This window comes from Erythrolamprus reginae, chromosome 1 (genome assembly GCF_031021105.1).
Source record: "Erythrolamprus reginae isolate rEryReg1 chromosome 1, rEryReg1.hap1, whole genome shotgun sequence".
In the NCBI taxonomy this organism is placed as follows: domain Eukaryota; kingdom Metazoa; phylum Chordata; class Lepidosauria; order Squamata; family Dipsadidae; genus Erythrolamprus; species Erythrolamprus reginae.
In genome coordinates, this window is record NC_091950.1 from 386,926,574 (window position 1) to 386,995,642 (window position 69,069).

At 41.4% G+C, this 69,069-nt stretch overlaps 2 protein-coding genes across 9 annotated transcripts; one reads left to right on the forward strand and one right to left on the reverse strand.

Moving 5' to 3' along the window:
• The first annotated feature begins 18,095 nt into the window (after nucleotides 1-18,095).
• CTSB (cathepsin B) lies at nucleotides 18,096-40,427 on the forward strand. Of its 3 annotated transcripts, none has more exons than XM_070734828.1 (10): nucleotides 18,096-18,182; nucleotides 26,994-27,135; nucleotides 29,393-29,478; nucleotides 31,920-32,034; nucleotides 32,516-32,634; nucleotides 33,757-33,842; nucleotides 35,473-35,619; nucleotides 36,150-36,266; nucleotides 37,370-37,498; nucleotides 39,189-40,427. In XM_070734828.1, exons 2-10 carry the CDS (start codon nucleotides 27,010-27,012, stop codon nucleotides 39,284-39,286), a joined length of 1,023 nt encoding a protein of 340 aa, XP_070590929.1. In that variant the 5' UTR covers nucleotides 18,096-18,182; nucleotides 26,994-27,009; the 3' UTR covers nucleotides 39,287-40,427. The 3 variants fall into 3 exon arrangements, with proteins under 3 accessions (XP_070590929.1, XP_070590927.1, XP_070590928.1); XM_070734826.1 differs by having other exon boundaries at nucleotides 18,100-18,331; XM_070734827.1 differs by having other exon boundaries at nucleotides 18,104-18,331; nucleotides 26,998-27,135.
• Nucleotides 40,428-45,544: 5,117 nt separating this feature from the next.
• Nucleotides 45,545-60,528, reverse strand: FDFT1 (farnesyl-diphosphate farnesyltransferase 1). 6 transcript variants are annotated; one of them, XM_070734831.1, is made up of 9 exons: nucleotides 59,898-60,253; nucleotides 59,683-59,798; nucleotides 56,430-56,527; nucleotides 55,007-55,190; nucleotides 53,306-53,434; nucleotides 52,685-52,876; nucleotides 50,428-50,604; nucleotides 47,417-47,569; nucleotides 45,545-46,119 (listed from the first exon to the last, which is right to left on the reverse strand). In XM_070734831.1, exons 2-9 carry the CDS (start codon nucleotides 59,782-59,784, stop codon nucleotides 45,898-45,900), a joined length of 1,257 nt encoding a protein of 418 aa, XP_070590932.1. In that variant the 5' UTR covers nucleotides 59,785-59,798; nucleotides 59,898-60,253; the 3' UTR covers nucleotides 45,545-45,897. The 6 variants fall into 6 exon arrangements, with proteins under 6 accessions (XP_070590932.1, XP_070590934.1, XP_070590933.1 ...); XM_070734833.1 differs by having other exon boundaries at nucleotides 60,070-60,197; XM_070734832.1 differs by having other exon boundaries at nucleotides 59,922-60,120.
• Nucleotides 60,529-69,069: the final 8,541 nt, after the last annotated feature.

Below are 69,069 nucleotides of genomic sequence, written 5' to 3' on the forward strand. Positions count from 1 at the left end.
GCATCCCAGCAGTGCAAAAACGGGCGCTTCACTGGCAACGGAAGTCCGGAGGCGGGGCATCCCAGCAGTGGCGGTGGGTTTGTAACGTGAAAATAGTTTGTAAGAAGAGGCAAAAAAATCTTAAACCCCGGGTTTGTATCTCGAAAAGTTTGTATGACGAGGGGTTTGTAAGACGAGGTATCACTGTATATTTTTTGCTTTGCACACAGTTGTTTTGGATTATGTGTCAATTGTTTTACTTATTTTTCCGATTCACATATCCGCCCATGTACCCAAAAGTACTTCTCAGAACTGCTGTGTTAGCACTGAGTGCAGCAATGTCACAAGCGTTAACTATTTACAATGGAGCAAGATCTAAAGAACAAGTCAGCAACACTGAGTGACTCTTCAGTTCAATCTTTGTCAGCTGAGTCTTGTGTCTTGTGCTCCAGATTTCTTGCTCTCAGTTCCTCTCTACAGCCTTCCAAGATGTGCTTAGTCACCAAGAGAAAAAGAAGGTATTCATCTTCTCACATTTCAATAAAGATCACTCAGAAATGCAACATGTGCGATTGTAATACTGCCCATAAGTGCTGAATTTCATGTAAGCTCTCCAGGAGACATTTCCATACTGAGAGACTCTTTGTTTTGCCTTCATGCCTAGTTTGTGCTCTTAAGTGAAAACAATCAATATGCTTCTCACTTGGTTGCATTTCAAATGAGTTTTCCAATTTTCTTTCTGGTATGTCCTGAGAAGCTGGGAAGTTTTCACTCCAGTCCAACAAGAAGGTGGAGCAGGGAAATTCTGATTGGCTCCTTCCCAAAAGGCTCCCTATTTAAACCACTGCCAAAAGCAGGCAGGGGCTGATGTTTGCTCACTATAACCTGGGGTAGACAGTAGGCAGGACGGGGTGGAACACAGTTCCACCGGCGAAAATGGAAAATGTGTGCGCAGCTCCAGCTGATCGGCAGCTGTCACTTCCTGGATTACTGATCTCAACTCAGCTCTTCTTTTTTTCTCTGCTGCTGCTGCATCTGTGCTCCTTGCTTTTTTCTTCTTTCCTCCTTCCTGGCCTCGGACCAGCTTCCCTCTCTCCTGCCAGGAAGGAGAGCACAGGAAACGCGAAGCGAAATGTCACCCCAGCGAGCGACACTGGTAAGGTTGTAAGTTGAGGACTTAAAAATGATGATCGTTTAAGCCATTCCCACCGGATCACATCCCCGAGCAAATTGCCAGTTCTGTGACTTTGTTTGCCAAAGATGTGGGAAATTTGGACACATAGTGAGAGTTTGCAAGGCACCGTGTTTCCCGTCCAGAGGTTCCAGGCAAAACTACTACCCGACTGAGCTGAGGAGAGATGAGAGAGGCCCAAACAGATGAGCCAGCAGCTACATTCCACAACCAGGAGTAAATTACATCAGGGTGAACCAAGTCAGGGGTCAGAGCAGTGTATCAATCCACATTACTGTATTAGTGGAAGGTTCCCCCTGTGAGATGCAGATAGATAGGAGCTCATTGATAATGATCGTCCTGGAAAACTGCCAAGTGGGCCATGGCTAACCTCACCCTGGGCCAAGCAAGAACTCAATTGGTGAGGATCTCAGATTGCCAAGGAAATGAAATCCCAGTGTTGGGAATCAAAAGGATGACCGTAAAATACGATGAAGCAAGCCAGCTGCTGACAATTGCCCATGATCACATTCCAAGCCTCCTGGCTCGAGATTTGTTCAGAACACTGAACAAAGAGAGATGAGCAGATAATTTGTATGCCGCCCCGAGTCTGCGGAGAGGGGCGGCATACAAATCTAAATAATTAATTAATTAATTAATTAATTAATTAATAACTGGAGTCTCACTGCCAGTCGCCTGCCTTTTCAGTATCTGAACTCAACACTTTCCAAAGAGCTGCTTTGAAAAGAAATCTCAAAACGTTTCCTTCTCCGATTTCACGATTCAAGCAATTTTGTAATACTCCCAAATGTCTTGGACTCAAATTACTGAATACAGGCCAGATTTCCTAGCTTGGGTAATGATACATCTGCAAGAAAACAAGCTCAGAGAGAGATTTCGATTTTACCACTTCTCTAGTTGCACAAGTCACTTTACATGGGAAATCTCTCTTTTTTTTCACCCCATGGGGATTCCCTGAATTTTATTCCCAAAATAAACAAACCTGTGAATAAATTGGGCTGGAAGGAAGTGACTTACTTGGTTTTTTTTTCCAAACTAAAGAATGAGGAGGTAGAAAAAAGAAGAGTTGCAGTTAGGGCTATATCTAAATAAATAGGGAAACCAAAAGAAAATTAATAAAATACATGCTTTTCAGTTTCCTTTTAAATTTTGCTTTTAAATTATTTCACATGCTTTCATAATAGTTGTTGAAAATGGAAATAAACTTCAAAACAATAAAATAGAAAGGAAGGTAAATTAGACATATTTTGTTTATGTTTCCAGAAGCTGAGCCACAATCCAAATCAGAATTAAATGCATTAATTGGTATCCTGAAATGTGTCTTCTTCTTCAAGGTTGAATTTGCAGTTGCCAAATGAAGGGGGTAAGGAGGACATTTGTCATGTGCATCATGTTACCATGCAAATGTTGCAAATTACATAGTCTGCATGATGTGACTGGCATGTTCGTATAATTCCCACAATCTTAAGCAAGGCCATAATGTATTATATATGACAGCATCATAGATTTTATCAAAAAATCTGCTTCTGCAAGGATTTGACTTCAGTAGAGGTTTTTTAAATATTATTTTAATCTCACTATCTCACCCCTTTAACTAAGAAACTAGTTAAAATGGAAGGGATTTAATTTACTTGCTAAATTGTGGCATGTTAAATCTTTAGAATGAAGTTAAAATCCAGAATCTAGATGAAAATATGGACAGCCAGGGTACCAATAGTATGCCTACTTTTATGCCAATTTACGCAAACATGGATTCCATAGATCAGTGATGGTGAACCTTTTTTTCCTCGGGTGCCAAAAGAGTGTGTTCATGTGCTACCCCACATTCACGAGTGCCCACACCCATAATTCAATGCCTGGGGAGGGCAAAAACAGCTTTCCTCCCTACCAGGATGCCCTCTGAGGGCTGGAAATGGACTGTTTCCCAACTTCTGGTGGGCCCAGTAGGCTTGTGTTTTGCCCTCCCCAGGCTCCAAAGGCTTCCCTGGAGCCGGGGAGGGTAAAATCGCCCTCCCCCATTCTCCTGGAGGCTCTCTGGAAGCCAAAAACGCCTTCCCAGAGCCTTTGTGTGAGCCAAAAATCAGCTGGCCAGCACACACATGCATGTTGGAGCTGAGTTAGGGCAACGGCTCATGTGACAGCAGATATGGCTCCATGTGCCACCTGTGGCACCAGTGCCATAGGTTCACCATCACTGACATAGATTGTTCAGTACAATTCCTTTAATTACAGAGCAAGAACACCTGCAGAATAGGGCTTCTTCATTATATCACTTCAGATGATTTGGGCTTTATTTACTTCCCCCTTGTGGGTGCACCTGTCAACATGTTTGTGATATGATGGAAGGTGATTGGGATGCATTAAAACATATTTATCTTTGCTTTGCCCTTTACAATCCAAGCAAAGATCCGTAGATGGTTTCTTGCCCAGAAATTACAACTATCTTAAAAGTGCACAATTAAAAAAAAATACTATCTATTCCAAAGACTGCTATAAAATGCTTGGGAGATAGATAAATCGTGACCCATCTGCTGTGAAAATAAACACTAATAATAGACTATATAATTCATACCAGAGGTGACTTGCTCCAGGTTTGGACAAGTTCTATAGAACTGGTGGTGGGAATTTCCCCCTGCTCACTGAACCGGGAGTGATTGCCAGCTGGCCACGCCCCAAACCATCTGGGGGTTTTTTTGCTTCTGCATATGCACACCTCCAATGTGCACATGTATGCCCATTTAATTGTTTTTAGTATTGGATTATTATTATATGCTGTTTTATTATTGCTGTTAGCCGCCCCGAGTCTCCGGAGAGGGGCGCCATACAAATCCAATAAATAAATAAAATAAATAAATAAAATAAATGCACAAGATTTGGCTGCTGCACATGCGCAGCAAGATAAATTTTGTATGAAGACGCTTGCGTGAGCACAATATTGGGAATTTTCATCCATTTTTTCCTTCTGCGCATGCGCAGAAGCAAAAATATTGGCACAACTTGCTGAAATCTCACACGAGCCTCCTCACACAAGATTTCATTTGCTGCGCAAAATACCCCCCCACGCGCCCTTTTCCTCCCTGCTCGTGGAGGGGGGTTGGCGGTGCCGATGCCAAATGCTTTCCCTCCGCGGTGGGGGGTGCAGGGCAGGCACAGTCAGCCCCAGGAGACAAAGAGAGAATGAGAGAAAGGAAAGAGACAGAAAGGGAGGGAGAGAAAGAAAGAGTGAGAGATAGAAAGGATAGAGAGAAAGAGGGAATGAGAGAAAGGAAAGAGACAGAAAGGGAGGGAGAGAAAGAAAGAGTGAGAGATAGAAAGGATAGAGAGAAAGAGGGAATGAGAGAAAGGAAAGAGACAGAAAGGGAGGGAGAGAAAGAAAGAAAGAAAGAGTGAGAGATAGAAAGGATAGAGAGAAAGAGGGAATGAGAGAAAGGAAAGAGAGAGAAAGGGAGGGAGAGAAGGAAAGAGTGAGAGATAGAAAGGATAGAGAGAAAGAGGGAATGAGAGAAAGGAAAGAGACAGAAAGGGAGGGAGAGAAGGAAAGAGTGAGAGATAGAAAGGATAGAGAGAAAGAGGGAATGAGAGAAAGGAAAGAGACAGAAAGGGAGGGAGAGAAAGAAAGAGTGAGAGATAGAAAGGATAGAGAGAAAGAGGGAATGAGAGAAAGGAAAGATACAGAAAGGGAGGGAGAGAAGGAAAGAGTGAGAGATAGAAAGGATAGAGAGAAAGAGGGAATGAGAGAAAGGAAAGAGAGAGAAAGGGAGGGAGAGAAGGAAAGAGTGAGAGATAGAAAGGATAGAGAGAAAGAGGGAATGAGAGAAAGGAAAGAGAGAGAAAGGGAGAAAAAGAAGAAAAGAGTGAGAGATAGAAAGGATAGAGAGAAAGAGGAAATGAGAGAAAGGAAAGAGACAGTGGTGAATACAATACTGTTCAGGTTGTTAATAAATGTTAATTTTATGGTTAAAACAAAAAATTTGACAATTTTTTTCCAATATAAGACATACCCCGAAAGTAAGACGTAGGGGGGCTTTTGGGGGTAAAAAGAAAGTAAGACGCTGTCTTACTATCGGGGAAACACGGTATAAATGTCTGTAGAATGTTCAAGTCATTAGACTTATTTTTTAATGACTGGTTTATTTTTGTTCTAGACAACTTTAAAAAATGAAGAAGCTTTTTAAAATAAATGCTTGATCTGAAGAGGCCCAGTGCTTTTGTATCTTCTTTTAAATAGCAGCGAATAATGTCTACTTCCAGAAAGCCACATCAATTTTAACAACATCTGTAGAAGTATAGTCTGAAACAGTGTCCTGTTTTAGTATTAAGGTTAGACAATTGAGTTAAACCCTGACTTAGTCATTTCATTTTTCATTTTCATTTATTTAGATTTGTATGCCGCCCCTTTTCGCAGACTCGGGGCGGCTCACAACAAAGTGAAAAACAATTTACAACAAATCTAAATTACTGCTAAAAACATTTAAAAAACCCATTTTCTAAACACACATACATACACACATACCATTCATAAATTGTATATGCCCGGGGGAGATGTCTCAGTTCCCCCATGCCTGATGACACAGGTGGGTCTTAAGGAGCTTACGAAAGGCAAGGAGAGTAGGGGCAGTTCTAATCTCCGGGGGGAGTTGGTTCCAGAGGGCCAGGGCCGCCACAGAGAAGGCTCTTCCCCTGGGGCCCACCAACCGACATTGTTTAGTTGACGGGACCCAGAGAAGGCCCACTCTGTGGGACCTAATCGGTCGCTGGGATTCGTGCGGCAGCAGGCGGTCTCGGAGATATTCTGGTCCAGTGCCATGAAGGGCTTTAAAGGTCATAACCAACACTTTGAATTGTGACCGGAAGTTGATCGGCAACCAATGCAGACTGTGGAGTGTTGGACTGCTCTCGCAGCTGCATTCTGCACAATCTGAAGTTTCCAAACACTTTTCAAAGGTAGCCCCATATAGAGAGCATTACAGTAGTCGAACCTCGAGGTGATGAGGGCATGAGTGACTGTGAGCAGTGAGTCCTGGTCCAGATAGGGCTGCAACTCGTGCACCAGGCGAACCTGGGCAAACGCCCCCCTCGCCACAGCTGAAAGATGGTTCTCTAATGTGAGCTGTGGATCGAGGAGGACGCCCAAGTTGCGGACCCTCTCCGAGGGGGTCAATAATTCCCCCCCCAGGGTAATGGAAGGACAGATGGAATTGTCCTTGAGAGGCAAAACCCACAGCCACTCCGACTTATCCAGGTTGAGTTTGAGTCTGTTGATACCCATCCAGGCCCCAACAGCCTCCAGACACCGGCACATCACTTCCACTGCTTCACTGACTGGACATGGGGTGGAGATGTAGAGCTGGGTATCATCAGAGTACTGATGATACCTCACCCCATGCCCTTGGATGATCTCACCCAGCGGTTTCATGTAGATATTAAATAGCAGGGGGAGAGGACCGACCCCTGAGGCACCCCACAAGGGAGAGACCTCGGAGTCGACCTCTGACCCCCCACTAACACAAACAGTCATGTTTGTAGTAGATCTATTTAAATAATTGGGAAAAGTTAGTGTGACTACATTTAAGAAAACTTGCTGGCATTAATATACTGTCATAATGTACATTTCTCCAATTCTTTGCTATTTCTATCAGTCAGGCATACATGCACAGAAATACGCAACAAACAGTATATATCATCTGTACCTTTTACTGGGAGGCAGGGGCAGAATTTTCCCCCCGTGTTTTCCTCCCCCAAAACTAAGGTGTGTCTTATACTCCTGTGCATCTCATACTTTGAAAAATACAGTATCTTATCTACAGAATTTTAGGATTCTCTAATTTCCTTCTTCAGTGCTGTAGTAATGGTGAACTTTAGTTGTTCACCTGATATTTGTGTTTTGAATGATCTTATGATTTGGCAGCTGCATTTCAAATAGATTTCCTGAAATTATTAGGATTAAATTACTAACTTCAGTTTCTTTCATTCAGTGGGTCTGCTGTAATTAATTTGTTTAGATACAAAGGAAGTATTTCAAAATATTGACAAGCTCTCACTTTCTCAATTCATGCTTCCCCTTCCCTTTGGTTTATAAAATGGTCTGTGATATTGTGTAGTTTATACAGCAGGTGTTTCTCAGAGCAGATGTTTATAGGATTTATTCTCATTTCTCTACTGTTCATTGTGCTGTTTCCTAGAATTTCATTTACTCGTATCCCTTCACTCCATATGTTTTAAGATATGAAGAGAGGAGAATGATTTTTTTTTACAATGTGTCCAAAAAACAGCCATATAGTAACCTTCATCTGAAATTATTAAACTTAGCTGCTACAAAGTGTTTTCCAATTTAACAGTAGGTTTAATAATTAGAAGAAAAGTCCCACCACTGGTTACTGTTTCAACCCAGTACAGCGAATTGGTAGCATCAGCGGTGGGAGGCTCCGCCCACCCACCCTGATGTCATCAAAAATGCTCTATGCACACGCCAGCACACTCCTGTTCCCAAAGTGGTAGCAAAGGTAAGTAGAACCCACTATTGCCCCACACCTATTTTCCTGATCAGGCACCAATACTATGTTAGCTCATTTGCAAAAAGATTCTAGTGATGACTTTGGGGAAGATATGAAGCTTGTTCCAAGCATCTACTACTCTTTCAGGAAGATAATATTTTCTTACGTTGCTTCTGATCTTTCCCCCAACTAACTTCAGATTATGCCCCCTTGTTCTTGTGTTCACTTTCCTATTAAAAACACTTCCCTCCTGAACCTTATTTAAGCCTTTAACATATTTAAATGTTTCAATCATGTCCCCCCTTTCCCTTCTGTCCTCCAGACTATACAGATTGAGTTCATTAAGTCTTTCCTGATAAGTTTTATGCTTAAGACTTTCCACCATTTTTGTAGCCCGTCTTTGGACCCGTTCAATTTTATCAATATCTTTTTGTAGGTGAGGTACATATTTGAGTAGTATTCTTAAAATCTCTTATAGGTCTTTAAAAAAAAACACTGGCTTAATCTGAAGATCTGACAAGTGTAGGGACACTTATGAAATGGTTTATTCCTGAATATGACCCCCCCCACTGCCCCCAAACACACAAATGTCCTGGGTCAAACTACCCATTGAGTCAGACAAAGCACAGTGGAAAAGAGGTCACAGTGACAGTCACTCTAATAGGGCTACCACATCTGGATTGAAAATATATATATGATCACAAAATGGCAGCAAACACAGACATCTAATTCTTCACTGCCATCAAGTGATTTTATATCAGATTTGTAATCTAAGATACAGCACTTCTACAGGAGAGGGAAATGAAACCTAGGAATTTTTTTTAAGAAATGGAGCAAGCAAGTTCACCAGAAAATGGAAGTGGCAGAAGGGAAACTTTTTAAAAATCCAAAATGTCTGACATAATTCTTAACATCTGACTATTCTGGTTTTCAAGATTCAGTGGCTGGTTGCATAGGCTGCTTGCACAAATCAAACAAGAGCTAAGAATGTTATGTAAACAGTTGCTAGGTCTTACTTCAGAAGACAAATATACTTGTGCAGTGTTACAGTAGCTGTTTTGACTTGCAATATTCTGAAACACTGTTCAAAACACTACAGCTTGCCATGGTTTAAATAAAGTATAAATAAAATTTAACAATAGGTCTGATTTGTTCTGTTACCGACAACTAAATGGGGATTGAATAATGGAAGTTTTTATTAGGGTAGATCAGTGTTTCCCAACCTTGGCCACTTGAAGATATTTGGACTTCAACTCCCAGAATTCCCCAGCCAGTGAATGCTGGCTGGGGAATTCTGGGAGTTGAAGTCCAGATATCTTCAAGTGGCCAAGGTTGGGAAACACTGGGGTAGATGACCTTAGAGGTATAAGATAAGAATTTTTGGGGTGGGGGGAGTTGTGGGCCATTGTGTATATGCCACATGCAATGTCATCCCCAACTGTGTGCTGGTATGGGTAGTGTTTGTCAAGCTTGACAACATTAAGATGTTAGTTGAAGAATTCTGGGATTTAAAGTCCACATAGATAAGATTAAAGTTGCAAAGGTTGAAAAACATTGTTCAAGGGAGATGTTTGCAAATGAAATATGCTTGGATGTAGTTCTTCCCCCCCCAAAAAAAAACCATTGAAAAATTATACCTCCATTTTAAAAAAAGTTCTGAAAGCTATACAGTGGTACCTCTTCCTAAGAACGCCTTTACTTACGAACTTTTCTAGATAAGAACCAGGTGTTCAAGATTTTTTTGCCTCTTCTCAAGAACCATTTTCCACTTACAAACCCGAGCCTCTGAAACTATAACCGGAAAATGCTGGGAGAAGTCTATGTGGGGCCTCTCTAGGAATATCCTGGGAGGAAATAGGGCCTCCACCCTCCCTGGGGTTTCCCCAATCACATGCATTATTTGCTTTTACATTGATTCCTATGGGAAAAATTGCTTCTTCTTACAAACTCTTCTACTTAAGAACCTGGTCACGGAACGAATTAAGTTCATAAATAGAGGTACCACTGCATATATGTGTAAAAGAATCTGGGCCCATGCATCCTATGAACTGAGGCAATAAATTCTTGGTTAATGAGCATCATCCATTTTATGTCTGTTGTGATTCAGTCTGAGGCTCCTCAGGGAACGGCTGGAAATCTGCCGGCTCCATGCTCAGAGGGGGAGGACGAGGAACAGGAGGAGGAGGAGGACCAGGCAGATGGGGAAGAGGAATGCCAGGACGAAGAGGAGGGAGAACAGCCTGAGACCCCTGGGGGGGAGCTCTCCCCAGCGAGTAGCCTGGAATCCTTAGATGAGAATGCACAAGCCATCATCGATATGAGGCAGAGAAGGGCCTCCCAACGAAGGGGACAATTAGCCAGGTATTTCCATCCCTAATAGGCAACAGCTGGGTTTGGGTGTGGTTCTCCTCAGAAAGGTTGAAAAGGCAGGCCCGCCCTTCCTGTATTGTGGAGAGTTATCTTTTGGGAGTTCTGTGACCTTGCTTCAATCCTTGGCGTCTCTGATTCTGGTTTGTGGCCTCGAAGGCTGAAAACTTGGGGGAGGCGTGGGTTTTATTATCTACAGTGGTGTGTGTGCCAGCAAGAAGCCTGTTGTATTGTCTGGCCGTCGTGACTCTTCTGTGAAGCCTCATAGCATTCCAGTTTGTAAGAACAGTTTTTGTTCTCTGTGTTTGTTTTCAAAGATATAAAGTGACTTTGCTTTTTACCAGCGTGTCTGGCTGCTTTTTTCAGTTGGTGTTGAAGTCTGGGGGCACCCAGACAGAACAATGTCTAGATTACCTAAAAGGCAAATCAAACTGTAACATTTCACAAAATTCCAATCCGAACACTAAAGCAAGCCAGTGGGCCGGATCCACAGGGCCTACCTGGAAATAGCAAATAATTGGCTCACAGTGCCTCTGCTAGTGAAAATGGAGCCTAGGAAGGGCCACGTGCAGCCCTCCCAAGCTTAATTTTTGCTGGCAGAGGACTGGAGGAGGCTGTGATAATTGAAAACTGCATTGCCAGCAGAGTCGTTGGCCGCTCTACGCCGCCGTTGCATATGCTGTGCCCAACTGAGGAGCCCATCAGACAGAGGCGAGCCAGTAGGGTCGCTTCACTAGCTGCAATGGCCAAAAGAGAAAAGCATTCACGTGTTCCTTTATTTCCTTTTATTAATCGCCGACTGAAAGGCCTCGCGGAAATCGGGAGAGTGATTGAAGGGAAAAGGAGCAGTTCCGCAAACTCTTCATTGATGGCTTAAGCTTTGAAAAACCAGAGGAAAGTTTGAGAAACTGCTATGAGCAATGGGGAGAATTAATGGGGAGTAGTAATGAGAGATCATGCAAGCAAAAGTTCTTGATGATTTGGCTTTATAACATTTTCATCTATGGCTGAAGTTGATGCAAGCAATGGCTGCCAGGCCTCATTCAATTCATGGAAGAGTAGTTGAACCAAAAAGGGCTGTAGCCAGTGTTGGGCTATGAACCGGAACGCTAAATTGTGCTCACTGCCAGGGCTCGTAAATTCTTGCGGGGCTAGCACGATTTTGCTGTTGCACCTGTGGAGGCAGCAAAATCGCTCACCTCGCCGAAACACAGGCGCACCTGCGGCTCCGTGCCCGATTTTGCTGCCTCCGCAGGTGTACCAGTAAAATTGCACTGGCCCAGCAAGAACTTAGGAGTCGCGGCAGCGAGTGCAATTTAGCGTTCTGGCTCGTAGCCCATCGCTGGCTGTCGCCAGAGAGGAATCTGGGAAGCCTGGAGCTCATGTTATTGTAAAACGAAGCCTGGGTGGGACGCATGTAGCCCTCATAAGCTCTGTTCTCGATGGCAGAGTGCTAGCATAACAAACTCTTAGCAATAGGGGCATTTGATCACATGAGTGATGTTCAGCTGGCCACGCCCACCCACACCCCCATCCAAGGTCAAACACAATTCTGATTCTGCCCTCAGTGAAATTGAGTTTGACTCCCATCCCATGCCCTAAGGGATCAAATTAGGTCCACCTGTTCAGAGCAGCAAGAAGAGTCACCTTATTACAAACCAGGCTTATTCTTTCTGCCCAGTCAGTTAAAAACTGAATTCTCCTAATAAAGCAGTTCTTCTTTCTATTATTGAAAAGGGGAACCAGCATCAACAATGCAGTTGCTCAGTCTAAAATTAGGACATCAGATACCGAGCAAAACCAGCAACCAGCCCCAGCTTTTTCCACATTACTTACTGTTTCTCCATTCAGTTTAACACCTGCATAGATCTGAAGCTGACACTGTTTATGGATTGGAGAGAAGCCACCATCCAATGTGATTTGTCTGCCATAGACTCCCTGCCAAATTAAGTCACCTTGTCAAGAAACCATGTGATCCATAAGCAATTTGAAAGCAAAAGTATTTTTTTCTTAGGAGCACTAGATGCCAGGAGAATTAAGTAAAAAGACATGAGAGTTCAAAAGTTTTACTGTGTTTTAAACTTCAAATTCTGCTTTACAGACATAACCTAATTGATGTCTTGGGGATCTATTTTCCCTTGACCCTTTATTATAGAGCCCAACTATACCCAACACATTTCTGCAGAAGTAGCTGGCAGAAACAGATGCTTGAAAGAAGAACAGAAATGACAAGACATTTATAAGAATTCTGTAAATGTTGAAATGTTAATCTATTTCAACATCTGCAGCATTCTTGTAAATATCTTGTCATCTCCATGACAAGAAAATGCATGCTTGGATGATGTTTTCTCCGGCTGTTTCATTTCACATGAGTAAAGAGAGGAAAGTGGTCCTGTAGTTTTATTGCAGGCTTACTACAAATCTCCTTCATTTTATCCAATGAAATCACAGACCATTTTTTGATACTTAGGATCCAATGTACGGTTTTATATATTGGGCAATTGTTAGCCATACTTCAGGAGTTCATAAAAGTTAGCAACAAAATATGAACAGTATGGGAATTTTTCACTCTTCAAGGGGAAATGACTCCAAAGCAAACTAAGAAAATGAGCCTGGTTCATAAAAAAGACTAGATTTCCCAAGGAATGCCCCCCACCTCATTTTCTAGCCATGTTTTCTCAATTGGCCACACCTCTCCTTAAAGTCTCCATCACAAATGCCTCAAATCCTAAATACACCTGCTGTTAGAAAAGGTTGGGCAGCGTCCATTAAGGTCTCATCCACACATCTGGCTTGCTGCAGTGAGAAGACAACTCTACCAATCATTTGATAAGGGCAGGATTTTGACAATTGAGGAAACTGTCAAAGGTTCCAAGTGACCAAGTCTCCCCCATCTTTCACACACTGTTACTTTCACTATGGCAATTCTGTTCTTCTGGAGACTGAAAAATCACATAACAGAATTTTAAAAGAAGATGACATTCTTAGAAAACTAGACCTTAAAAAGCATGATAAAATTTCCAGACCCTGGAGGAATTGAAGGGACTACCGTATTTATTTCCCAGTCCTGGACTGGCCTGAGAATGGGGAAACACTTCACCCAGGGAGCTGCTATTTTACCCTTGGAGAATAAGATATTTAGAGTGATAGCTAACCAGCTGATCATGTGCTATGTGGGTCCTTCAATTCAGAGACTGTAAGCCACCCTTTCAGCAATGCTGAAGACACCAATGTATCTAGTTGCAAAGTCTAATTGCAAACAAAACCAAAAAAAGAACAAGTAATAATGACGATGGTTTGAACCACCAACCTAACCCCACACTCACTCAGACAAGGCTATCTATCTTTCCACAAGTAGATGACAAGGTTGGGAGGGAAACCACAAATTATTGCCTTGATGGTGCTCCACATTATATGGAGTGAGGACCTCAACAGCAGCAGAAAAATGTAGGTTATGGATTCTGTGCTGTTTATATCACTGTCTCATCTCAAGGATGGGAGGAAAGCCGAAAGTGTCATCCATCAAATGTGACAGAATAAAGTCTTGCTTTAGTCATGTGGTGGTTAGATGATGCCACAAGATAATACAAGTACAGATAAGGTCTTGATTTCTTTGGTCGCATAACCCACAATTATCTGGCTTCACATAATATGCTAAGCCAAAACCAAATAGATAAAAGATGAGACCCTGCTCAGAACATGTGCCCATTGAAATGTATACAATACATGGGGTAAAAGATGCAACACTGTATATGGAAAGAAAAAAGTCGCCGAAATATCTTATGCACATATGTACCCTCGCAAGATTTTGCTTCCTGCGCATGTACAGAAGCAAAAACATGTTGGGACACGCGCACACACATGCAGAAGAAGCGAAGCTGCACACACAGCTCCATTTTTGCTACCGGTGCCGCATTCTTTACCGCAGAGGTCCTCAAACATGGCCACTTTAAGACTTGTGGACTTCAACTCCCAGAATACTCCAGCCTGTATAGCTGGCTGGAGAATTCTGGGAGTTGAAGTCCACAAGTCTTAAAGTTGTCAAGTTTGAAGACCTCTGCTTTACCGTTCTGGTAGCCATCCAATACTGTGGGGTCCTTGGTCCTTGGTTGTTGTCTTGCAGATATTTCATTACCCAAACCAGATTGGGAAATGCAAGGTCTGCAGGAAAACAACCAAGAGCAGACATCACCAAGGACTCTCGCAGTAATATATTCCCAGGTAAACATGGATGGAACTACAGTTTAAGTTCCACAACAGCCTTATAAGATTGAGGTGTGAGGCAATGGTTTTCTATGGAGAGTCTCAGTCATCCAGATCATGGCTGTTCCAAAGGTGCTTTTTCAAGAAACAACTGGACTTTCTAGTTTTTCTCTGAAGATGTTTTACTTCTCATTCAAGAAGCTTCTTGGATGAGAAGTGAAACGTTTTCAGAGAAAAAAACAAAAAGTCCAGTCGCCACTCGAAAAAGCACCTTGGGACTTTTCTTTCTTTCTTTCTTTTTTTGAGAAAAATTTGTATTAGTTTTTAAATATATTTTAAAACAGACAAATAAATACCAACAAAAGACAGACAAAGGGGAAAAAACAATAGCAACAAAACAAAAAATGTGATATCAGCAAACATTTAGTATTTCTGCATTGCTCCATCAGATATGTCTAAACCGTATAATAATATACATATTAATTAATTACAGTAATATTCATATTATTTCATACAATTAGCCTATTTTGCCTAGTCAAGGAGAACCTGTAATTCTATTTAAGGCTAGAGCAAAATTGCCCTGCTTGAGATTCCAGGGGGCTCCTAAAGAAGCCACAATATTTAAAATAAGATACATGGAGGGTATTATTAAATGCAAGGGCAATAATTAAAACAACTATTAAATTAATTTTAAATTTACAAAGTTTTAAATCTAGCCACAACCACTTTTATATCCTGGCTACTCATAGGTTTTGGAGTGGGGTCTCTGGCTTGCTAGTTAACAGATAAGTGGAATGTTCTCAGATTATAACTTTAAAAAAAAATCAGATATTGTTCCTTTGTCCCAAAATCTTAGGAGTAAATCTGATGCCTACAAAAAGTTTGTACATATTTATTCAGCCTGCCGCCTGCATCTCGCTACAAGTTTAGGGAACTTCATGTTGTGCCATTCAGCACTTTGGCCTGTTTTTAGTTTACATAATGTGTGAACTACAAGGACACTATGACTTTGTTCAATCAATGACTTTTTTTAACTATAAAACTGTGTGTAAATATACTATCGTTTTGATGATATTTTAGTTGGGTCTGAGGAAAAACATGATTGAATAGTTTGTAATATTATCTCTCAGACTATTGCCTAATGCTTCTACTGTTAAGATCCAGATTCAATCAACTCTGCCTTTGTTTTGATTGGGAATTACTTCATTCTTTTTTTAAAAGTGCTATTGTGTTGCTTGGTTTCTTATCTTCTTGTTATCTTATACTTTTACAACATCTTATGAGATGGCATATCTTTTAAACATATATAAGCCAAAGGGCAGCATGACTCATGATCCCTGACTTTTAAGATTCCCCAGAGGCTGAACCAATCAGAAGTTTGCTAAAGAGTTGTAATGTTTAATTATGACTGAAATAAAAGTATATTAAACACAGTTTAATTGTTTAACTGGGAATAATCCTGTGAATTGTATTTTGTTGAATTTAAATAAAACTAAATAAAATTGTACTCATTTTTTTAACTTATTACAAATCTTGTAATAAGGCCACCAGCATGCCAAGTGCATCTTTTAAAATGAAATAAAGTTTAATTCTAAATAGAAATGTGGTTTGGATAATAATGCTATTAAGCCACAGTTTGACTTATTGAGATAAGCATGGCAAGTCATAGCAACTTGTTAAATTCTACCTTTACGATGTGGAGGATAATGAATTAAAGTTTAGGATTTTATATAAACCCCGCCAATTGTAATTTATTCAGATGAGGAACATCAAGGCTTCGCACAATATCAAAATCCAAGTTTAATATATTGGCATGATTTCATAAGGAATAGCTGGTAGGTTGCTTGTGAACTCCTGACATAAAACAAATTATGTTTTGTTTGCTTGCTTGCAAAGCTGTTTCCCACAAGAAGGCAAAGTTATTCCAAACCTGTATGTGCAGAAGCAAAAATATGACTGAAATCTAGCATGAGAGTTTGCATCCTTCTCATGCGCAGAAGCAAAACCACGCTGGAGCGTGCATGCACTCAGAAGCATAGCAGCAGGAATTGGAATCCACCCCTGAGCTACAATTTTCTCCGTTATGTATTATACTGCATGTTAAATTTAACTGATATTATGCCTAAACTGATCTGCTTAGAATTGCACTTTGACAAAAGAAGGTCAATTCAGGAATCAAATTATTAATAATTTTATATAATAATTTATTAGATTTGTATAGCACCCCTCTCCAGAGACTCGGAGCAGCTCACAACAATAGTAACAATGTAACAAATCCAATATATTTTAAAAACATCTAAACACCCATTATTAAAACCATGCAACACAATCATACCATGCATAAACAATATAAGCCCAGGGGTATCTCAGTTCCCCCATGCCTGACGACATAGGTGGGTCTTCAGTAGCTTACGAAAGGCAAGGAGTGTGGGGGCAGTTCTAATCTCCGGGGGGAGTTAATTCCAGAGGGCCAGGGCCGCCACAGAGAAGGCTCTTCCCCTGGGGCCCGCCAGACGACATTGTTTAGTCAACGGGACCTGGAGAAGGCCAACTCTGTGGGACCTAATAGGTCGCCGGGATTCGTGCAGCAGAAGACGGTTCCGAAGGTATTCTGGTCCGATGCCATGTAGGGCTTTATAGGTCATTGCCAATACTTTGAATTGTGACCTGGGGAAATATAATAGTACAAAGCTTAACAAAACAAAAATTCCATGTTGGGGTTGGGTTTTTTTTTTTTTGCACAAATGTAACATCGTAATATTTATAGGAGCAGTGTTGCAGGGATTAGAGCACTAGGATGGAATAGATGGGGCTGTGTCACATATGTGGGGATTTTGTTGCTTTCTTTTCATTAAGAGGTATTTGAAAAACATTTGTTCAGATGCATACAATGCCGAGTGTCTGTGGGCTGCGACTTTTGACAACCCAGCAACATTTGGCAGAAATTAGACAGCACCTCTGGTGGTCGTACATATTTGTCGTTGCCACAAACATCCGAGCAACAGGGACTGATCTCTACGCAACTTGACTTACAATCCTAGGTTTAGAAAGCTTAGAACTACAACGCCTTAAACACGATCTAAGCATAGCCCACACAATCATCTGCTACATCCTTCCTGTCCACAACTACTTCAGCTTCAACCACAACAACACACAACAGATACAAACTTAAAGTAAACTGCTCTAAACTCGACTGCAGGAAATACGACTTCAGTAACCGAGTAGTTGATGCATGGAACTCACTACCAGACTCTGTAGTATCATCACCTAACCCCCAAGACTTTATCCTTAGACCATTGTTTCCCAATCTTGGCAACTTGAAGAGGTCTGGACTTCAATTCCCAGAATTCCCCAGCCAGCATTCCCTAGCTGGGGAATTCTAGGAGTTGAAGTTGATATATTTAAGTTGCCAAGATTAGGAAACACTGCCATAGACTATCCACTGTTGACCTCATCCGATTCCTAAGAGAGGTCAGTAAGGGGTGTGCATAAGTGCACCAACATGCCTGTTTTAATGATTCTTTTTTACTAGGGCCGGCATACAAATCTAAATTATTATTATTATTATTATTATTATTATTATTATTATTATTATTATTATTATTATTATTATTATTATTATTATTATTATTATTATTATTATTATTATTATATCTTTGTATACCACCAATACGTACTTGACAAAACAAACAAACAAATCTGCATTGGTTTCAACCAGGCAAGGTGGAAAGCAGCACGGTTGTTCAGATTAAATTCACACACACACACACACAACTCCACTCCACCTCCGGTGAAAATCCCCAAAAACAGATTTGCCGGGTTAAAGAACGACATGAGGGGGGTGAAGTGGGAAACGGATCAGGTGATTGGGGGGAGTGGGAGGGAATCACGTGGGCCACGATCAGGCGCCGCGGTTGTGGCTGCGGCTGGCGGAGCGGGCACGTGGGGTGAGTCAGCGCGGGGAGGAGCAGCTGAGGGCAGGGCTGGGGAGACGCGGCTTTCGGGGGTGGGGTGGCGGCTGGGACCGTAGATAAGGCGGGCAGAACCGGCGGGCGAGCTGCTGAGGCCTTTAGTGACTCCGCCAGTGCTGCTTCGGGTAAGGAAGGTTTTTTTCCTATTTTCCGGGAAACCGTAATCTAAGATTAAACTTAGTTAAACTCGGGTTTACAGGAAAGGAGGAGAGAGGGGGCGCAGCCGATTCTGTGGCAACCCCCCATCTGGTGCCTAGATAAATTGAGGGTGGGGTGGGGTTATAGTGGAACCCCATTGTCATCCAGAGCCAGTGGTTGTCGGTGCTGATTTTTAAAAGGTGGCCAAAGGGAGGGGCCGGCTTTGCATTTCGTGTTCCCCTTGATCTTTTTTTTTTTTTTTAAATATTTGTTATTATTCTCACCGTCTACTCCGCTAAAGATGAAGGGTTGGTTTGCACGACACTCGCGGCTGAAAATGAATAGCTTGTCTGCGTAAATAGAGCTATTTTCTGGCTAATTTGCTCGGCAAAGGAAGTTCTTTGATTTCTCTTTAAGAGGAACATGCAGTAATTACGAAAAGATTTCCTGCTCCTGGGCTAGCTGTGACGAAGAAGAGAGCAGTGCCCGTTTGGTTGAACTGCAGAGGAGATCTGTTGTGGGTTTTGCAAAAGCTAGGAATCTTTGAAAGAGCCTGTTTTTGAGTGTGTGTGTGTGTGTGTGTGTGTGCGTGCGCGCGCGCGCATGTAGAGGGGAGAGTGTTGCATAGTCGCCCACCAATTTTATTTATTTATTTATTTATTAGATTTGTATGCCGCCCCTCTCCAAAGACTCAATTTTACCGCAGATTCCACTCCATAGGCCTTGGCTGTGGGTTTATGTAAATAGGTGTCAGCTTTGAAGTAGCTTCCTTTCTACTCTATTCAGATTATTTAGAAACAGAAGACTGACGGCAGAAAAAGACCTCATGATCCATCTAGTCTGCCCTTATACTATTTTCTGTATTTTATCTTAGGATGGATATATGTTTATCCCAGGCATGTTTAAATTCAGTTACTGTGGATTTATTTACCAACCACGTCTGCTGGAAGTTTGTTCCAAGGATCTACTCTTTCAGTAAAATAATATTTTCTCATGTTGCTTTTGATCTTTCCCCCAACTAACTTCAGATTGTGTCCCCTTGTTCTTGTGTTCACTTTCCTATTAAAAACACTTCCCTCCTGAATCTTATTTAACCCTTTAACATATTTAAATGTTTCGATCATGTCCCCCCTTTTCATTCTGTCCTCCATATTTTTCTACCATATTTATTTATTTATTTATTCAGATTTGTAAGCTGCCCCTCTCTCAAGACTCAATTTTACCCCAGATTCCACTCCATACGCCTTGGCTGTGGGTTTATGAAGTAGCTTCCTTTCTACCCTATTCAGATTATTTCTACCCCATTTATTTTTTTATTCCGATTTGTATGTCGCCCAACTCCCAAGGGACTATGGGTTGATCTGAATATCATTCCCGTAGTCCCAAATCAGCACAGTGATTGGTGTGTGTTGGTCCTGTAATGGATGAGGAACGAATTTGTTTGTTTGCTGGTTTGTTTGTTTATTATTTAGATTTTTAGGCTGCCTTTCTCTGGACACTCAGGGTGGCTTATAACAGAAAGAGCTACTCATCCGATTGCTATGTTGGACTTAAAAATTGAAATCAAAACCAGACTAGATCATCTGTAAGGAAATCCTCAGTGATATTTATATGCTGGTAAATTATCTTAAATTGAATTACAGTAATTGAAAGATGTAAGATGCCTCATTTATCCAAAAGGATCTTTTTGGGGTCAGAAGTACAAAAAGGAGAGGGGGAGATTGTATCAATTCTTCATGGTATTTTCAGAAAGAATCGACCTCCTTTCTGGTAAAGCTTTCGTGCATCCTCAAACTGGCAGAAAATTATATTGGGGCAAGAATTTGCTTCTTTACTATACTGCTTGTTCTGAGTTGGGGCCAAATGAGACCATCCTTATTTACTATGTGTGCAGAACAGATTTAAAAAATCTGGATGGACACCATGGCTTTGCTTCCCTCTCCTTCCCTCCCATCAAGTGCCATCAGCCAGTGGGAAACCATACATCAGCTGACCAATTCAGGTAGGGGAGGGAGATCTAGCCATAGAGCAGCCAAAGGGTGTGTACTGATCAGCTATTGTTCAGTTTATTTCTGAGTCAGATTTGGCACAAAGAGTGAGTCTGGTTTACAAGAGTTGGACTTTCCTACCCTATATACTGTAATTGGTAGTTGGATTGATTCTGCCTTTCATTCTAGCAATCCCTTGACTGCTGTTGACAAAGCAGGGAAATGTGTCTGTTTGTATTATGTGTAAACACTATGAGGGGAACAGTGGGTAATATTACTTCAACCCTGGAGCAACTTAAACCTTCAACTAGTGTGAGTTGAGGATTAGATGTTCAGGCATATTTGTGTCTTGGTTAGGTGCAACTACCAAAAGGAAAAGTCCTTAGCATGAATCTGCTTTTCTACTGGGACTTGAATTAGAAATGGAATTGGTGCTTTGCCATGTAAGCAAATTCTAATACAATTTCCCTGAAATGGAGGCTCAACAACAAGACAGGAGTGTTCCTTGTTGAAGTAGTTTATTTATTTATTTATTTTATTTATTAGATTTGTATGCCGCCCCTCTCCGTAGACTCGGGGCGGCTCACAACAATAACAAGAACAATGTAAGAACAAATCTAATAATTTAAAAAACACTAAAAACCCCATTATTAAAAGCAAACACACACACAAACATTCCATGTATAAATTGTATAGGCCCGGGGGAGATGTGTCAGTTCCCCCATGCCTGACGGCAGAGATGAGTTTCCTATTAATTTATGCAAACATGTTATTGCTTTAAAATGAATGATGACTTCTATATTTTTTAGCTTTGTGGAAGATAGAATAGGGCTATGGATACCCTACTGAATGGGGAAATAAAGAGAAATTGAGTTAGGTGGTTTTAGGTACAGTAAAATGTAGGGGAAGCTAATTGGAATGTCCTTTATTTGGGCTGTAAAGAGTTGAATTCTGGCTAAACTTATACATTTCTAAGGAATGTGCTTCAGAAATGTGCTGTAGGCCAGAGTTTATTAATGTAGGAAGTTTTAGATTGCTAATCAAGTTCAATATTTTTTTGGGGGAGGGGTTATAAAAACCCATCATGTTGTGATACTCTGAATGTTGGCTTCTTGTGGTCTGCAGAAGGAGTAGTAATCTTAGAATACAGAACTGAACATGCAATATGAGCCGCGGTGGTGCAGTGGTTAGAGTGCAGTACTGCAAGCTACTTCTGCTGCCTGCCTGCTGCCTGCAATTTGGCAGTTCAGATCTCTCCAGGGCAGACCCAAGGTTGATCCAGCATTCCATCTTTCTGAGGTGGGTAGAATGGGGACCCAGATTGGTAGGGGCAATATGCTGACTCTGTAAACCACTTAGAGAGGGCTGTAAAAGCACTGTGAAGTAGAATATACCCTGTTTCCCCGATAGTAAGACACCCCCGATTGTAAGACGTATCGGGGGTTTCAGGGGGGTCGGCTAATATAAGTAAAACATATGTCTTACTTTCGGGGAAACACGGGGGTATTGCCGCCTCCCTCTCATCTAGCTGCGCGCCGCCTCCTGCCCACGTCCGCACCGTCCCCCTCTCCATACGTCGCCGCGCCGTCCCCTGCACTTGTCACTGCCGCCTCTGCAAATTTACTCGGGCACGTCCCTACTCCAAAGAAACCTCCCCCCCCTGCCCATCACAGAAGGTAAAATGCATATACACTAAAAAAACACATTTTACACAGTTTTTTTAGCTGTCAGTGCCCCTTTAACAATATAAGACATACCCCGAAAGTAAGACATAGTGGGGCTTTTGGGGATAAAAAGAAAGTAAGACACTGTCTTACTTTCGGGGAAACACGGTAAGTCTAAGTGCTATTGCTATTGCTGTATGGGGAAACCTCAGGAATTGGTACAAAGAGTTTCAACGGTTAATTTACTCTTTTCTCTTCTTTTGCTAAATCCATGTCCCAGGGGCTATTAATTTGGCTACTTCTAATTTGTAGGAATTACAAATTATCCGAGTCTGCGGAGAGGGGCGGCATACAAATCTAAATAATAAATAAATAAATAATAAAATAAAATAAATTCTAGAGAACATTAGAGCTTGACTTTGATGTAGAGATTGTTCAGTAAGTAAACATACAACAGGGAGGAATATGTTATACAGTGTTCCCTCAATTTTCGCGGGGGATGTGTTCCGAGACCGCCTGCAAAAGTTGAATTTCCGCGAAGTAGAGATGCGGAAGTAAATACATTATTTTGGCTATGAACAGTATCACAAGCCTTCCCTTAACACATTAAACCCCTAAATTGCAATTTTCCATTCCCTTAGCAACCATTCAGATTATTACTCACCATGTTTATTTATTAAAGTTTATTAAAAAAAATATTTATTAAAGGCAGACGAAAGTTTGGTGATGACATATGACGTCATCGGGTGGGAAAAACCATGGTATAGGGGAAAAAACCTGCAAAGTATTTTTTTTAATTAATATTTTTGAAAAACCGTGGTATAGACTTTCCGCGAAGTTCGAACCCGCGAAAATTGAGGGAATACTGTATGTCATACCTGGTATATGGAATCATGTCTGATTACCATTGGCAAGAAACAAGTGGCATCCCCCCCCCACCATTTTGAGGTAGAATAAGTACAACAGTAGAACTTCTGTAATTGTGTAATAGTTTCCAGAATTGGGAGGCCCATTTCCTGCTGTTGGTTTTAACAAGTTAAATGGCTTATAATAGCATCTGGTTTTACATCTTGCTCCACTCAGCACACACTTCATTATGTTATGAACAGTTGGCTCTATCTTTAAAGAGTTCAAGCATCAGCAATCAGGTAGAAATGGGCATTTCACCTGCAAAAGAAAGAAGTGAAGGAAGGAAGCATTGTAGCAGCATTCTAACATTTTCCAGTTTGTGACCCCTGACTTGTTTACTTAACTGTTGGCAAGATTTTATTTTCGGAGGGTTTGGGATTGTTTGTTTTTTGTATCAGCTGACCGAAATTCAGGAATTTGGTAGAGTGTCATGACCAGTTTTGGGATCAAAGGGCTGGTGTAGTTATTTGAAATGCTACAAGAGAAATAAAAGGCAAATGTTAGGAACATTTTTCTCCCAGGAGTAAGCCTTTGTTTTGGAAAGAATACAGTTGTTTAAGGTAGCTTGAGGATCTGTTTTCTGCTGTACCACTTGAAACAGATTTCCTACTTCAGAGAGAACTAAAAGATGGACCACATGTTGTACAAGTGAAGACTGATATAGCAATACTTACAAAGCTCTGATGCTTATAATGCTCTCGACATCCAACAGTTCATTTAGTGACCATTCAAAGGTACAACAGCATTGAAAAAAAGTTGCTTATGGCCATTTTTCACACTTCTAACCATCACAGGATCCCCATGGTCACATGATCAAAATTCAGAACTTGGCGACTGGCTCATATTTATGATGGTTGCAGGGCCCTGGAGATCATGTGATCCCCTTTGTGACCCTTCTGACAAGCAAACACACGATCTAAGCATAGCCCATAAAATCATCTGCTACAACATCCTTCCTGTCAGTGACTACTTCAGCTTCAACCACAACAACCCACGAGCACACAACAGATACAAACTTAAAGTAAACCGCTTTAAACTAGACTGCAGTAAATACGACTTTAGTAACTGAGTAGTTAATGCATGGAACTCACTACCAGACTCTGTAGTATCATAACCTAACCCCAAAAACTTTACCCTTAGACTGTCCACCTCTCTCAATTCCTATGAAGTCAATAAGGGGCGTGCATAAATGCAGCAGCATGCCTTTTGTCCCCTGTCCTAATGTTGTTGTTTATTTTTTACTAGTATCATGTATATGAATATTATTATATATTTGTATACCACCAATACGTACTTGACAAAACAAACAAATAAAAATAAAATAAACAAAGTCACTGGGGAAGCATCATTCAGTTAACAACCGTGTTACTGATCTAATAACTGCAGTGATTCGCTTAACAACTGTGGCACATAAGGTTGTAAAACGGAGCAAAATTCACTTAACAAATGTCTCACTTAGCAAAAGGTTTTAGGCTCAACTGTGATCGTACGTTGAGGATGACCTGTGTCATGTAATGTTTAGACATGATAGGTCATGCAGTATGGAAAGACATAGCCTAAATAACCTTTATGATTACCAATGTCTGTACTTTCGTGAGATGTAAAACCATGAATCATCAGTTTTGCAAAGTACACTGACCAAGTTTGTGGAACATGTAGGCCTCAAAATGTCAACTTTGGTTTCACAGTTTGAATAAGATGCAACATTCAGTAAATTCTTGGTGAACTGCCATGGTGTGAATGTTCCACCTTCCTGGAATAAAAACCAATCTCAATGACTTCCTGGTGGAGGGGGTGAAAGGGGCATCAAATTGCTGCTATGTGTGGTACAGTTCTGTTTCAAATTCTGTACTTTTGCGCTGGAAAGGAACAGGTTTCTCTCCCTGTTGAGTGATCAAGAGTGAATGTAGCAATATTTTCTTTTATGTCTAATTATTCTTTATTTCCTGATTGTGCAAAGGTTTAGCTTATACAGTGGTAAGATGGTCAACATATTAAATTAATTAATTAATTTTTTAGATTAGATTAGATTAGATTTATTGGATTTATATGCCGCCCCTCTCTGTAGACTCGGGGCGGCTCACAACAATGGTAAACAAAACATAGTAACAAATCTAATATTTCGCAATCTAAATTACAGTTTTAAGTTAAAAAATCCAAAAGAGCCCCAATATATAAAAAACAAGCACACAATCGAATCATACACAGAAAGTACATGGGCAATAGAAACATAGAAGTCTGACGGCAGAAAAAGACCTCATGGTCCATCTAGTCTGTCTGCCCTTATACTATTTTCTGTATTTTATCTTAGGATGGATATATGTTTATCCCAGGCATGTTTAAATTCAGTTACTGTGGATTTATCTACCACGTCTGCTGGAAGTTTGTTCCAAGGATCTACTATTCTTTCAGTAAAATAATATTTTCTCATGTTGCTTTTGATCTTTCCCCCAACTAACTTCAGATTGTGTCCCCTTGTTCTTGTGTTCACTTTCCTATTAAAAACACTTCCCTCCTGAACCTTATTTAACCCTTTAATATATTTAAATGTTTCGATCATGTCCCCCCTTTTCCTTCTGTCCTCCAGACTATACAGATTGAGTTCATTAAGTCTTTCCTGATACGTTTTATGCTTAAGACCTTCCACCATTCTTGTAGCCCGTCTTTGGACCCGTTCAATTTTGTCAATATCTTTTTGTAGGTGAGGTCTCCAAGGGGGAGATGTTTCAATTCCCCCATGCCTGACGGCAGAGGTGGGTTTTAAGGAGTTTCCGAAAGGCAAGGAGGGTGGGGGCAATCCTAATCTCTGGGGGGAGCTGGTTCCAGAGGGTCGGAGCCACCACAGAGAAGGCTCTTCCCCTGGGTCCCGCCAGACAACATTGTTTAGTCGACGGGACCTGGAGAAGGCCAACTCTGTGGGACCTAACCGGTCGCTGGGATTTGTGCGGCAGAAGGCATTCCCGGAGATATTCTGGCCCGATGGCATGAAGGGCTTTATAGGTCATAGCCAACACTTTGAATTGTGACCGGAAACTGATCGGCAACCAATGCAGACTGCGGAGTGTTCGAGTAACATGGGCATACTTAGGGAAGCCCGTAATTGCTCTCGCAGCTGCATTCTGCACGATCTGAAGTTTCCGAACATTCTTCAAAGGTAGCCCTGTGTAGAGAGCATTACAGTAGTCGAGCCTCGAGGTGATGAGGGCATGAGTGACTGTGAGCAGTGACCCCTGATCCAGATAGGGCCGCAACTGGTGCACCAGGCGAACCTGGACAAACGCCCCCCTTGCCACAGCTGAAAGATGTTTCTCTAATGTGAGCTGTGGATCAAGGAGGACGCCCAAGTTGCGGACCCTCTCTGAGGGAGTCAATACTTCCCTCCCCCCCCCAGGGTAATGGAAGGACAGATGGAATTGTCCTTGGGAGGCAAAACCCACAGCCACTCCGTCTTATCCGGGTTGAGTTTGAGTCTGTTGACACCCATCCAGGCCCCAACAGCCTCCAGGCACCGGCACATCACTTCCACTGCTTCGCTGATTGGACATTTTTTAAAATTGCAATTCCATCTTGGCTACGTTTTTCCCATTAGGATGTATTCAGCAGTGTTTTTCTAAGTTTGCTGTGGCAGTCTAAATTTCTATACGGAATCTGAACCAAGGGAAGAGAGGACAGGCCCTCCACAACTCAGCTTTTAGGATGCATATTTAAAACTTTGGACCTTCTGGCAGTTGAAAATGGGCTGGGAGATCTTTTGTTATGAACTTTGGAATTGCACACTCTCACACCCTTTTGTGTATTTGAGGAATAGACTGTTAGTGAAACCCATATAGATTTGTTCATTCTGTACTGAAAACCTGGCAATGTTCTTGTTCAGTGCTTGCAGAGAGTTGGATATGAAGTGCATGTAGCATTTGCCAGGAATATATCAAGTCAGATAGATATGTTTTCTCAGAACCAACTGCCACTCATAGAAAGCAACTGCAGAAGCCCAGGAAAAAACCATTACTCATGTTCCAAATTTGGATCTCTTTATAGGACTAATTTTGTCAACATTGCAACTGTGTAAATTATTAACCTCTCTCTTTCAGGTAGCATCTTATCAAAATGTGGTGCTCTGTGGTAATTCTCGGCCTGTTTGTGGTCCTCACAAGTGCCCGTAATGTTCCATACTTCGCTCCTCTCTCTCCGGACTTAGTGAACTATATTAATAAGCTCAATACCACATGGAAGGTGAGTGAATTTTGGGGTAGGGTCCAACTATGCAGGGTGATGGGAATTGGTAGCCATTTTGTCTTTCAAGATAACAGCGTGGCAAATTTAATATTAATGGACTGATTTCACTTGCAAAGGCCATTTAACTAACAGTTTGTTGGCCTGGCATGAAATAGATAAGTTGTGGCATTTTCCTTTCTGGGCGATTTTATTAACTCCCCACCCCCTCACCATCCTACAGTCATAGAAGCAAGACCCTAGTTGAGCTGGTACAGTACTGATGCAGCTTGCTGTTTTGTGGTCAACATCTTGGGAAACTATATCTTGGCCTCAAAGCTTCTGTTTCTCTTATGGCCAGTAGCCTATTTTTTAGAGGATGCTGAGCAAGATTTTTAAACTGCAAGCTGACTGGAAAATGCTATATTTCTCCCCTACTCTAAAGTTCCAACTATCAAAGGACTAGATGATGGGTCTTTTCACAGTAGCTCTTGCTCTATGGAATATTGTCCCCTCAGAGATTAGGAGAGCCCTAACTCTGCTGACCTTTCATAAAGTTTTAAAGTGGATGTCTTACCTTTGTGGACTTCAGGTCCCAAAATTCCAGGGGCAACCATGTACAAATGTCTTAAAGCTGTCAAAATTGAACACTTGCTTTAAAAACTTGGCTATGTACCTGATCTTAAGGCTCTGAATATATTAAGGACCCCCCCCCCTTTTTTTTTTGCTTTATTGTTAATTGTCTCAGTTGCTGTATATTTATTTGGTATGTATTTAATTGGGTTTCTTTTAATTTTTATAGTTTTAGAACTATAAGCTTCCCAGAGTCATTGGTTATGGTCAGTTGTAGCAATTTAATGAATGAATGATTAAATAACAGATTACTCTGAAATTAAGGCAAATGTCAAGTTAATGAAGGGGAAAAAAATCTAAAGCAATATTTAATTAAAAAATGATTTGATTAAATATTTTGAGCTGGTTTGGTTTAGCGGCTAAGTCATTAAACTAGAAACTAGGAAACTGAGTTCTAGTCTCATCTTTCTTAGACATAAAAGCTGGCCAGGTGACTTTGGGCCAATCACTCAGTCCAGCTCTCCTCATAGGTGGTTGGCATGGGGAAAATAGGAGGAGAAAGGCATATTAAGTATGTTCACTGCCTTGTGTTATTTATTAAAAGTAAATTGTGAGCAGGAACAGGGAGAGAAAATTTAGTCTTTCATGCAGGTAAAGACAGTATTCATTGAAAGCAGTATTTATCAGACATATATTTTATCTCTGCCTGCCATAAAGAAAAAACCATGAGTTCATTTTTATGGCATGTACAGTTATGTTTTTGTAATGAGTATAAAGTAGAGTGAAAAGTCTAGATCCATGATGGCGAACCTATGGCACACATGCCCAAAGTTGCACGCAAAGCCATGTCGCCCGGCACATGTCTACGGAGAGGGGTGGCATACAAATCTAATAAATAATAATAAATAATAATAATAATAACATGTGGCCTTATATGTTTGTCTTCTGGGTTTCTGGTGTGCATGCATGCAGGATGATCAGCTGTTCTTCACACGCACAGAAAAATCAGTGTGTGTATGCACGTCAGCCAGCTGGTTGTCGGGTGTGCATATGCACCAGAACCTTGAAGTTCCACTTTTTCAGAGCCCAATCCCTTCGCGCATGCAGCAGTGCAGAAAACTGACCTGTACATGCACATCAGCCTGTTGATCATCAGGCACACATGCGTACTAGAATCCGGAAGTTTGGCTTTTCCACAGTGGAGTCCTAACAAGAGTGTTCAAAAGGTTTGCCATCACTGGTCTAGGTCAGTGATGGCGAACCTTTTTTTCCTTGGGTGCCGAAAGCTGTTGTGCATACACGAGTGCCCACACCCATAATTCAGTGCCTGTGGAGGGGTGAAAACAGCTTCCCCCGCCCCCTGGAGGCTGGAAACAGCCTGTTTCCCAACTTCTGTTGGGCCCAGTAGGCTCATGTTTCTCCCTCCCCAGGTTCCAAAGTCTTCCCTGGAGCCAAGGGAGGGTAAAAATGCCCTCCCCCTTCTTCCCAAAAGCTCTCTGGAAGCAAAAAACATCCTCCCAGAGGTTCTGTGTGAGCCAAAAATCAGCTAGCCGGCACACACATGCATGTTGGAGCTGAGTTAGGGCAATGGCTCGCTTGCCAGCAGATATGGCTTCGCATGCCACCTGTGGCACCCATATCATAGGTTTTCCGTCATGGTTTAGATTATATTATGTTTTATTATTATTCTTACTTTTCTGAATAGGCTGGACACAACTTTGCCAATGCTGACATGAGTTATGTGAAGACATTGTGTGGCACCTTCTTGCACGGCCCCAAACTGCCAGAGAGGTGGGATATTTATGTGCTCTTCTTCTAAACCTGCTACATATGTGTTCTTTAACTTTTGGACTCTGCAGATAAGGACTATCTTGCCTTCTGCTCTCGGGAATAGTTTCCTGGTTACATTTGTATTAAAGTTGCTAATGGACATGAAAGAAAGAGCTTAATTTAATGATAGGTCAACAACAAGCACAAAGTCTTAGTTTAATAGCTTGGTGGGACTAGGAGAGACCACACCTGAAATTCTGAACTGTTGTTACTACTTTTATATTTAAATATTGAGGTAGATGAAGGCCAGTTCGGTATAGTGGTTGAAGCATCACACCAGAAACTAGGAGACCTTGAATTCTACTCCTGCCTTAGGCACAAAGTTAGTGGATGAACTTGTGTCATTTACTCTCAGCGCTAGAAAGGAAGCAATGGCAAACCAGGTTTTGACAAGAAAACTGAAGGGACTTATCCAGGAAGTCTTCAGGTATCAGATACAACTGAACAAGGAGGGGAAAAAATGAGCTAGATAGATCCAGCAGTATGAGTTGATATTAGAGAGCTTTCCTATGTTTTTATTATTTAAAAATAAAAGACCCAGCAAATAAGATGTCTCACATTTTAAAAAAGTAGTTGACATTTATATACAGCCATTATTTTCAAAAAATGAATTCTATAATAGTAGCAATAGCAATATCACTTAGACTTATATACCAATTCACAGTGCATTTATAGCCCTCCCTAAGCCGTTTATGGAGTCAGCATATTGGCCCCAACAACCTCGGTTCTCATTTTACCCACCTCAGAAGGATGGAAGGCTGAGTCAACCTTGAGCCTGGTGAGATTGGAATTGCCAAATTGCAGGCAGCCGGCAGGCAGCAGAAGTAGCCTGCAGTACTCTAACCACTGCACCACCGTGGCTCATGATGATTTGTTGATAGTCTTGCTTCTTAGTGGAATGAATTAACCTGGACAGATATACAGTGTTCCCTCAGTTTTCGCGGGGGATGCATTCCGAGACCGCCCGCGAAAGTTGAATTTCCGCAAAGTAGAGATGCGGAAGTAAATACACTATTTTTGGCTATGAACAGTATCACAAGCCTTCCCTTAACAATTTAAACCCCTAAATTACAATTTCCCATTCCCTTAGCAACCATTTAGATTATTACTCACCATGTTTATTTATTAAAGTTTATTTTTTTAAAAAATTATTAAAGGCGGACGAAAGTTTGGCGATGACATATGATGTCATCGGGCGGGAAAACCCGTGGTATAGGGGGGGAAAACGTGAAGTGTTTTTTAATTAATATTTTTGGAAAAAAATAGGGAACACTGTACTGTGTTTCCCTTATAATAAGACATGTTGTGATAATAATCCCGACAGGGCTTTTTGGGAGATGCCGTGAAATAAGCCTCACCCTGAAAATAAGCCCCCCCCATACTTTCCAGGGAAAGGGTGGGACATGCCAGGGGGGTCATCTTTCTCCAGCGGGCTCTCTTTTGACCGGGAGATCAAGAGCAAGCGAGAGGCAGGTGCGCACACCCCCCGCAGGAATAGCTCGGCTCATCTGGGCTTTGCCTACGCCAGTTTGAAAAGTGCTCCTGCCTGTGATGAAGGGATCGATGCTCGCCTCCTGTTCTATGCAGGCAGGAGTGCTTTTCAAAATGCTGCCAAAGACAGCCAAGTGCAGCCGAGACAGTCCAGGAAGGGAGGGAGGCAGTGGTGGGAGGCGGAGCCGTCCCAAGCCCTGCGCTCATCTGGGTTCTACCTACTCCTGAGCCCACAAGAAGGCGTCTCTGTTGTCACTCCTTCGGCTCTGCCTCCCACCACCACCTCCTTCCTTAGTAAACTGGCTCATGGCCCACCCTGCCCCATCTGACTTGCCACTCCCAAATTCCACCCCACCGCAAGATGTGCGTCTTGACTGACACATGTAGCTCCATTGTGTCCAAGGCAGCCCGTTCTAAAAGAAAAGTCTCACGAGTTCAGTCAAACTTAATTTAACTCAGGAGACTTTTCTTTTAGAACGGGCTGCCCTGGACACAACGCCGAGTAATGCGATGGAGCTATAAGTGTCAAAACACATGTCTTGCGGCCCGGCCCGCCTGCTGCACACACCCAAAAATAAGCCATCCCCAAAAATAAGAGCAAGGGCATTTTGGGGGGAGGTCAATAAAATATAAGCCCATCTTATTTTCGGGGAAACACGGTGGTTCCTGGCCAAAATATTAGTAAATTCATGAGGGCTAAACTTTGAAGTTATTAAATAGATCTCATTTATATACAATACAGTGTGAATTCGGAATCTTATGTATTCTAGTATTGTGTCAACATGCTGGAAGCAAAATTGAAGCTCTGACATAAGAGATTAAATCCAAGGACTTTGACTGACAAAGACATTACTTAATTAGAGCATGGTTCTGTCTGTTTTTCACTCAACTTCTTCCCTGTTGTTTGAAAGGTTTGAATTTGCTGGTGATTTGGTCTTGCCAGAAAGCTTTGACTCAAGGCAACAATGGTCAAACTGCCCAACCATTAGTGAAATCAGAGACCAAGGCTCTTGTGGTTCCTGCTGGGTAAGTAGAGAAGTGGTATACCTATGCTACCTTTGCCATAGGCCAGAATTCAGTTCATATCCTGTTCTCCATCTTTAATAGAAGCTACCAATACATGAAAAAATGCACATTGGCTAAATTCATGAATAGCACTAATTGACGCATAGCGTGAACATTTTGGTGTATGTGTGAACTCAGTTATTGTGGCATACTCAGTAAATTGCAATTTGGAGAAATCATCTCTTAGGTTAACACAATGTATATATGAGTTCTTACTCAATCCTATGACTCTACTTGTGTTGGAACCACCTATCCATTATGAAGTATCAGTGTACATATGCCAATAGGAAATCCATAAGATCTTTTAATGAGAAAGAGAGAAAGATGTAGTAGAGTGGTAGTGGGGGATTTTGCTTGGGGGGGGGGTGTTGGTCATGGGTTTAGGAGAGTCTACAGGTCTCAACAGTGCCACTGATGGAACTTTTGGATTGTCCTTTCGTAGGCTTTCGGTGCAGTTGAAGCCATGTCAGATCGGGTTTGTGTCCATACTAATGGCAAAGTGAATGTGGAAATTTCTGCTGAAGATCTGCTCTCTTGCTGCGGGTTTGAATGTGGGATGGGGTAAGTTACTTCCTACCCAGTGTTCCCTCTAATTTTTTTGGGGGGTGGGCGGAAAAGTATAGTGTCTGAGCGGCAGTCCCTTCGGGACTGGGCGGCACAGAAATAATAAATAAATAAACAAACAAACAAACAAACAAACCAACAAACAAAAAACCCACCCTGTTTTGCCTCAGAGAATTTCAAAATAAAATACTGTACTGTGTGTCTATAACAGTGAGCTCATAATAGGGCAACTCTATCAATATCAAAATGCCACTTAAATAGTTGAGCTAGTTTCAAACTAGATTTTGATTTTCTTTCTCTCTTCCTTACTCCCATTCTTTTTCTTTCTCTTTTCCTTCCTCTCTTTTTTCTATCTGTTTCTCTCTCTTCCTCTCTTCCTCTCTCTCTCCTTCCCTCTCACTCTTTCCCTCTCGGCTTCTGGGCAGGTTTGGAAAACTCTGAGTTGATGATGATTTTTAAGTGAGCGATTGCTCACTGCTCAGCTTAGAGGGAACTATGTTCCTACCTTGTCACTTGTCTTTTCTGTGAACAGCATTTTTCTCCTGCTAGATAGTTCACATATTCAGGATGGAAAGTTCAATGGGAACACTCATACAGTATGTTGAGATCAGAAGTCTTTTTGTTCTGGAAGATTGATTTCTAGAAAGCCCTCAGACCACTCCAGAATGGCTGAAACAGAGTCAGCTGAGATTAAAAAGAAATGTCTAATTTTTTCAGATGGTTCTAATCCCGACACAGTTTGTCTTCTATGTAGCTAACAAGAAGACTACACTGAAAACTAGAGATGAGAGCAGCCTATTTACTTCATGGTAAATGAGTATTTTATGATTGGGCCATGTGTACTGTGTCATCTCAAGAGAGCCATTTTTTAAAATTACAGTGTGTTCCCAAAAATGTTGAAGTTACCTTTCCCATCTCTGTTAAGTACTTCTTTGGGTATCACATGGATAATTATCACTCCAAAGGCTCTTCAATCTTTCGGACAGTAAAATTGAGTTAAAAGCCGCCCTGAGTCCTACGGAATTGGGCGGCATATAAGTCAAATGAATTATTAAATTAAATTAAATGTATTTTCCCCAAGGAGTTCTTTTGTGATAGTTGTGCATCATTTTCTTGCAGTTGTAATGGAGGTTATCCTTCTGGAGCGTGGAAATACTGGACTGAAAAGGGCTTGGTGTCTGGTGGTCTTTACGATTCACATGTTGGTGAGTTTTCTTCTGAGCAAGATGCCTATGACCGGCATTGAATGGTGAAAGTCCCTCTTGAGTGGTGCATTGCCCTTGACTTCACCTTGCAATTAGGCTGCTCGCTTGGATTCCATCATTATTTTTATCTACAGACAACTTGGATTTATTCAAATGATCTTCACTAGAATATTGAGAAAGGGGAGCTTGATGACAGATGGAAGAATTGGAAGTAGTAGGCAGGCCACATGGGGGCTTGAGATAGGAATTTATTATTTATTTATTTATTTATTTTATTAATCAGATTTGTATGCCGCCCCTCTCCGCAGACTCGGGGCGGCTAATAACAATAAAAAGACAATGTAAACAAATCTAATATTAAAAATCTTAAAAACCCCAATTTAAAGAACCAATCATACATACAAACATACCATGTATAAATTCTATAAGCCTAGGGGGAAAGGAAAATTTCAATTCCCCCATGCCTGACGACAGAGGTGGGTTTTGAGGAGCTTACGAAAGGCAAGGAGGGTGGGGGCAACTCTGATATCCGGGGGGGGAGTTGGTTCCAGAGGGTCGGGGCCGCCACAGAGAAGGCTCCTCCCCTGGGTCCCGCCAGACAACATTGTTTAGTCGACGGGACCCGGAGAAGGCCTGTGAAATGAAGGTAGCTTCAACTTATGACCTTCAAAGTTACAACAGATCCATCTAAAGCTAATGAGCAGATTTTGAAGCCTTCCCTCCCACACATTATATTTTGGATGTTCAGCAGTCAGCTCCCATTTACAGCTGCTTGCAACATCTCATGGTCATATGACTTGTGATTTATGACAGTTTTGCTGGGACGTGGCATTTACTTTGGGTTTCCAGTAAACTCAGCCCAGAATGAATAATATGTTAACTTTACCACTGTTATATTTCCTTTATGAGTACCACAAACTGGTTATAAAATTGGGTCACTCACATGATAACTCATTTTACAGCTGTCATGACTTAGACCTGTAGTTGCCGGGCTCAGTTATTCGTAACTTGAGGACTTACCTGCATTTTTGTTCAGATTTTGGACTGAATGCAGAGAGCCTGGTTCAAATTCCAAATCAACCATGATACTGACAGGTGACTTTGAACACGTCACCGGTTCTTGAAATATATTTGGTCTCAAAATATTACTGTGAAGATAAAATGGATGATAGAAATGGAGTTCTCAAGGGTAAATCAGATGAGCTGCTTTCTGAATTAGTGGTTTATAATATACCACAGAGGCAGTATGAACTACAGTATGAAATACACTGCTCAAAAAATGAAAGGAACACTTAAATAACACAATATAACTCCAAGTAAATCAAACTTCTGTGAAATCAAACTGTCCACTTAGGAAGCAACACTGATTGACAATCAATTTCACATGCTGTTGTGCACATTCAACTTTGTACAGAACAAAGTATTCAATGAGAATATTTCATTTATTCAGATCTAGGATGTGTTATTTGAGTGTTCCCTTTATTTTTTTGAGCAGTATATTTTTGAATATAAGTGAAATTCTGTAGCTTAGCATGCTTTATTTTGATTTGAGCTTAGAGTAGGGACTTGAGCCAACTGCCCTTAAAAGAGTCTTTTCAAATGGCATTTTATTCTGTATTATGTCCAATAGGCTGTAGACCCTACTCTATTCCACCCTGTGAGCATCACGTCAATGGCACTCGACCCGCCTGCAGTGGAGAAGGTGGTGACACCCCTGAATGTGTTAAAGCATGTGAAGCTGGTTATTCTCCTTCATACAAGAAAGACAAACATTATGGTAATGCATATATTAAACTGCACATTCTGGTTTATAAGAAACCGCACAGGCTTTAAGTTCAAAATACTGAGATGATAAAAATTTAATATCCTGTTTTAGATACAATAGATTTCCAAATGCAGTAAAAGATTAGAAATGTAAATTAAAAATTAGCAATGCAAACAATCTGATCAGGAGGAAATGCTAGTATTGTTGGTTACACAGGATCACTTTACATTATTCACTCATTTAAATCCGGCAAATTATAGTCTTGTCATAAAGTAATTATTATTTTAAAACTGTTCCTCACCAATTCATTGAATAATGTTTAGATCAGATCTGAATTTTGTGGAAACATTTTTGTAATCTTTGTCATGAAAGAAACTAAAGAATGTATGTTAAAACACATAGCAGATGCATTGCTTTTCAGTTATAGTCAGGAGTAACAGATGATCGTAATAAAAACAATGTGGTGAAAACTCATCAAGTTTTGAAATAAGCAGTTTGAATATTTTCTAGTGTAAAAATTACTTCCTCTTTCCCCTGGCCAGGAATGACTTCCTATAGCGTCCCTGGCAATGAGAAAGAAATAATGGCTGAGATTTATAAAAATGGACCAGTGGAGGGAGCCTTTACAGTTTATTCTGACTTTCTCATGTACAAATCAGGTAAGTGTTTTTTCTGTAACATCTTAAAGTAGACTTTTTTCTTAAAAGAGCAATTTAAACTCTTGAATAGCTAAGTCAGTGATGGCAAACCTTTTTTTCCTCGGGTGCCGAAAGACCATGCATGCATTATCATGAGTGTGTGAGTGCCCACACCCATAATTCAATGCCTGGGAATGGCGAAAACAACTTCCCTGGCCCCCCCGGAGGCCCTCTGAAGGCCAGAAACAGCCTGTTTCCCAACTTTTGGTGGGCCCAGTAGGCTTGTGTTTCGCTCTCCCCAGGCTCCAAAGGCTTCTCTAGAGCCTTTGGTCATGTGATCAAAATTTGCCCTCTTGGCAATTGACTCATATTTCTGACTATTGCATTGTCCTGGAATCATCATTGTTTTTAAGGGGTTTTAATATTATATCGTATGTTTTATTCTTTGGTTGTGAGCCACCCCAAGGTCCCTTGGGAGTTGGGTGACATACAAATCCAAATAATAAATAATAAATGTGATCTCCTTTTGCGACCTTCTTACATAGTCAGTGAGGAAGTTAAATTCACTTAATAACTGCATTATTAATCTAACTGCAGCAATTCATTTAACTCTGGCAAGTTAAACAGGGCAAAATTCACTTAAGAAATATTTCACTTAGCAACATAACTTTCTGCTCAATTGTGGTCATAAATTGAAGACTATCTGTAAACAGTTAGTTTCTGTGAGTCTAACTCTGTTTGTCAGTACATCCCCAAGTTGCATTTGTCTTCTTAGCAGCTGCATGAGTCCTGTTCACGATATTACTATGACTCCGTAAAAGCTAGGAATATGAAATCATAAATTATTTTGATTACAGACTAGATTTAACAATTCCCGAATTTTTCAAGCTTAATTTGGTTCCATTTTGAAACAGCCAGTTCTGCACCTGAAATACATTTTTTTTAGCTATACCCCATCTGGTGCCTAAGTCTAAAATGTGACAGTTGGGATTCAAATAAAGTTGCCAGAAACTATGGTTTCTTCACAAGTTTAAATTCCAAGCAGAATATTAACTTAATAATCCTAGCAGGGAAATCACAGTGTTTATATTTGGGGATACAATTAACAGGTTTTTCCCCTGCAGGTGTCTATCAGCATGTCTCTGGTGAAGCAGTTGGTGGCCATGCAATCCGAATTCTTGGCTGGGGTGTTGACAATGATACACCTTACTGGTTGATAGCTAATTCCTGGAACACAGACTGGGGCGAAAATGGTAGGTGATCTTGTCTTCCTTTAGTGAGTCAATTATCTTACAGGAGCTGTGGTTGAGCAACATCTGGAGGTTCCTTTTCAGTTGACATGTGACATGTTTTTGTCATGCACGTCAGTACAGGTAATTCTCGAGTTATGAATGTAATCGCCAATTATATTCATAACTTGAAGATTTGTCAATTGGATCACATTAAAAGAACACGATCCCTCCCTGCTTTCCCCAATACATATATTCATACATACATACATACATACATACTTACTTACATACATACATACATACATACATACATACATACATACATGCTTCTATGCTGCCCGATCTCGAGGGACTCAGGGCAGCTTACAACAATATAAAATTATATAAAATTACAAATAACAATAAGAAGTCAAGAAAAAAACTATAATTCTAAAACCCTGATTAAAACTCATAACGAGGCAACACACGACCCACATACATACCATTCATGAAGTCATGTTCGATTAACATTGTTAATCAAATGCAGTTAAGTGCACATGAGGTATTTCAAGGTGGTGAAGACAATTGTTGGGGGTAGTGCTGGAATAGGCCACTTGCTTTTGACCACCTAAGGCCTCCCCCATCCACTGAAACATTTCATGCTCTGCTTACAATCCCTTGGGGTTCCCATACAGTAGTTGCTTCCCCTCTACCCATCCTGCCCTGCTGGGTCTCCACAGGCATTGGGCCTGCTTTGCTGACACACACCCCTCCCCGGATTTCACTTGCTTCTTCCCACCCATTTCCGATTGCTCACTTAACTTTCAAAGTTCTCTAGAGTTCCAGAACAACAGAACCACGTGGCAAAAAAAAAGGCATGTTTTACTCAAATGCTGGCGAAGCTATAAGGATGCAAGTTTCAAGGAAGACAGCTTCCCCAGCATCTGAGTAAGATGGCCACTTTTCTGGGATCTCTACATCCCTCGCCAGCAGCGCAGGCACCTTCTACTTGCTGCTGGGGAGCTGGTTTGAATGAGTAGCTTCAAGAATTGGAGCATAGAGGTGGCCCCCAATCAACCTGGAGCTTGTTTCCTTTGTTCCTCTTGTTTCTCATTGCCCAATGAAATCCGCCAACTGCAAGCCCAATGAGACAAAGGAAAGAAGGTCTACACGGATTGGCAGACCCTTCTGCTTTCACACTCCTGTCTCTGAAGCCACTAATTTTCTGCCACGTGGGTCAGCCTGTTCAGGAACTGTGGCAATCTTCGAAAAGTAAATGAGTGATTAGAAATGGGATGGGGAAGAGCAAGTGTAATCCTAAGTTAGTAAAGTTAGTAACAGTAAAGTACTTTTTGGGGGAGATGTTATAATTTTGAATCATTGCTAAATGAATTTCCATAAATGGAAGAATACCTGTATACATACACACACACACACACACACACACACATACACATACTGGGGCCGTTGATCTGATGATGGTATCCATTAAGATCCGGCCATAAATTGTATGCATGGGTTTTACTGTTTTATTTTAATTGTTTTAAAATTGTTTTATATGTTTTTGGTATTATTGGATGTTGTATTTTTGGTTGTAAGTCTCTAGGGGAGTTGGGCGGCATAGAAATCAAATACATACCTACATACAAAATATGGCTGGGGACAAGCCGGTTGGGCTGGGTTTGTTTCCTTTTATTTAGTGTTAAGATTTCTCTCTCTCAATATCTCCTAGGTTACTTCCGAATCCTCCGTGGACAAGATCACTGTGGAATTGAGTCTGAGATTGTAGCTGGAATCCCTCGCACAAGCCAGTACTGGAAGCAGCTGTGATAACATTGCCAGCTGAATGGCACATTATCATACTTACAAAGATAGAAGACATGGTGGCAATCCTTTGCTTTAAGACATTTTAGACGTCAGAATTTTTTTTTAAAGCCTTTAACATTTTTTTTAAAAAAATACAATACAGATGTCTCTAGCAAGGCTCTCTTTGCGTCTAAGCGTGAGGCTTTCTAATTTTCTCAACAATTTTTTATGATCGGCAAGACAGAATTGTAAGGAAGTTGAGATGAAACTGATTGTTTTAAATGAAATACCTCTAAAGGAATCAAAGTACATTTCACCAACAGAATGGCATGATTAGAAACAACCAACTGCTGCTTAAGATGTTGAGGTTGCTATTTGCAGTGGTATTTAACTTTACTTTACAGATATTGATGGTACATCTCATCAGATAAAGAGTGTAGGATCATGGAATCTCAGGGTTGGATTGTTTTGAGTTTAATCCTTAATAAACATTATTGTGCGAAGTGGTAAAGAGGATTCTCCCACCCACTCCTTCTTTTTCACACATGCATTCACCTTCAGGAGATAGGAAATAGAAAGGCCAAAGTAGTCGCTTATTTCCCATATGGATGCTGAGGTCTAGGGTTAAATTTCAAAGAAATTTTAAGAGGATGTCCTCATGGTAGCAGCAGTCCTAATTCTTCTCTTCATAAATTCTCAATGTCAATATATGTCTCAATAGTGAAAAGATAAGAAGTAGAGGGAGGGTCCTTCTGAAACTGGCCAAATAGTCAAAAACTTCCAAATCTGTTGTAACTCTGTGCATTAAACTTCAGTTCCTTGATAAACTTGGCCAGGCGGAATTATAGGATGATGAAATTTCAAGTTAAATTAAAATTAAATTGAATTTTAAATAGTTGCAGAAGCAGGAACACACATGCAAATAGTTGCAGAAGCAGAAACACACTTATATACATAAACAGAGAGAGGTTTTGTGTGTGCCTGTCATTTAAGCTTGATTCCTGAAACTATTTGGGCATTTGCACTAACTGGTCCCGCACATATGCATGAAATATTTCATTTTTTATAATTGTAAATGAAGAGGAAACAAGCAAAAAGCATAAAAATTGTGCACATAGAGGCTATAAGAATGGTTCGACACTAAATAAACCTCAAATTAAAGGAACTTCTGTTTGCTATTGTTAGTCTTATTGAGTTCAGTGGTCTCGCCTAGACATGATTAAACTGGATTTGCTGTTATGAGAAGCCATAAAATCAAGGGTCCTCAAACGATGGCCCGCACACCAAAGCCATTAATCTGGTCCGCACAGGACTATAAGACTACCCCGCCCACATTGCCCCGCCAAGTATAGAACTCACCTTTGCAAGCCCTGCAGGCAGGAACTGAAAGGTAAGGCCAACAATTTTGGCCTGCAAAGACATTCTGGAGATTGGGGAGGTGAAAAATGGGCAAAAGCGGCCCACTTTTTAGCCCAAAAACCCAGGCTATTTTTGTCTGTTTTTGGCAAGCAGAATGCTTCTGGAGTTGGGAAAAGTAAAAAGGGACATAAAGATGCCCCAGGAGGTCAAAAATAGGTGAAAATGCCCCATTTTTCATCTTCCTCATCTCCGGAAGATAGACAGACAGAGGAAGAGAGATTTCTCAAGCTCCTTGGGGTTAAGCTGAGTTTCTTGAAGTGGGCCACTAGACTCCTAAACAACTGAAAAAATCATCCAGTAAAAAGTTAACCAAAAGAGCAACATGTAAGCAAAATAAAACACCCCCAGGATCAAAGTTTTAATTTGTATGCATTGTTTAATTGATTGTTAAATTGGCCATGGCCAACTTGTCACATGACCTAGCCAGGCCCACCCTGTCACATGACACCCTAGCCACACCCACCCAGTCAGTCCAGCCCCCCAACAGTGGGGGGCCATGAATTGGCCCCTTTTAAAAAGTTTGAGGACCCATGCCATAAAATGGTTTGCTTTGCATAGGTAGGTAACCAGTCTGTTTCAACAAACTCTTTAAAACAAATCATAGGATAACCCAGCCTAAAATTGAATCTGACCTATAGACTTTATGTCATTGGTTTCTGGCTTCAAATACAAAGTTATTGTTAAATGCAGAATATTTTATATACTTATGTCCAGAATTTCATCAGTGTACTTCCAATTCCTATCTCTAGTAAAGTCTCTCTTTTCTACAATGTGTGTGTTCATTCTTCCCCCTGGTGGACAGAAAGGGTTGTATTGTGAATCTATATTTTAGTGCACCTTCAATACAACTAACTGCCTGCTTCAGTTTGGAAAATAGACCCAATGCACATTGTGCCATAGAAGTAATAATGGCTTTATGCACATACAAGGTTTTAATGTTGAGTTCCATACAGCCTGCAGATTACAGATTAACAGAGTTGGAAGGGACTTTGTAGGTCATCTAGTCCAGTGATTTTCAACCTTTTTTTGAGCCGCGGCACATATTTTACATTTACAAAATCCTGGGGCACACCACCAACCAAAATGACACTCTAACACAGTACATATTATACATAGACATAACCAGCTGAGATTGAGGCTTCATCTAGTGGTAACATTTACCTCCAGTCCTGACCAGGATTAGAAATTGGGACCATGGGGAGGAGTAGCAGCTTCAACTACTCGCCACGGCCACACAATGACAAGTGTGCGGTAGCCCGAGTGGGAACCCTCCTGGGTGTGGATGAGAGGCGGCCTGCTATTGGTTCATTGCTAGTGGTCGGGATGAATCCTAGAAGGTGATTGGTCAGTGAGCGTTCCCTGTGCCTCAACTCTTCCTGTTGCTGATAGCTGGAGGGATTCTGAGGGGAATGTTTATGTTCGGATGGAGGTGGCTGGCCTCCAAGGGCCATATCTGGCACACGGGCTGTAGTTTGGGGACCCATGTTTAATTTCCCCACGGCACACCTGACCATGTTTCATGGCACACTAGTGTGCTGCGGCACACTGGTTGAAAAACACTGATCTAGTCCAACCCCCCCACTCCCACCCAAGCAGGAGACCCTACATTATTTCTGACAAATGAGAGTCCAATCTTCTTCAAAGTCTCAAGTGATGAAGCTCCCACAATTTCCATTGGTGGTTCTCACTGTCAGAAAATAGAAAATTTCTCATTTCCAGATTAAATCTTTGTTCAGTTTCAGTCCATTACTCCTTGTGTGGCTTTGGAAAATAGTTTGACCCACCTACTTTCTGTGGCAGCTTCTCAAATATTGGAACACTATCATGTCTCCCTTGATGCTTCTCTTCACTAGACTAGACATACCCAGTTCCTGTAACCGTTCATGTTTTAGTTTCCTGCCCCTAACCATCCTGGTTGCTCTTCTCTGAACTTTAGCTAGTGTCAACATTTTTATAGTGTGGTGACCAAAATTGGATGCAGTTTTTCTAGGGCTTTAGAGTGGTATTACTACCTCACTTGATCTTGATTGTATCAGTTAATGCATTTTAGGATTGCCTCTGGAAGTTCTTCACTATCCCTTAAGAAATGGCTTTTAAGTATAAACTGCTGAAAGCCACTATAACCTGCCTTCTAACCTGCATTTGTAAATCAAGAAATTTCTGTGACCCCTCTTTATATTAGGGCCCAGGTTAGAGAAAACAAATACTTCATGCTAATGCCACAGCAGATTAGTGTTCCTCAAAATGCTAAGTAGGGTTGATCTTGGTTGGTTCTTAAGTGAGACTATCTAGAAATATTGAGGTTTTAGATTAGGAAGTGAACCATTCTAGAAGTCAATAGTAAACCAAGAAAACAAAATGCATGTGTTCCAGTGACATTAGGAGTAGAGCTATTATCAGAACTTGTGTTCCAGTGACATTAGGAGTAGAGCTATTATCAGAACTTGTAAAAGCTCTACATCAGGACTCATAACCATTCCTTACTGCCATGGACATATAAGATAGAAGAGCCATGCTGAATCAGGCCAAAGCCCATCGAGTCCAGCATTCTGTGTCACACAGTGGCCCACCAATTGTCCATGGGGATCTTGAGCAGAAAGGCAAAACCCTCCCTTTCCCGTGACCCACAACTAATGGTACCCAAGGGAATCCTGCCTGCCTCAACCAACATAGAGACGGTACATGGACATCTGTTTCAATAACCACCGATACACTTGGCATCCATGAATCTGTCTAATCCTGCCTTGGAGCTATCCAGGCTGACAGTTGTCACAACCTCTTCTGGAAGTGAATTCCATAAACCAACGACCCTCACGTGAAGAAATATTTCCCTTTATTTGTCCTCACTTTCTTACTTATGAGCTGTAGAGAATACCACCTTGTCCTATATGTGATGGAGAAAAGTATTTTTCTCTATCCATCTTTTCTATCCCATGCATGATTTTATACGCTTTGATCAAGTCACTTCTTAAATGCCATCATACACTTTCCTAGATTGATTTCTTCATTTTTGAGATTTAGCTTCATAAATCTCATTGTAAACCAGAGGTGTCAAACTCAATTTCATTGAGGGCTGCATCAGGGTTGTGTTTGACCTCGGGAGCAAGGGTGGCTGTGACCAGTTCGATTTGACTCGTGCTGGCTCTCAGCCGGTCTGGGCTGGACCAGGTAGGAACAAAGGGAGCCAGGAGCACACACTCAAATGCAGCAAAACTCAGCTTTAATTAATCCCCACATACAGGCCAGAGCCTCAGAATGTGAGTAGGGAATCCTTTGTTATCAGCACTGGGAGCTTGTCTCCCAGCACCTTTTCAAGTCTCTAACCACATCCTATGCCCACCCAGCTGCCCACGCCCACTGGTAACCACCATCTGGGGGGCATTGACTGTGCATATCCAGCAGCTGCAGTGACTGCCTGGACCAACAACAATCTGGCAACAACAGTTCTTGCCGCCCAGCACGTTGTGTCAGGTGTGTGGCTGCTGTGGAAGGCTGCTGGGATCAATCAGCTGGGCAGCGCGTGCTTGGTGGTCAGATACTGGACCGCTGTCAGCTCACTCATTGCTCCCACTGTGTGGGTTCGGCAGGGAACGTCTTGGCTATTCAGTGCCATTAGATATTGGGCCGCCAGTGAAAAGCCGCTGCCACACATTGCTGCCATTGCATTCCCCGTCCCCCCTTGGTATGGCAAGCCTGGGCTGGGGCTGGACAATAGCACCTGTGGTGGCCACTCTGCCAGCGAAAAACAGGCTCTCAAGCTGTGCTTTCAGCTGTGATGGCCACCAGCAACCCTCTGCCATCAAAAAGAGCACTCGGGAGAGCTGCACATGGCCATCCCAAGCTCCATTTTCACTGGCAATGGTACCATGTGCCAGTCCTTCGCTGTTTCCAGGTCAGATCTAAACACCCCACAAGCCGGATTTGGAAAGTGGGCCTCAAGTTTGACATCCCTATTCAAAACCATGTGAACAGATACTTTACAAAGCATCGTCCTTGGGCTTCTTTGGAACGGAGCTTTACTGGTTTGCATGGAGAAAACAGATCTGATGGGAGATCCAGTGAAACAAAATTACAGGCTAGTGCTTGGGCAGGTATCTGGGATGAATCTGCAAATGGAAGCTGCCATGTGAAGATATTTGGAGGATGCTTTGGCCTGCGCCTTCCAAAATTCTCACAGCCTTACTTTGCATGCTATCACAGACAAGAACTTCTCCAAGGCTACAGAAGATCTTAAAAGTACAGTGGTACCTCTACTTACGAACTTAATTTGTTCCGTGACCAGGTTCTTAAGTAGAAAAGTTTGTAAGAAGCAGTAATTTTTCCCATAGGAATCAATGTAAAAGCAAACCACAGGGAGGGTGGAGACCCTGTTTCCTCCCAGGAGATTCCTAGAGAGGAGGCTTCTCCCTGCCTTTTCTGGTTACAGTTTCAGAGGCTTGGGTTTGTAAATGGAAAATAGTTCTTGAGAAGAAGCAAAAAAATCTTGAACACCCGTTTCTTATTTAGAAAAGTTTGTAAGTAGAAGCATTCTTAGGTAGAGGTACCACTGTATTCTGATTCTCAGTGCTGATCTCTGCTTCAAGAGTGGACAATTTTACTGTAGAAGAGCCACAGTTTTGCCCTATCTCACAGATTTATACAATTTTTTATCCCTTGCATATTGCAATATAGAAACCTTTTCCAAGCGGCACAATAACAGTTATGGAAAAGAAAAAATAACCATGTGATAAAGATAAATACCTATTTTCAAAGTTAATGTAAGGACAAACTTCTAAATTAGTGCAACACAAGACATAGTACAGGCTTTGGAAGTTTTTTTGAACAGAAAATGCGGTGCTTGAATTCTTGCAGGACATAGAGAAGTAGTTTTATCACCACATTTTTACTGTCAAAATTGACAAACACTTTGAAACATCAGAGTTAAAAAATGCCCTACATCAAAAACAAATGCAGAGCAAACTACAGAAAAGAAAATATTAAGTAAGACTCAAACAAAATTGACTGTAGCTAGTTTAGCTGGAAAAAAAGCAGATGTCTCCATGGGAAACTGTTAGAGGCTTCAAAACCAGCAGCAGATGTTTTTAACTGAAGGCTTCCAGTTTAGTCAGCTTGTAGTGAAACATTCACAATCCTGTTCCTTACATTCCTGGGACTCCAAAACGTTCTCCCATTTCAAAATATTCTCCTCCCAAATGCAGCACGAGATAGCTCCATCCTCAGTTCTCACCAGTGTGCACATATTCCTCTGCTGCTTTTGAGACAGTGTTCAGATACTGCCAGCTCAAGGCAGCTAAAATCATAATGCAGGAAAAATAGAGGGGTGAATAATGGGTCCGGGAGACCAGGGTACCACCGGGTAAGCTCATGGATTGGACAGTGTTGACGATCTGTTGAGTTTTGGCAGAGGAAGGGTCTGTGCTTGGGACCTTCTGGTAGATCTAGTGAAGTACAGAGAAATCATTTAAGATACCATAGCTAAAGAAAGATAATAGAAAATCACAGATAACATAGACTATTAGGTAAGTTAAAAGAAGTATTAAATTCAACAAGACTTCAAATACAGTTGTTGCAAATAGCACATCACAGATTGATGGAATGTTTCCATGTGGCTTTTCTACTAAAAACACGATTACGGATTATTTGACTCTCTGCCAGTTGAGGCCATCTCACAATCTAATTTGTAATACAAATATTAAATTTGGGTTTTTTAGATCATCATTAGAGGCCCATTTTGTGTTTCCATAGGGTGAGCTTGGCATATCGGTAATTTTGTTAAAGACAAGAAAAGGAAATTGCACTACTAGATAAAGAACATTTGTTTAAAAAGCCTATACATAGGGCTCTCTGAATTTGTAGTACTTGCAGGGTTTTTTTTGCCAAGCCAGAGCTATTGCTATGTTTCCATTACATGTCTATGAAACAGTCACTTCCTTCTCTCCTTGCAATTTCCATGAGAAACAAGCAACCCTTTTCCATTCCTTTTTTTTCTCTTTTCCGTTCCTTATCAGCTAGCATAAAATATTAGAAGCCACACTTAGAAGGAAAGGACAGATAGCACAGAGGAGATTCATGAGAGAGGACTTCATTATACCAGTTCAGTCCTTTCTGCTCAATGACTTTTCCAAATCCCATGTGCTCTCCATTTTGAAGTATTACACATTTTAGTTTGTTTTATTTTGAAGGAATTCATAGCAGCAAATATATGGTTCTTGATTAATGATTACTTGTCAGCACTAGTGAAACATATAATGGACGTTAAATGGTGAGTCTGAACCGCCCTCCTACTTATATTGGTGGCAGAGTCCCTGCAGCCACATAATTGTCATTTGCAACCTTTGCCAGCTTCTTATAAGTGAAGACAGTGAAGAAGCTAGCAGGAGGTCACAATACAGTCAACCATAGGACTCCTTAATGATCTGCAATGATTTGCTTAATGATGGCAAATGCAAATGCTCAAATTTCCATTTACAACCATGTTGAGTTATCGTCCCCTACCCTAGATTCAGTCTTAGCATTTTCCTGAATATCAAAGCCAGACCATCCTAGACCTAGAGCAATCCTCCTAAGCTTTACATCATGCTATGCAAAACTTGCTCTCCCAAAGTTTCAAAGTGAAAAGGCAGATGCTGTTGACTGCCATACATTTGTAGAGGAATTCATATTAACTCAAGAAATTTTTCCAACTAAAAAGCATTTTTACATCAGGAACTGAGTATCGAGGCTTTCACAACTCACCTCTTCCATATATTGGTACATTATAGTTTTGACAGCCTGTATGTTAGTAGCATCCATCATCAATTTGACTGCTTGTCCCTTTCGAATCTTTACCACACCTTTGAAGATCTGTTGGTTGTTGTAGCAGGCTGCCAATGTGGCTATAGCCATCACCTGGGCAAGAAAGAGGAGATAAAAGGGCTTATGATCAAGAGCAGCAGTGTTTGTGCAAGTGTACAACCAGGCTCCAAAGAAAAACATAGAGCTACTTTAAAAAATAGATTATTTATAAAGATTAATATGCTGATTAAAGGTTTTGAGTTTTAAAATATTCTCTTGAACATATTTATTTATTTAATTTATTTATTATTTAGATTTGTATGCCGCCCCTCTCCGCGGACTAGTTTAGTTTTCAGTCCTCTTATCATCTTGGTTGCTCTCTTCTGCACTTTCTAGTAGATGCTTGGAATAGATGCTTGGAACAAACTTCCAGCAGACGTGGTTGGTAAATCCACAGTAACTGAATTTAAACATGCCTGGGATAAACATATATCCACCCTAAGATAAAATACAGGAAATAGTATAAGGGCAGACTAGATGGACCATGAGATCTTTTTCTGCCATCAATCTTCTGTTTCTATGTTTCTCTAGCGTTTCAATGTCTTTTTTATAGTGTGGTGACCAAAGTTGGATGCAGTACTCTGTGTCTAACTAAGGCTTTAAAGTGATATTAATACCTCACTAGTCCAAGATTGTATCCCTCTATTAATTCAATTAAGTATTGTATTGGCCTTATTGGCTGCCACTGCACATTGTTGGCTTATATTTAGTTTGTTGTCCACCAAGACTCCAAGATCCCTCTTGCATATGTGATATGGACAGCTATATAAATGTGATGAATATTTTTCCTCCTGTTCGGTTGTGTCTAAATTGGTGGAGATTGTCTGGACTAGTCCCTATAATTTTCTTGGCAAAGTTTTTCAGAAGTGGTTTGCTATTGCCTCCTTCCTAGGGTTGAGAAAATATGACTGGCCCAAGGTCATCCAACTGGTTTTGTCCTCAAGGTGGGAGCAATAAACTGGCTCTCTACATACATACATACATTCATACATGCATACATACATACATGCATACACACATCCAATAGCCATAGCCAAATAATAGTGACTGAATAATAAACAGCACAGATGTTCAACAACAACACCTACAGAAAGGAATTATACATTCCTGCATAGATTCCTTAGGGCCTACATGGACAAGGCATCATTATCAAGTGTCTCAAGAGGAATGCACCTTCTTACAAGGTAACAAACCAGAATCCCATAAATGTTTTAGTGTTTAAGGTAGTTTGGATATCACTTCCTAAGTAAGGCAAAACCAAGTGTTTTTCATCATGTTGGAGGGTCTAGCCACTTTCTTAGTAAGTTACATAAACCAAGTATATATTATGCTATAAGTACATTTAGGCCTAAAAGGTTTTGTATAAACAGCAACTCTTTTTGGTTAGGTTTACAAGGGTAATCCCAGCAATAGTGAAAAGCAGAAAACAATCTACAAGTGCCATACAAAAACATATACACAATGAACTTTTCCATCCTTTTTCATTTTTTGACTCAGTATGACAAATAACTCAATAGTTTTTGTCATAATGCTATGACAATGGCTACCAATCACATGATGAATCCCATGTTATCCATTTTAAAATAGTCTAATCTTTTAATCCAGTGATGAACAAATTAATTACCTACTTCATGTATGCTTATCAGACTATTTCCAGAATATTTTCTAGCTTACAACCCTAACCTTTCTAGCAATCTCAACCAAAATACATTAACTAAGTTTAAAGTTCAAAGCTTTTTAAGAACACCCAAGTTAGGCTTGATTTGGCCTTCTAGGAGGGATTGTTGACTGGGATTCATTCACCTAAAAATCAGATCAGTCCCCTTTTTTATTGATGATCCAGAAGATGGTTAAGGCAGAGTTCTTCCAGAAAGCATTTAATAATTAACTTTGCTATTACTTCTACTCCTAATTATTATTTTATTTACTATGAGTATTTCAACTGATTTTTTTTCAACTATGGTTGCTTTGTTAATTGTGAACTTCCAGGAATCCTTGATAGATTTGGCAGGATGTAAATGCAAGAAGTTCACAAAAATAAAAAGTCAACTTACCGTATTTTTCGCTCCATAAGACGCAGTTTTTTTCCTCCCAAAGTAGGATGAAAAATCAGCCCCGTCTTATGGAGCGAAGATGCAGGCAGGGAGGGGGGGGAGGCGCTGGAGCAGAGGAGGGGCGGCGATATCCCAGCAGCCAGCTTCCAAGCCGCATTCGCCTTCCGCCGCCGCTGCCAGCTGGAGCGAGCTGCTGGGCTGCGCATGGCGGGAGAAGCCCGGACAATGCCGGAGCGCTGGGCAGCACTACCGCCGCCGCGGGGAGAGGCGGGCATGTGAGCTGGCGGCATTGGGCTTGGTGGAAAGTGCGGGGGCAGCTCCAGAGACTCCCCTCCCGTGGCTGCTGTTGAGGCGGCAGTGAGAAGCCCGGACAACGCCGGAGCGCTGGGCAGCACTACCGCCGCCGCGGGGAGAGGCGGGCATGTGGGCTGGCGGCATTGGGCTTGTGGAAAGTCCGGGGGCAGCTCCAGCGACTCCCCTCCCGTGGCTGCTGTTGAGGCGGCAGCGGCGTCCGCCTCCGGCGCATGGCTCTCTCTCCATTCTTCTCTTTCCCCCTCTCGGGCTCCGAATGCGGCGGCGGGAAGAGGAAACGAGGCGCAAGGCAGAGCGTCTGCAGGAACGGGTGGTGGGGTGCCGTTGTTGTCCTCACGGCGCAAAGCCACACAGTCCCGGATCGTTTGCTTCCCCGGCCAGCAAGCCGGCTGCCTGGGAAAGCGTTTTTCAAATGTGCTGTTATTGTAATAAATATTTTAGCCCACTTTTTGGCTCAAAATATTTTTTTTCTATTTTCCTCCTCTAAAATCTAGGTGCGTCTTATCAGCAGGTGCGTCTTATAGAGCGAAAAATACGGTAATTTACCTGCGGAATAGCACAGAAATTGAACACACTCTGATTCTTCAAGCGGGATAAATATGTCAAGACATCAGGAACATGATGTAGGGCGTTGGTAATAAGCTCATTCATACACTGGACGGCTTTGTCAATATTCTCTGGCTTAGCCAGATCTGATAGCTTCTTCACATACTTGCTCCAAACCTAGGAACATCAAGAAGTCAAGGTTGTTGAGGCCACTTTTGCAGAATTTCAAAATTACTGAGCAGCTGAGATTTGCTGGTTTTCACACATAATTTTGCAGGGATTACACTTAGCCAAAATGTCTTGTGTAGAAGGCTCTTTGAGCAAATCCTCCAACTAGCAATGAAGATTTCCAACAACGTCCCACCATTATGTAAAGTACAAGATCAGATCAGAGCAACACAAAATCATTCTTGCCATATCTGATTACCTATTCCATTCAATTACGCTCAAAATGCTGCTTAATCCAAGAGCAAAGTTACCAAAATCCCCAATCCCAGATCTGCAGCTCATTGGGAACCTGGTCATGCAAGTGGCAGACGAGTGCACGAAGCTGCATTTGTGCAAGCAGCATGCAACCATGCAAAATCATCTTTCTCCACACTCGCCACTTTGTTAAGCCAGAAAGGTTGGGTTCTGCTGCTCTAAGTCAATGTTTCACAATTTCATCAACTCTAAAATGTGTGGACTTCAACACTCCAGCTGGCTGGGGAATTCTGGAAGTTGAAATCCATATATCTTAAAGTTGCTGAGACTGAGAAACACTGTTTGAAGTTGTTTTCTTCCCATGGTAACTGTGAACAATCAGTTCTTCATTTATATTTTAAAATAAGAATGCCAACTCATATTTCTCCCCAATTGTTTCTGTATGCCAGACTGCTCATTATTTTTCTTCTCTACTTTGATCTTTTAAGTATAGTCCTTAATTTCTGACCACAATTGAGATCAGTATCTAGATCACAAAGCAGCTGTTAAGCAAGATGTCCAAATGACCACTGTGTTCAGCAATTGCAATCTTGGCTCTTCCATTATGGCCATTAATTGATTGCATGGAGGTACCTCAGAGGCTCTGGGTAGCTCACAGAAATTTGGCTAGTGCATAGAAATTGTCCATGCGCCAGGAGGCCTTGACTGGCCACAAGGTTCTCTGGTGCATGGAAACCTACCAAGTGTTTGAGGCGCAGGCCTTCTCCCCACCCAACTATGTTTGGGAAATCTTGTTCACTAGCTTTCTAGTTATCCCTCTCATTGATTAAACCCGGTGTGTGTGTGTGTGTGTGTGTGTGTGTGTGAGTGTGTAACATAATGACTTCTAACCATGGGGGACAGGGAGAAGCAGTCACTAAGAAGGTCAAGACTCCAGGCAGCATAGCAAGCACTGATGGCCCAGTGAAATGACTGAGATTTGGGGGGTGGGGGGGAGAAATAGGTGTGAGAGTGGTGGTGGGGAGAATATTACAGCACCTTTAGTCATAAGCACAGATGTTGCCAAATGCTCAAATTGGGGATGTTGCAATGGCCAAATGTTCAGGCCGATGCCATAATACTCTTCAATAAGCACAGTTGTAATTTTGATCAGTCACTAAATAATAATCGTAAGTCAAGGACCATCTATATTAGTAGGCATTCTGGAAGGTATTAGGTGACCACTATGATCAATCACTGAGTTTTCACAAAGTGGCTGCTAGAACAGATTCCAAAAAAAGGTTTCTCTGATCCTGTGACTGTTAGAGAAGGCTCTATGATCCATTAGACTGTCAAAGCAGCTGTCAGGATCCCCATCTCAAGGACTGCAGTATACAAGCCTAATAGCAGCCATAATTTAGTAACAAAACAGCAGTAACAATAGTTATAAAGAGAGACAGAGGATATTACCCTGCTGCAATTAGCAGTAGGGAAGCATTAGTTCTGATTGCAAAAGGCAGCATTCAATCTTACTCCACCAATCTTAGGGACAATTGGAATATCTTAGAAGTGAATGAGACCACTTTATGTGTGGATATATAAGAAATAATAATAATAATTTATTAGATTTGTATGCCGCCCCTCTCCGAAGACTCGGGGCGGCTCACAACAATAGCTTCAATATGTAGCTTCAAAATCACAAACTATCAGTGCATTGTATCCCTGGACAAAAAAGTTGCCCACATATTCTACATCAATTAAACAGGATGAAACCTGGCAGCTTTTGCATGCTGTACACATTCATACCATTGAGTTAAGACATCTTAACTTGCAACTATCATACTTTTTCTTTTACCTCTTTGGGCCAGAATTCTCTGCCCTCAAGTTGGTCCTCCAGATAGTCCCTAATGATGTTGGTTTTCTGCAGAAAGAGTCCCATGGAGTTGGCCAGTTCAATGTCCTGGCCGACAACAGGATCTTCTAATTCGGAGGCAGAGAAGAGCCGGGAGAGGCCAATTCCCACCAGGCCAGCAACGTAGTGGCAATACTGTAGGTTGGAACATTCAGAGCTTTATTAAGATGTTTTTAAAAATCTAGTTCAGAGGATGAGGTCATGATATGTCACTTAAAGTCTGCAACAGATCTTGGGTGCTGAAAGTTCTTTATGCCAGCTCTGTGATAATGAGTAAACTAAATCCATATCCTCCCAAGATACCTAAACTGCGGGGATCATCTCCTTTGAGCTAAAGAAACATCCCCCAACACCAGTCTGAATACTACTTTTCCTTTGTCCCACAGAAGCTATTCACTTTTATTGTTTCTTCCTAAATAGTCTGTTCCCATGCTCCTGGGCATTATACATTAAAACTCTCACTAAATAGAAGACTTTAGTGGTCTCAATATTGTAGGCTTAATGGTCATAGCTAATATACAGGTTTGCTAGGAGAATTCACACTCCCGCTCCCAACTCACTCACCTTGTCCCACTCTTGGTTAGAATTCACCTTCTTTTCCAAGAACTCTGCCATGCCAAGACCCATCTTGTGACAAATGTCAGTAATCACATCTTGATAGACTTTTGCCAATTTTCGAAATTCCAGGGAAATCTAAAGGCAAGATCATAAAAATGATACATGTGCACCACCCCTGCAAAAAACATCTGAATTGATAACAAGCTCAAAAACTCTAAGCTCATTTTAGGTTCCATGCATGTAAAGTTAAAAATATTTCAGCACTCCTTTAATCTTACACTTACAACATTCAAATGTCAATCAGCAATACAGGAAATATCCAGAGAAAAAAGATACTTGGGCAAGTTACATTATTTCTATCCAGGAGGATCAAAATCAATGCACTCAAGTTTAAAGCAGATCATACTATTTCCAACGAAATAATGGCAAAATGATTTTTCTTACTTATAAATTAATTCTGCAAACTTCATAAGCAATGATACGTAACTATTTGAAAGCTATTCCTTAATTGTTGCTACTTCCTTTCCTCATGAGTGCAACGCCTAGAAAAGGCTTCAATTACTATTTACTATTACTATTAGTCTTCTCATTCCTATCACCCATCTCTTCCCACTTATGACTATATGACTGTAACTTGTTGCCTGTATCCTTATGATTTATATTAATATTAATTGTTTCCTGATTGCTTATTTGTACCCTATGACTATCATTAAGTGTTGTATCTCATAATTCCTGACACTGTACACTGAGAGCATATGCATCAAAGAAAAATTCCTTGTGTATCCAATCACACTTGACCAATAAAGAATTCAATTCAACTCAAATCAATTATTTAAAAATAATTCATGTTTTGGAAATTAAATCAGTTTCAGAGTTTAATTTACATAGATTACAGTACACAGCATGTTTAATGCCATGAAAGTAAGTAACTGGCAGCATCAGGCTAAAACCCAATCCAGTGACTAGCCACAAATATTCAGGAAGCTCTTAAGCATAAATATGTACTTCAACTGTTGCCTCCTAGCAGTTGTTATTTAACATTTACCTGGGACTCTGAGGCTGGCAATAACCATTAGACCAGAGGTCTCAAACTCACAGCCCATGGACCAGAGGCCACACCCGGTTTAGCAAAGGGGGGGGGGGGGGATAACAATAGGTCACATGATGATGCCCTGACAATACTAATTTGACATCCTCTCATTAGACTAAAACCAACACTAGCCCAATTCTTCATTAATTTATCCTATTTACCTTTAAACTGATAACCCTACTACAGCAATGGTACAAATATCCACCTAAAATTATTTTGCAGATTTTTAAGATGATTTTTTAGGCATCATAATAATGATGACACAGGAATATGCAAACATATTTTGAGAAAAAAAGTTTAATTTGTATTGTGCCTATCCAAAGAGCCAATGCATTTTGTTGTTTTCTACCAAAATTTGGGTTGTAATGAAAAGAAGCACTTGTAGTTTGCCCTACAATTTCTCAGAACAATTCTAATCAATCCTGATAGCCACCAAAAAAGGCCACTTACTTACTACAGGTTATCAATTCTGCTCCACATTAATGTACACTTCCAAACAGATGCTAATATATCTGATTGTAAGAGACTGATCCCCTCCTTCTCACTAAAGTCAGGGGGAAAAGAGCCTTAGAATAGGGATATTTTAACTGCATAAACACATGAGAAGCACCACTCACCGTTGGAAAGTCTTCCAGCACCTGCCTGTCCTTCTCTCTGCTGTCCATAAACTTCCAGTCTGGCTGATATAAGTAGGAGTGAAAATTGTGTAACATAGGGACCTTAGCTTCAATACTGATAGTCATGTCATCTTCTACAGTATCCAGAGCTCGGAGAACCAAATAGAAGATGCACACTGCATGGCTACAGAGAAAAGGAAAAGGATTGTTTGTGACTTAGATGCCAGAGGAAAGAAAAAAATAATTTGTCCTGTTCAACTTCAATCAGTCTAAAACTCCATGCCTCATTTTTTAGCAGAAAAAAGCACAACATACTTGCACAGAATAAACAGCATCAGTTCCCACTTAAGTCTGATGCAATTCAAAACAACTGCATTCTATTTAAATCCGTACATTGAGTATTTAACCTGAAGCAACAGAACAGTCTGTGATAATATAATTTAATTAGTTTGACTTCTATGCTGCACAATCCCAATGAGACTCAGGGTGGTTTACAACAGTACATACAACTAAGTTCAAATAACTGAATTTTCACAAAGGATTAATAATAAGCATATGTTCTTCCAAACTGGAGTACTTAGATCAAATCAAAGTACTAGGTATGAAAAAAAACAACCAATGGAAACAACCTGCTAGGATTTGGCTGATCCAATTAACTGTTGACAAATCAGGGGTTGTCCCAAAATTCTAAAAGGCTTTTCTTCTTAAGTGTAGGATTAAGAGATAATAAACTAATTTATTTTACAGCCTATAGTGGTGAGAAAGCTTAAAGCCAATGCATAGCAAGTGCTGCCAGAGCTAACTTCAGTGGATGCATATAACTTTTGTTTCTGACTTCTATCCTAGGCAAGAGCTCTAGCATGTCCTGTTGAAGCTAAGCTAACACCAGTCAGCAAAAACAAAGCTAGTACAAATCAGAACAATAGCAATAGAAATAGCATTTAGACGTATATATCGCTTCATAGTGCTTTTACAGGCCTCTCTAAGCGATTTACAGAATCAGAATATTTGCCCTCAACAATCTGGTCCTCATTTTACCCACCTCGGAAGGATGGAAGGCTGAGTCAACCTTGAGCCGGTGGTGAGATTTAAACTGCTGAACTACAGCTAGCAGTTAGCTGAAGGAGCCTGCAGTGCTGCACTGTAACCACTGCGCCACCCCGGCTCTGCAGAACAGTCCGATTTTGTTGTTTAAAAAGTAGAATTTATTCAGCAGCCCTTCCCAATAGCAGTTAAAACTTTTCAGGGCGCTTTCAAAACTGCAAACTGGTTTCGTTTCCCTCCTCCGCCGAGAATTACAAGTGATGAAGATCTTCAGTATCTGGTTGGCGGATACTGCCCAACTTTCCTAAAGTCACTCAGTTATTCCCTTTTTCAAGCAATGAAATAATAATCGCACGCACGCACGCAAATAAAAACTCACCGCAACTCCCCGTCCAGGGCTTGGATGACGGCGGCGAAACTGCGGCTGGTTTGGTTCAAGTACTTGTAACATACCCGGAGGCTGTCGCTCAGCGAGTCCTGCAAAAGGAGCAGAGGCGGAGGGGAAGCCTGAGCGACCAGAAAGCGAGGCCGCGAGCGCTGCGGGAGGCGAGGGGTTCCGCCGCAGGTCCGCAACCGGCCACCCCCAGCCAGGCAGGAACTCGACCCGCCGCCTCCACCTGCACGCGGTGGAGAAAACGCAAAGGTGCGCTTGAAAAGGGACGTGGCGGTCTTGGAGGTGCAGCTGGCCATGGGAAAAGAAATACAAGGCCCGAGAGGCGCACGGCTACAGGGCCGACCCTCCCCCCCACTACGCCCCTCGCGCCTGGGGGCTACGGAGCATGGAAGTGGTTCCGGGGCGCCCTCTCAAGCGAGACACGCCCACCGCGGCCCCCTCCCCCGTTTCAAGAATCGGAATGTTTTGTTTTCTTCCAGCGCACACGCCCCGCCCACCAAGCTGGGCGAAAAGGGGGGAAGCGTCGTTAAGGATTTGCATGGGCCGCCTTCAGGCCGCAATGGTGAATGTCTTTGTCAGCACATCGGGAGGGGAGGCTCAAAGCGTGCTTTTATCCAACCCTTCTCTGGGGCAAATCAATATCCCGCTAAATTCAAAGAGCCTCCGCGTTAGGAAAACACTTTTATGTACACTGAGAGCATATGCACCAAGAGAAATTCCTTTTGTGTCCAATCACAGTTGGCCAATAAAGAATTATATTCTATCAAACCTTACCTTACTGCCGAGTTCGAATTACATTAGGCTTATTTAATTCTAAATGAGGTGAATCCAACTGATTTACCTGATTTTTATTGAATAAATCCAACTAGCAAGGTTTTTTTTTTTAAATATCAAATCATAGTTTGCAAACCACAACCCTTATGAGGAATGCTGGAATTCCACATCATGCTAAACCACCATATGCTTTGTTCATGGTATTTGGTGTGTGTGGTGTGTGAAGCTAGCCATGATGGCCTTTCCAGCCATGAATTGAAACAGTCTTTGTTTCAATTCATGGCTATCTTAGCAGTGTTTGTGAACCATGAATAGTGTTTGTAAACTATCTTAGCAGTGTTTGTGAACAGTGCCATCCAAAATGGTAAAAGACTTGATTGGGAAGCCTATGACAGAACTATTGTCCTTGAAGAATTGCTTGTAAAGGTGAAAACTAGGACAGGCAAGTAATAGTTTAAAAGGCTGCTGTGTTCAAGGGGATGAGCTGTCTTCTGCTGAAACTGACAACAGAATAAGATGCAATGTGATGAAATTAAAGTTATATTACCACTGACTTTGAATGCAGTGATGGCGAACCTTTTTTTCCTCAGGTGCTGAAAGAGCGTGGCGTGTGCTGTCGCGCATGCATGAATGCCCACAGCCATAATTCAATGCCTGAGGAGGACAAAAACAGCTTCCCCTGCCCCCTCCAGAGGCTCTCTGGAGGCCGGAAATGGCCTGTTTCCCCAACTTCTGCTGGGCCCAGGAGGCTCATGTTTTGCTCTCCCCAGGCTCCAAAGACTTCCCTGGAGCTGGGGGAGGGTAAAATTGCCCTCCCACCCCCCTGGAGGCTCTCTGGAACCATGTCCCAAAACTTCTGTGTGAGCCAAAAATCAGTTGGCCAGCACACATATGCACATTGGAGCTGAGCTAGGGCAACAGCTCGCGTGCCAGCAGATATGGCTCTGCGTGCCACCTGTGGCACCCCTGCCAGAGGTGTGCCATCATTGACTTAATAAGTCATGGAATGGTCTACTCGAAGCAGTAATAGTCTCTCCCTTGATAGAAATTATCAAATTTGCTATGGTTAGTCACATAATGGGATTTCTCAGTAGACACCTATACTGAACAGAGTTATACTAAAATGTCTATTGCTCCCAACTCATGCACTTATGATTTTATGCTAGCACCCAAGCACCCTATCCAAATGATATTAACTTAAGGGGTTGCCATAACATGCTTACCAAAGCCAAGCAAATCCATTAAGCTGGTTAAAATTGATCTGGTTAGCTTTGCCATGATCAGCAAATTGTAGATTAAGTAACTCAAAAAAGTAGTCCTACTTTCTTTGCCTCTTTTTCCTAGCAGCAGCATAAATGCTGAATCTGGAAACAAACATAAAGCCACTAACTTTCCTACAATACTAACAAGAAGACAATATTTGTCTTGGTGGTCTCTGAGGTTGATAGTTTTATTGCAGATGTTTCATTACTAAAATGATAAATGGCATAAAGTGTAATCCACAGAAGCTATAATAGCTTTGCAAATCTAAAGTTTCTGTTATTGTTTTGGCTTCCCCAATAATCTGGGAAGGAAAATTGTCAATTATCAGTCAATACCACAATCCATCTTCTAATTTTCTGTAATGTGTCATTTCCTTAGATCCAATTAGAGAAACACATAATAGACCAATAACAGCAGCCACCACTAATAGAGATTTAATCAACTTTCATTTTAAAACTACATTTATTTCTTCTTCTGAATATCATAATTAGCTTAACCAGTACTTTAATCTGAGGCATGGATGAATTGGACAAAAAAAAAATTAAATCCCATTTTCTTCTATGACCTTATTCTTGCTTCTCTTTAGTTAGTTTTTTAAAGCAAAGATAAAGATTACGTTGGAAACCAAGCTTCAAATATCATGTAATTCTTATTGAAGCAGGGACACACACACACATACCAAGGATAAAAAGGGTTGTTTAGTACTTGTTTCCCATAAAATATGTTTTGAAAGATATTGACAATTAAATGAACTTTTGATAACAACAATTCAAGGATATTAAAAGCTAGTCATATCACTTAATAAATAATCAATGCTAACAATATTTTATGGCAAAATTTTCACATTTTATTTTTTCTTTATAAAAGTATGAAAACACGACATTGTATATACCTTGTTGCAGATAATGATGCGTTTATATGTTCATTTCAGTGATTCTATTAAGAGAAATAGTTTATAATATAATGTATCCCGTAAGCACTTCTGAAATAACATTCCAAGTAAGTGTATTCATACTATATTTGAAAGCATTTTCATTGTCTCATTTCCCCCCATTATTATCATCTAATATTTGGTGGGGGAGAGATTCTCCAGCTGCCTTATCCATTAAAAAAAAACCCAATAGTTCTTGTGCCTCAGAAGAAAACAAACAAACAAAAATAACCAAAGGAATAAAATATGTAGTAAGAAGCCCACACTCACTTGCTCCATCTTGGGCATCACTGTCTTGTATCCACCCATTTTAAACTTCACCAGATTGTAGATCTCCTCTGGGTGACCCAGCCATTTCTTTAGTAGCTCCATTGACTTGTGTTGACCTAGCAAGGCAGGGATGATGTTGCTGTTGAAGAAAGACTTCCAAGAGCAGAAGATTCCTTATCCTGCCCCCCCCTTTCCCCCCCAACTGTGCCACTTGCCTTTGCTTTTCCGGCAATTCCTACCCTTCGCTCCCACTTCTAATTTCCGACGTCACCGCCCCCCCTCAATTTTTTCTCTCTCTCTCTTCATTTAACTGCTCCTATTTTTCTTTTCCTCCACTAGGGGTTTCCAGAAGCGAGGTAATTCCTCGCTTCCTCTTCTACGCGCCACCTGTAATTCTATTCCACTTCTCCGGCCGAGTGGATGTTTCAACCCAAAGGCATCTTCCGACCAGACACGGGTTACGGTATGCTGCCTCTCGCTTGAGTTAGTCCCCTAGCAGCAGCCAATCAGCGGGCAGCGCCCCCGACTCGGTAGGTTGATAGGAAGCTCAGTAGCCGCGCGGTCCTCGCACTAGGAAGACGGCAGCCAATTACACCATTTCGGGCTGGTGTGACAATCCGTCCCTATCTCTTGATTGGTCAGTGCTCGGTTTATAGGCGGCCTAAAATGTCAGCATTGATTCCAAAGTCGCCGGGTTTCTTAAAGGCGCCGGACGATGTTTTTTCTTTGTATACTGTACAAGCAAGCTCACAAGAGATGTCCTCCTACAAATCCGGTTTCGCTACTGCTATAGTAATAGCGATTATTACTCAAGGTGGGAAGATAAATCTCAAGGTTTTGCAGTCCACACTTACGTAGTACGTGAAACAAGAATTTCCAGATATACAAGGAGCCTTCAGTAGAGGCAGGACCCCAGAGTTCATATTGCAAACGTCGAATGGAAAATCAGATAAACAAGGTCATGCCACAAAGGGTTTTTCTTTTTCCCCTGTATCGTTTTTCTTTGTAGAAAGACCTGAAAATGTGGGTGTATCGAGCCACCTTATCTGTCTGCTGAAGAATTTGTATGATGGGCAGAAAAGAAGTAGAATGGAATCTGGAGCAACTAAGTGGCTCAACATTAGGCTAAGATTGATTATGTGCTATCACTTTGGTCCCCTAGTAACTTGCTAGATTTTCTCTATGATGAAAGATTGATTGCCACCACTTCATTTATTTAACTTACAAGTTGAATATATAATGAAAAACATTAGACTAGAAGCGTGAAAATTAATTAAAATTACTAGGGAAAATAGCAATCACCACAAATGTTCTGATGATACTTTAATGAGGGGAAAACTTAAATAGATTAGAATATTGTAAGTGTTGAGTAGTGGGAATAATGACAGGAGACAGACTTCAAAAGAAACTTCTTGACTTGGCAACTTTTCTGTACAACCAGCAACTTGTAGTCTAACTGCTAGCTCTTTTATAGGGAGCTGCATCAGCCAATTGTGTTTGAGTATTTTCTCACTCAAACGTTGGACCTGGGTGAAACCATGTAGGGAGTTGATACATAACAATAAGCATGTTGAGGAAATGCAAAAACTGGTTTGCTGCTCCATATTCAAATAACCCCTGTGTCAAAAGGCAATGCCAATCCAATGCAAGTAGATGAAAAAGTACCATTGGATTCTTATGTTTCTGGAATTAGCTATTGGATGAACGCAAAAAAAAAATCATGGGAGTAAATTGTATTGAATTCAATGGCAAAAATCTCACTAAGTCATTTGTTTTAATTAAGACTTATTCAATTATCATACCATCCCTCCGGAGTTCAGAACTGCCCCCACCCTCCTTGTCTTTCGTAAATTACTGAAGACCCACCTATATCGCCAGACATGGGGGAACTGAGACACCTCCCCCAGGCTTTTACATTTTATGTTTGGTATGTATGTGTTGTTTGGTTTTAAATGATGGGGTTTTATATTTTTTCTCTTTTAATATTAGATTTGTTCCACTGTAACATTTTTTTATTATTGTTGTGAGCTGCCCCGAGTCTTCTGAGAGGGGCGGCATACAAATCTAATAAATTATTATTATTATTATTATTATTATTATTATTATTAATAATAATAATAATAATAATAATAATAAACATGTAATATTATGATTTAGCGTAAAATAAACCTATCCACCCATCCATACTTATTTGTAAATTTGCTATTTGAGGTCCCCAACTTGGTGTCCTCCAGATCAGTGGGCCTATAATTGTTAGCAAGCTTGTGTCTGAAGGATGATAGTGTTAATGAAAACAACTGTAGGAATCCAGATTTTGGCAGATGCTTTGATACTCTTCCCATGACTGTAATGATGGACTCACTCTCACATACAAGCAGTCTCAGCCATTGATCCACTTTTTTAAAAAGTAATTGAAATGTAATACACTTTATCACTTGGCAATTTACTGTCTATTTATTTTGCAAACATTGCTTAGAAGCTGGGTTTTTTTTTTGCCATGATTACAATTGCTGATAGATACTTGACTTCACTGTGAGCATTTATAAATGTAGAGAATTTGAGCTGCAGCAAATACAGTATTTGAAAAACAAAACACATGGACTTTTATGGTTTTCATGATCCCTGATTTCTGTGTGCTTTTGAGCAAATGCTAATCAGTTAATGACTTCATTTAGTTTTGATTAAACAATGTGTGATATTTGGATTTATAAGAAATTTTTGGAAAGAGAATATACTACTATGATTTTTACACAACTGTTTTAAACTAATCGTGTGTATTTTAAAAGACTGGAAGTTCCTTGCTCTGGGCGAGGTGCAAGATGTAGTAATGGTATAACTTTCAAAGTTACTACTTCTCACTACATAAAATTAGATGCCTTTGATGATTCAATTGTTTCAAAGCTTTGGTGGTTCTTTACCACATTTTGATCTTTTTAACAAATTTCAGTGGTATAATCAGAGTCAATACTACGGCTGATAGACTTCTTTTCTTACTTCTTTTAGCATTTGCCCCTTTATTACCACAGGAGGATGACAGCCAAAGTAACTACTAATCTATTCTAAGGTTTCATCTTAGTTACAGTACTCAAAATAATTAATCAGAAAGTTCAATAATCCAGAGGTGAATGACTATATAGAGTTAATAAAATTTTATGCCATGCAATGACTATATAGAGTTAATAAAATTTTATTTGAAGGAAAATTTAATTTCTTCAGACTTTTACAATTGACCCTGTTTTATAACACAATAATTTCTCAATGGGCCAGTTATATATGTGTTGCGAGAAAAATATTGCAGCAAATTTTTTAAATATATTTATGAATTTATTACATTTCTATAGCCACCATCTTAATCGAACTGACTCTGTGAAAACCTGATCTCAAAGATCCTCATTCAAAGGATTTTGAATGAGGATATGTGAAATCAGGTTTTCATATATTCAGTTGGTGATTATAGAACTGTAATAAATAAATAAATTCAAAACCATTCAAAGGACTTTGAATGAGAGGAACAAAATTTACTTTGGATTTTATACTCAAATGACACTGGGTATACTTTGGATTTTATATTGTTTCCAAAACTATCTCCTATCTAGCAGAGTATATGTCAATTTACCGTATGTCATTTATTAGACAGTTTTCAATAACATTGATTTAGCAACCTGTATTTTGGCCACAAGCTAGTAGAGCAATGGATAACTCAACCTGTTAGGCTACATTCTTTATCTTATATCTACAAGGATTAGGTTTCCAGTAGCACCAAGATATTTCACTTTAGAGTTCATAAGTAGGGTTAGAAAGGAAAGGAAAACATTTTTCTTTGCTGATTTCCATTAATTGGTTTCAGTGACATTCTGTGGTTGCAGTTGGAAGTTCTCCATTAGAGCCCACAATAGATTTCCCCTCTACTAAAGCCTTCCTTAGTTCAGATCACACCAGGGTGGAGAAAGCAGCACTTTTAGGAGGATGCAAAAACAGATAGTACTCTACAACATTATCTTGTATTACAGGTATTAGGTTGCTCATTATGATAAAGCAGATTAGATTCACCCTAAATTATAATGTGGTTTACATGCTTTGGACAATATTGTATGAACCTAAGTAATTGTGGTTTATACCTAAGCAAGCACACCTTAATGAAATTTGTGAATCCAATTATAGACAACCGTCATTTTATTTCTACTTCTGGAAGCTGCTTATGTTGTTCCCTCTTCCATTTCAAAGCACTACAGTGATCCCTCGATTAGCACGGTCTCGATTAGTGCGAAACGCTGCAACGCGGTTTTTCAAAAAATATTAATTAAAAAATACTCCACGGTTTTTTTGCTATACCACGGTTTTTCCCACCCGATGACGTCATACATCATCACCAAGAGTCACTTCTCTGTCTCTTTCTCTTTCTTTCCTGTCACTATGCTTCAATCATTTTCTCATTTCTCTTTTTTCTCCCCTTTTTTCTATCATTTCTCTCTCTCTTTCTTCCTCTCTCACACTCTCTTCCTCCCTTCTCTCTCCCCCCCTCCACTTGCCCACGAGAAGAAAAAAAGCAACCTCTGCCGGGCAGCTCCCCTTGTGCCCCCGCTTTGTGCCTGCCTCTTTTGGGGATTTCTTTTTCTTTTCTTTTTTGCGCTGGCAGCGGGAGCTGTTGGGGAGGGCTCTGCCGGGAAGGCCTCTCAGCTGCAGAGCCGAATGGGGACGGAGGCAACAGCGGAGCCCGGCGCTGGGGCCATGCGAGGCTGTTCATCCAGGGGGGCGTGGACTGGCAAGTCGCCCTCCTTTCTCTCTCTTTCTCAAGATCGCTTGCCGCTTGCCGCTTGCCTATTGCAGCGAAGGAGGCGAAGCAAGGCTCCAAGCTGCAAAGCGGCAAGCGATCTTGGAGTTTCCCCTTTGCCTGGGCGGCAGGAAGACCAAGGGAAGGTTCCTTCAGCCGCCCAACACCTGATCCGCTCTGCAGCGCGGCAGCAGCGAGGAGCCGAAGATGGGGTTTCCCCTTTGCCTTTACCCCATCTTCGGCTCCTCGCTGCTTCCGCGCTGCGGAGCAGATCAGCTGTTGGGCGGCTGAAGGAATCTTCCCTTGGTCTTCCCCGCCGCCCACACGCAAACTCCACCATCTGCGCATGTGCGGCCATGAAAAAAATGGCGCACATGCGCAGATGGTGGTTTTTACTTCCGCATCCAGTATAACGCGGAAATCGGTTAGCGCGGGAGGTCTTGGAACGTAACCCCCGCGCTAACCGAGAGATCACTGTATTTAGAATTTCCTTCAAACACCCAATTCTTACCACTGAACAGTTAGGGGGAAAAAAATTTTTCAAGAAAAATAAACTTCATGAAGAGCCCCAGTTCTTCAAGGATTTACTATGTTTGGTAGAAACACATTAGGCAGATTATAACCTCTCGTTGAAAGCCTTTCCCTAAATGTCCATTGGAAAGGGGATCTTGATTTCACAGAAGAAAAATCTTTTTCTTAAAAATATGCTTGAATTGCCTAATGTCAGTTTGTTCCTCAGACATCATCTTTAAAGACTTAGTTACATCCTTATAGCCTCACTCACAAATTCCCCTTCTTCAAACCCATTTGACCTCTACATAGGAGATAGAAAACCGGTTCTACATTCCTTTGTAGACTTTCTTCACTTTTTTTTAGTCCTGTGCCCAAATTCAGCCCACTCCATCATTCCCTGAAGTGATTTACTTCCTAGCAAAAAATAAAAGAGGTCAAATGACAGCCTACTGTGCTGCACTAAATGAAGATACCATAAGTATGCAATTGTAGTGTTTTCCTTATCACTGAAATACTGAAATGAGGTAGGGTTCTTCCCAATTTTTGCATTTGTCTGTTGCCAGGGCTCGTGTGATGTTCGTTTAACAGATAAAAAGATTCTGATGAGTGACTCCTGGTGACTTTTTGGACACATCATATAGTGTTCTTGCCAACAATATGAAAGTGGTTACCATTATTATTATATGATGCTTTTAATTACTGTTGTTAGCCGCCCCGAGTCTACGGAGAGGGGCGGCATGCAAATCCAATAAATAAATAAATATTTTCTCTCTGGATTAATTTATCAACGTCCATGTCTAGTTTGGATCCCTATGATTCTCTGATAGTTTCCTCTTCCGATGTTAACCAGACCTAACACTGTTTAGTTTCCAATCCCATAATAGGGTCAGTGTTGTCATTTGAAACTTCTGCCAGTCAAGCAATGGTGACAAGCAGAACAGAGCAACCTGTAGAAAAATATATGTAGCGCCATGCATTCCCTTCTAAGAGAATGATAGTAGAGACAAAGGGGTAGGAAATACACAATAAAAATTTTAAAATAGAGGATCTTTTCAACTTCCCCTAGAAATCTGTAATCAGTTTACAAAAATCTCCTGGTTTCCATCCCATTTTTTTTCTTCAGCAAATGTCTAAACATGGGGTCTGACTTCTAAATTACTATTTTGATTCAATCTTTCTTCCAAAGACCAATAGCCTTCCTGCACACGAATGGCAGATGCCAATATAAAAGGAAAATACTATAGTTTTGTTTTACTTTTTGAAAATTGTCAAATCTTACTGGATTTTGGTTTTATGATTTAAAATTTCATAATTTCAGATAAGAGAATAAAAGTCTGGTGAGATTTTGCAATCTCACAAGATTTTTGTTATTGTAATTTCAGATTTGGGGAGCCTACTGTGTGGTAGGCTCATATATATGCCATAGATCAGTGATGGAAACCTATGGCACGGGTGCCACAGGTGGCACGCAAAGCCATATCTGCTGGCATGCGAGCCATTCCCTTAGCTCATGTGCATGTGTTTGCCGTCCAGCTGATTTTTGGCTCACTCAGAGGCTCCGGGAGGGCATTTTTGATTTCCAGAGAGCCTCAGGGGGAATGGGAGAGGGCATTTTTATCCTCCCCCATTTCCAGGAAAGCCACGTGAAGTGTTAATATCACTTTGTAAGTTAATATCACTTGATAAGGCTACAACATGGAATACTGCATTCTATTTTGGTCGCCACGATGTAAAAAGGATGTGGAGACTCTAGAAAGAGTGCAGAGAAGAGCAACAAACATGATTAGAGGATGGAGGCTAAAACATATGAAGAAGGGTTGCAGGAATTGGGTATGTCTAGTTTAATGAAAGGAAGGACTAGGAGAGACATGATAGCAGAATTCCAATATCTCAGGGGTTGCACAAAGACGAGAGTCAACCCTTTGTATGAAGTGGTGTAGGGTTTGCTGCCTAAGCAGGGGGTTGGACTAGAGCAGAGGTCCCCAACCTTTTTAGCACCAGGGACCGGCTTTAAGTTAGACGAGTTTTCCACGGCCCGGTGGGGGGGGGGGGCTTTGGTCATATGGGGGTGGGGTTATGGAGGGGTGGAGCTTAGTGACGCAGCCCTCCACACTTCTCCACAGGGCGGGGAGAATCAGGAGGCTCCTTTGGCGGCTGGGGGCTGCCTGGCTTTGTGATTTTGGCTGGGGGGGGGAGTTAGGAAGGTCCTACTTCTCCCCCCCCCAGCCAAAAATTCAAAGCCTATCTGCTGGATACGGGCGATGAGTGGGACAGAGCGGCGCGGAAGCCTCTTGCAGCAGCTGCCACAGCCACCGGCTTCGGTGCCGTTCGTCCCGCCCATCGCCCGTATCCAGCAGAAGCTGCTGCCCGAGTGCTCTTGGCCGGCGGGATTTAAAGTGCTGGGGTGGGGGGTGTCCCAGCGGGAGGCGAAGCACTGGGGTGGGGGGGCTGTCAGGACACCCCCACCCCAGCACTTTGAATCCCGCCGGCCAAGAGCACTCGGGCAGCAGCTTCTGCTGGATACGGGCGATGGGCGGGACGAACGGCACCGAAGCCGGTGGCTGTGGCAGCTGCTGCAAGAGGCTTCCGCGCCGCTCTGTCCCACTCATCGCCCGTATCCAGCAGATAGGCTTTGAATTTTTGGCTGGGGGGGGAGAAGTAGGACCTTCCTAACTCCCCCCCCAGCCAAAATCACAAAGCCAGGCAGCCCCCAGCCGCCAAAGGAGCCTCCTGATTCTCCCCGCCCTGTGGAGAAGTGTGGAGGGCTGCGTCACCGCCCGACGCCCCACCCCGTCCTGCATAATGTTCTCTGCCGGGAGGGCAGCGCCGCCGCGGACCGGCTGAAAACCCCCAACGGCCCGGTCCTGGTCCGCGGACCGGCGGTTGGGGACCTCTGGACTAGAGGACCTCCAAGGTGCTGCCAACTTTGTTAGTATGGTATGGTATGGTATGGTCAGGGCCGCCATCAGGAATTTTGGGGCCCCATACAGCCTAAGTGTATGGGCCCCCCCGCCATTTTAAAACTACTGCCCCCAAATCCCGTGCCATGCCCACCATGGCCACACACCCTGGGCAAGCCCTCCCCCGGCCCTCTGAGGTCAAACACAGCCCTGATATGGCCCTCAATGAAATTGAGTTTGACACCCCTGGCCTAGAGGCTAAATCCTATGAACAAGGGCTAAGAGAATGAGTATGTTTAGCTCAACAAATAGAAAACTGAGGGGGGATATAATAGTAGTTTCCCAATCTTTAAAGGGCTGCCACAGAGCAGATGGCATCTATTTATTCTCCATGCCACCTGAAGGTAGTACAAGAAGCAACCTCACCAAGAGGAAATGCAATCTGGAAATAAGGAAAAACTTGGGACTGGGCAGCATATATATATAAATATATAAATATATAAATATATAAATATATAAATCCCTTCTTTTTTATTAAAATAAATTAATAATTAAAAAAGCCAAAATCCATTACTATTAAAACTAAAACAACCAGAAAAACTATTAATAAAAACAGGTGAGGGCTGGGGGGGTTTTCTGTTATTATTTAAGTGCTTTTACCATATGCTTTAAATCAAGAGTCACCTCTCTTTCCTGTCATTCTCTGCCTCAATCATTTTCTCATTTCTCTTTTTTCTCCCCTTTATTCTATCATTTCTCTCTCTCTCTTCCTTCCACTCTTCTCTTTCTTCCTCTCTCTTCCTTCCTCTCATCTCTCTCTTTCTTTCTCTTTCTCTATCTTTCTTTCTTCCTCTCTCTCACTCTCTTCCTTCCTCTCTCATCTCTTTCTTCCTCTCTCACTCCCTTCTTCTCTCATCTCTTTTTCTCTTTCTATCTTGCTTTCTTCCTCTCTCTCACTCTCTTCCTTCCTCTCTCATCTCTCACTCTTCTTTCTTTCTCTTTCTCTCTCTCCCCCTCTTTCTCTATCTCTCCCCCTGTTGCTCTTTTTTTTCTCACTTTCTCTTGTTTTCTTTCTCTCACTCTTTCTCTCTCTCGTTGTCTCTCTCTTGCTATCTCTTTCTCTCCCCCCTCTTTCTCTCTCTCTCTCTCTCACTTTCTCTCTATCTTGCTCTGTCGCTCTCACTCTCTCTCATTCTCCGGATG

Bases quoted from the DNA above. Each gene is read 5' to 3' on its own strand.
- CTSB (XM_070734828.1), top strand. From the start codon at position 27,010: ATGTGGTGCTCTGTGGTAATTCTCGGCCTGTTTGTGGTCCTCACAAGT. The intron at 27,136-29,392 runs GTGAGTGAATTT...TTTTCTGAATAG, and splicing joins AGCTCAATACCACATGGAAG to GCTGGACACAACTTTGCCAA. The intron at 32,635-33,756 runs GTAAGTTACTTC...ATTTTCTTGCAG, and splicing joins GGGTTTGAATGTGGGATGGG to TTGTAATGGAGGTTATCCTT.
- FDFT1 (XM_070734829.1), bottom strand. From the start codon at position 56,740: ATGGCCAGCTGCACCTCCAAGACCGCCACGTCCCTTTTCAAGCGCACC. The intron at 52,877-53,305 runs GTGAGTGAGTTG...TCCAACCTACAG, and splicing joins CTAACCAAGAGTGGGACAAG to TATTGCCACTACGTTGCTGG. The intron at 46,120-47,416 runs GTGAGTTGTGAA...GTACTTCACTAG, and splicing joins TGTACCAATATATGGAAGAG to ATCTACCAGAAGGTCCCAAG.